This window comes from Corylus avellana, chromosome 7, assembly GCF_965113065.1.
Source record: "Corylus avellana chromosome 7, dhCorAvel1.hap1.2, whole genome shotgun sequence".
NCBI lineage: Eukaryota > Viridiplantae > Streptophyta > Magnoliopsida > Fagales > Betulaceae > Corylus > Corylus avellana.
The window spans coordinates 18895257-18964691 of record NC_142496.1 but is presented as its reverse complement, the minus strand read 5'-3'; the positions used below and the strand labels follow the sequence as shown (position 1 = coordinate 18964691).

The window sequence follows — 69435 nt, the reverse complement described above, 5'->3', positions numbered from 1 at the left end:
TCATACCTCTTCAATAACTTCCAATGATATATTTGTCCCTGAATTTGGCTTCTTTCCCCTTGATCATACATGCATTCACATGCACAATCGTGCGTGTGCAAGTGCACACTCACACACTTTTAAAATGTTTTTTTTGTTTTTGGAGATAAGGTAAGTATTTTTACTATGCACAAATAAAGTGAAAGAGGATATACAACAATGTTCAAACATGCAGTAGGATGAAAAGTCCTAATGCACTCAGCAGCCTATTTCCTCAAAGGGAAGAAACTAAAAGGCAAGAATCAAAATGGTCACAGTCCGAGAGAATAGGATTATACTCTCAGGATAGTTTTTGCCCTAGCTATCTTCATATCATGAACTTTCACCCTTAATAGATTCTGATTCTCCTCTCTTGCCCCACATGCTGTTGCTATGGGGTTAGTAGATGGACTTGCATCATCTTCTTCTTTCTCCCCCCATCACTACACAAATTCTCTCCATGGCAGAACCTTAACGCTTCAAATTTGTTTGTTGTGTTAAGCTGCAACATTTTCTTTGTTTTCTCTTTGCTTTCCTGATCTTTACAAGGGAGGAGGTGACTTCCTACGACCTTTTTCTCCTTTGCTTAACCAGTGTTGCTCATCTCTTTACCAGGAGATGTCCCGGTTTCCTTTGTTCCACTTCTGGTTTTCGCATTATGAAGATGCTCCATATGTTTTTCACCAGCCAGTTCTTTCCTCTCATCTTTCAACCACCATTGCTGCTTCCATTTCTTCACATTCTCATCCAATTGTCAGCATTTTGCCAAGGTATGACCATACATCTTGCACCTAGTTTATCAGGGTGGTTTCCATGAGAGTTCCACTTCTACCTTTGCTGGTTCCTTCCCTCCAATATCTAGGAGCATTGACTTTGATATTTCCTTATTTACTTTTGAATACACATTCTAGTAAATTTAGAAATCCTCATTGAACCGATGGTACAATCCAAGAAGAGACGATTCCCAATTATGCTACTTAAGTATTCCATTCTTTCTGGTATCTACAAAACCATTGGTACATTATAAAACTTAACCTGTATTGGAATACTTGCAAAGTTGTTTTCGGAGAATTGCACTCCCGGTTGCTACTTTTTGAGAATAAACAACTTTCCAGCTATGTGAAGAGGTCCACCGTTTAGGGTGGCTTTGCATTTTTTTCCCCCATTTATTAACTTAAAAAAAATATAGAAGCTATTATCAAGGAGGTCTTGCTCCCAACTCTTAACCACCCAACCCTTTACAATATGAAAGGGAAGTACTCGGTCCAGTCACATTCTTTCATTTCTTGTAAACTATTTTTGTAATTATTTTGGGTGTGCTATATATTCCTTCTTGCATAGGTTCCTCATTTTGTTTTGTAAGCTTGGTCATGGTGCCCCTACTTGTTTTTTTCCTTGTGAAGAAAACTAGCCCAAGAAGGGGGATTACCTGGTTTTTTCGCTGGTCTTTGGTCAGATTTGCTAACTGGCCTAGCTTACCTGTTGTTCCCATCTGTAGCATTGTCATTCACATGTGAGAGAACCCTTCCTTTTACACCGCCAGTCAACCTGCTTCCTGCATGGACAGTAGCTTCTCCAATAGTGGCAGCATCCTTTTCCTGCATGGCAAGAGCTTTTCCTGAAGGTTCTGCCCTAGTGTCAGTAGCTTTTGAATTTAGGAAATTGGAAGGAAATTTCCCTCCCAAGCTTTCTGCACCTGAAGATTCAACCAAGGGGATAATCTGAGCTTCATTTTTTGGCCAATTACCTCCTACTCATTGTCTCTTCATTTCCTGAGTGATTAATATCTCCATCCTCCTCTTCCTCATTTTCTTCACCTCCATCTTCTTCATTATTCTCATCACAAATGGATCAATCACCTTGAATTCCACAAGAACATACTGCAGTGGAGTGCTCTGAATCACTGACTGCAATACCATTGTAGCTTGGGTCTTTTACCTCCTTTGGATGATATACTATTTCCACAGTTAGCTCCAGGGTGTTTTCTCCTTTTACCAGAAGTCAAATCTTCATTTTTATGCTCATGCTCCAGAGCAACTGCTCTAGTATCTTGCCTGTCCGGATACTCCATGATATCTGTTGGATGCTTGACTAGCAACCAGGTTGACCTGATTGCCTAACCAACTTCGGGAAATCTTCATCATAATTCATCATAATACCAGATTTCAGCCTCGGCATCCTTCTTTTTAGTTGACTCATTTTATTGGCAGACACTCCAAACCAAAACTATTGTCTACCTTTCATAGCAAAAAAATTTTCTTACCCTGGTTTAATCTCAAGACAGATTTCTCGGTGCAAGCTCCTCCTTAGTGATCTGCTCCTCTTTCAGGAACTCAAGAACCTTGGCCTCTAGATCAGTCACCTCCTCTCCCCTTTTTTGCTTAGCGCCTTGCTCAGCTTGTAGAAGAGAACTCCTTCGATGACATCTTCAAGGAGCAATGCAAACCAGGAGATTTGCCCAAGTTCAGTTCAACAAATACCAAAAGACAGCAGGAACTTGAACATAATGTCACAAAGCCAAAAAATCAGCTAATAATCTTAAGAACAATCTCTAGAAATCCCTATGCTAGCAAGTGGTATGAAGAGAAAAGAAAACAACACAAGGAAATCTAGAGAGAAAAGATGGGTTAGAAAAAGAGAAGCTCTCAACTACCCCATAACTATGATTTGGCTTTTCTCAATGTTAAGAACCCTGTAAAATGTAATTCTTCTCAATAATGAAAAATGTTATAATTCCTGTTCCTTTCACACCACAGGCTGTAAACAGGTGGGGATACTATCCACTCATTCTAATAGGAGCATGGGCTTTCGGTACAATCAACCGCATTCATGATTTTATTGAGCCTGGCCATAACATCTTTTGGCTCTCGGTTCTTGATATTGGGACAGCTTCACTTATGGTAATTCCATTGACTATAGACATGTTCTTTTGATTTATTTTCTATAATAAATCAAGCAATTCAACATAATTATATTCTGATTGTGTGCGTGTGTTTGGCTTCAGTGTGGTGGGTGTGGGTTTTGCCTAATTTTGAATAAAAAAAATTATGGTTTTTTCTTTTCATTAGAAACTATTTATCAAGATTGAAGGTGGTATTTGGAAAGAAACTCATATTTATTTTACTTGTTTGTACCCATTGAGACAGCATAGATGAAATTCCAGAAGCCTATAACTGCATGATTTTTATTTATTTGTTTCTGATTGTGGGCTGTATTAGTTTTACCTTCTAATGCATGATTGTGGAATTTTCAGAACTATGGAAAACTGATCTGAAAAATGTTGAGTTACGTTGAATAATTATCTCTTATTATCAATTAGCATACATGATATGTTCTCCAATCAAAAGAAAAAAAAAATGCTTTTGTTGATTTTTTTCCTGGGCCAGATGGGAGGATCTTTTGCGTATTTGGGGAATTTATACAAAATTGTTGTCTATGTGTTTCAGGGATTGTTCAACTCAATAGCTTATGGCCTGAACTCCTCAGTGCGACGAGCAATTTATGAGCGCTTGGAACTGTAAGTAATAAATCTGATATTTTTTTTCTTCTTTTTAGATTGTCTCAAGAAATGTAACTTATCAGTTCCATCCACTGTGAATGTCTTATCTTAATGACCTTCAAGGCCGATCTATTTGTATTAGCCTGACCAAATGGTCTCTTGAACTTTTACTTATGCAACTTCATTAGTGTTTCAAGCAATATCATATTGGTTGATTGAAATCTCTTGTAGTTTGTGATGGCTAAATGTTTTCATATGGAGCCATTCCGCTCTAACCCCTAAAGAAGTAGAGGGTCTATTGGCATTTTTTGGGGTACATAGAGGAGAGGGAAATGATTCCTGCATATTAAACCCAAATGCTATTTGGGGAGGGGTTGGAGAAATTTCCAATTCTTGATGATGCTTATGTTCTTTCCTTATTCATCCAATCCCTGTTTTCATACTAATTAACTTAACTTGATTTTCACTTGGTTGCATTTGGTTTCCAAATACTTTCATTTTGAGTGAATGGTTGTGTTTGCAATTTTTATACCAGGTTCTGGCCAGAGAAGCTTCAAAGATGGTTCCCCAACAATACAAAGTACAGAAATCTACACCAAGAGAGTGAGCTAGTCTCATTGAAAATTCAAGATCAGCAATAGCTAATGGTACATTTCCTATACCTTCGTCAGAACGAGCTTCAATTTTTTTCTTTAAATTTGGAAGAGAGAGAGAGAGAGAGAGAGAGAGAGAGAGAGAGGTTAATGAAGAGACAAAAAGGAGCACAGCTCCCAGCATCCATGCCGAGTCTATTGGATCACTTGCAGCAACACTAATGAGATACATGCCCCTTTGTGGGGATGATTTGAAAAACCTCTGATGGATATTATTGATAGATGAGCCAAGTCAAGTAGAATTTCTAGTAGGAGTTTGTTTGAGTTCTTAGCATGTAGTTGTACTTGTATAATATGGTCACCCCAGTGTTTCACATACTGTTGTTCTCTTTGTTGTAGGAAGTTATATATGTAAATGATTTTTTGTTCACTTTGTACCATTTTATCATATGTTTTTTATTCCCCCCTAAGCAAATAAGGTGAGAGTGGGAAAGTCCAGAGTTGGTAACCTTGTGCAGTAGTTCCTACCAATGTACTGCTGCAATTTTAGGTTTATATTTCATCCTCCATTTTAAGTTCGTTAGTTGTAGGGAGTACACATGCTACTTCAGAGCATGCGACTGTCCAGAAATTGCACCCTTTACGAATGAGTTCCTTCTCTTTGAGAAAACTCTGATTGCCCCATATAAAACATAATTCCAAATAGCAATTTAGCATATCAATTTTCAAGCTGACGTGATTCTTGTTATTTTGGTAGGTGAAGGTTGTAGCCAATTTGCTTTGTAGACCTCCATTTATGTATTTTAACATTAATTTGAAAAGAAAAAAAATAAAATAAAATAAGACTTGTATCGAAGAGATGATCAAAAAGCCGCATATTCATGACTCGTGGCAAATAATATACAAAATTGAACACACAACAATTGGGTTTCATAAGCAGAATTACATACACATTATGATGCAGATGGCACTTAAAACCCTCTTCTCACATCATTCATCTGATAATAGTAAAATCAAAGGAAGCTTTAGATCAATTAAACCCCCAAATTAAAAAAGAAACCAAAAGCGGAATTATTTGGATTGCTTTTTCCGATTTTGGGGTGATACCTAAGCACAATCACAAGGATTATCAATGACAAGCGTGGCAACATCCTCATCCCCACTCCTGAAGAGCAAGACAGCCACCCGTTGAAAGACATGATGGTCAAGTTCACCTCGAAGAGCACTGCCCTGCCGATCCTCGCCGTGGACCACTTTGCCCCTCCTCCAAGGATCTTCCCCATGCAGCTGAGGCACTTCAATCTGCCCCGGTGGCTTCCCAGCTGAGATGAGCTTCAGGTGCACACGCCGATCCTCCATGTACTGGTAGAAGGCGAAGGCGAGCAGGGTGAAGGAGTAACTGGTCCACGAGGTTGTGCCCCACGAGTCCACTAGGAGAGCTCCTTGCCCCAGTAGAAGGTCATGTGCATCATCTTCCTTTTCGATTCAGTCTGTTTTTTTCTTTTTTGTTTTCTAAGGAGACAGACAAAGAAGTGAATTTAGGACAAGAAGTTGGTTCAGTGCCGGATAAAGACGGTTATTACGATTAGAGACCCGCTATTTTTTCATCTTTCATTTATTTATTTTTTCAAATCAACCATTAAATCTGTAATATCTACATGACGACAATACATATGCTCATATTTGTTACCTAATGGTCGTATGCTTTTTGTTTTGGGTGGGTTTGTACAACAATGATGTGGATTTCGGAAATGCCTATAGAGAGTTGTTCGTATTTATGCTTCCTTCTTCTTTTTTTGGGTCTATTTGTTTTCAGGAGGATTGGGTTTACGTTTTGTTTGGATTTTGTATGATTTCGTTGCAAGGGTGTATTGCTGGGATGAGTCCATGCAAGTTGGTGCCAAAATCATGGCTGTCGTTGGTACGTCAACCTTGCACCTCAGATTGTAATTGCATTTCGTAAAGGAAACACGCAAAAGCTTGGAGCCTGTTTGGTTACCCGCAAAACACGTTTCTTTTGAAATATTAAACGAATAACCACTTTTTACTGCACAAGTTAGCCAAACGGTTGGGTCAAATTGGAATATGAAATCATGTAATTGGGTTTGCTATTGCTTTCACCACACAATACATCTGCACTGAATCATTTGGGACCCTTTGATGTTTAAGTTAGTAAAATATTTGAGAGAATACCTGAATAAAGAGATTTTAGAAGTGAGAGTCACGATACTTTATTTATAGGGATGCCCATATGATGGGAATGACAAGATCAAGAATAATTGAATAGAGAGATTTTGGAAGAGAGAGTCACGATACCTAGTTTTTGGGGATGCTCGGCTCACAAAGTGATACCCATTTCTAATCTTGTCATTCTCATTATTTTAACACAAAATATTTTTCACCTCTTTACGTTTTTTATTGGGAACTGTGTTAAAATTTTGTAAAAATTATAAAAGTATGTAGGGAACTTGTATTTTGTAAAAAATAAAATATTTTAATGGTATAAAAAAATAGGAAAAAATATATTTTACTCTTTAATTATCTACTCATTTGCACTTTTAACTCTAGTGTTTAAAAGTGACACTTTATTTGCTCTCCCTCCAAACTTTCAAATTGTTGCAATTCGACTATTCTGACTTTTTTTTTTTTTTTCTTTTTCCAAAATGCCCACATCCCAAGTTTTAAAAAAATAATAATAAATTAATTAAATTTTTTTTAAAAAAAAAAAATTAAGGGGTGACCAGCCACCCCAGTTGGGGCCTGGGGGTGGCTTCGGCCACCCTTTTAATTTTTAATTTTTTTAAATTTGGGATGTGGGCATTTTGGGGGAAAAAAAAAAAAAAGTCATAATGGTCGAATTGCAACAATTTGAAAGTTTTGGGAGGGTCAAGTGTTACTTTTTAAACATTAGAGTTAAAAGTGCAAATGAATTGATAGTTCAGGAGAATAAAGTGTATTTTCTCCTAAAAAGAAGAGAAGGTATTGTGAAGTGTATTTGAATATGAAAGCCAAAACTAACTTGGTTCTCTAACTTTATAGAAACTATATGGAAAACTACTAGAAGTGCTTCCTATATATGAATTGGTTTTTTTTGTTTTCTTCCTTATGAAGAAAAAAACTTTCCCGTTTTATAGGAAGCTTTCCCTTTTTGGAAACACTCCTTTTTAGAGAACTTTTCAAAGTTAGGGTATATGTATGATGCATCCAATGTTGTTCAAGTTAATGTTAAAGCATTGATTGGGCCCAATGCTTTGTTATAATGGATCAAATGACCTTCTAACGAAATGTTACATGCCTAACCATAACCAAAGTCTAATCAGGCATTAACCAACATAGCAATCCTATACTCCTAAATCTACAAGATAAGATGCAATATAATGAAAGTGAGACTAATGAGTAGCTAAATAGTAGTATAATAAGCTAATGACAATACCAAAACAAGATTAAGATAAGAGAGATTATCTCTTCTTGAAATTGAGATATCAAGAAATCTCATCATCTCTCTAAAATTCACCATCTCTCTAAAACTCACCATCTCTCTCACTCTAGGATTTACCGAAACAAATGGGCGTACAAAATGAGGTAAAGGGAGAAAATGATGAATATATAGGCTCCATGCAAGTATCATATGGCTGAGGTGTCCAAAAAAAAAGATGCTCATAAACTACATCAAACGTTTTAGCACAAAAATCGATCGTTGAGTACAGTTATGAGTTGAGCGTTCGAAGTTGGATTTCGATTGATCAACAATAGTTGTCATTGATTACGATCGTTTGAAATCTTAAATTTCTCTTTTCTAAACTCTTTTTTTTTTTTTTTTTTGGTTGAACATATTTTTGAACACAATTTTGGAGTATAAATATTTCAAGTTTTTGTTGGAAATTCTTTACATGTAAATAATATTTAAAGGCCTTAGGTTTTGTAAATTATTATTATTATTTTAGAAAATAAATGCCATGCATCTAGGAGGGTTGTTACAATGACAATGATGACGGTGATTTGGCCAATTGCCCTATAGAATATGATTTAGGGTACATGACTATGTTTTGGCCAATTGCACAGCCGTGCTTGATTGGCCTTCAGGGGTGGTGTCCTGTTGAACAATGGTTTCCCCCTCCCCCCTTCTGTAGTGGCATAGTTGTTGTTGTCACAGACCCTCAACATCGACATTTCGGATGGGCCTCGTGTCTCTGTCACATGTTCATGCAAAAGTATTATAAGAGGTAGAGAGAAACGTGATCGAAAAGCACTAGAGAGATATGGATTTGAAGATATGGTTTCTTTTGCTTTAATAGTTAGTATTAGAGATTCATCGTATATTTATAATAGTATGCCGAAAGAAGTGGAGTCACTGTAGAAAGGTAAAACTTGGGAGTCAATAGAATTGTCAAGGAAAAGAAGACTACTTGGTGCAAATGGGTTTACAAGAAGAAAAAGTTAGTTGAAAAAGTTTTGCGGCCAATGAGACCGATAGAGAAATGTGGTGTTATGTCTAAACCAAATTCAAGCCATGCTTGAACTTGAATGATACTTGTGGATCGTGATCCACCGCCAATTTTATGATTATAGTAAAATGGTAGCACAACGTGGGTTCATATCGTTCAATGACCATTGACTAATATTGGAGAGTCACGCCTTAGTTATTTTAAAACTTACATAAAACCCCTAACAGACATACTTAATTTAATCCTTTAGAGTTAGATAAAAGATTATTCTGAACCGTTAAACGTGCACGTAAGCCTTAGTTTAAGGTAATTTAGAACCCCCATAACAAATTCATTTGGGTACTTGCTCATCAAACCTATAAGGTGAATGTTTTGGAATTGGAGAACATTATAATTCTCTTCAAAAAAAGAAAAAAAAAAAGAAAAAAGAAAAAAAAGAATGTTACGGTTTTTCTTGGTGTTTTTCTAATTTTACGTAGATATTATTATTTTTTTTAAAAAAAAAAAAAACCTTCTCCTATTAGTCGCTCATATTATTTTTTTATAAAACAATATCCACATAGGATCATGAAGACAACAGAAAAACATCAAGAGGAACCGTAACATTTATCAAAAAATAAATACGAAGGAGTAATGTTAAAAGTCCATTTTGTGTTTTTTCTAAAAATGATGTGACTTTTAAAATAACCATTGGATTTGTGATAGATTACTATTAAATTTTGATCAAATTATGATTTGAAAAGTCTCCTTATTTTTTGAGAAATACAAGAGAACTTCAAGAGAGACTTTAGAATGACAAGAATTGTAACTAATTCCCACAAATCAGCTTAATAAAAGGACATGTGTTTCAAAAACATGCGAGAAATACATGTTTTCTTGATAACACGTGCTTCTCACATATTTTTGTCAATAGCATTAATAAATAAAAAATAAAAAGCGTTTTTCTCACATGTTTTTGAAACACATGTCACTTTATTAGACTAATATTTTTGAAACACATGTCACTTTATTAGACTAATTTTTATGCCTTTAAGAATTACTCAAATACAAGAGTATTATCAATTTTTTTTTTTTTTTAAAAAAAAAGGTTATTTTAACTAAACTAATAAATAATAAAAGAAAAAAGTAGTGCACGTCTCTCTCATACAGTCATACCTTCCAAATACTACCTACGTTATGTGTGACCAATTTATTTGATTTAATAAAATCCATCTGCGCAATCGGAGGGTCAATATCCTATACTATATAAACAAATATATATAGATCGATAACTTAAAAAATAAATAAATATAATCAAGAGAGAGAGAGAGAGAGAGAGAGAGGTCAAATCGAGTGGGAAGGGTAGGGTGTCTTCTTTTTATATTTTTGTGGTGGTGATGGTATTAGCTAAAGAGGGTTTCGAACAAAAGACGCATACACAGAGAGAGAGAGAGAGAGAGAGAAGGGGGCCTGTGAAAGCCGATATTAAACTGGAACAGAGTCTCTGTAGCTCGAAACCCTAAAAAAAGTCGTCTCTTCTTCTTTGACTTCTCATCTCATCCAATCTTACCCGATGGATTCCTTCGATTTGATACGCAAAGGTATATGATTTTTATGGGTGTTATTAGATCTTTGCACTACCTTTGCCTCCTCCTTTAAATCTGCAACCTCTCAGTTGCTTCTTTTTGTTTTGTGGGAAATCCTTCAAGGTTTTCTTTTCCCTTAATTTTCTGTTAGTTGATTTGATTCAGACCTAGTAAGTCAATTTGTTTGGATAATGGGAGGTCAATAGTTTTCCTTGCAGTCGCTTTTCTGGGTTTCATTTATTTTCTTTATTTATTTATTTATTTTTTTTTTTTTTTAATTTACGACGCTTGATTTTATTAGATTTTGTTGTAAGTTTTTTGTTTTAAGTTATCTCTGTTGTTTGTTTTGAAATTTTGTAAAATTTTATCAACTCAAGAATTATAGGGTTTTAATAATTTCCATGTGCAATTTTGTCCCATTAATGAGATTTGGTGCAGTGCTATCTGAAGTACTTCAATTACTTAGAAGTTGTTCAGTGAAATTAGTTAGCTTTGGTTTAATTTTTATGGATCATTTTATGCTTGTTTCATTTTTGGTGGTGGATACATACAGTGTATGCTCTTTTATCTGTACCTTTCAGATGGGTTTTCGGTCTAATTATTCTGTTTCTTAACAATTGAATTTATCTCAAAGCTGGGAAGTTAATTTTCTGAAAATGGTCAGATTTGATACTGGGTTCTATTGAAATTTAGCAGTATGTGTTTTTTGAGGTATGGTAGTTGAGTTCATTTGTAGCAAGCTCTGGACTTTATTCATTTGTAGCAAGTTCGTTTGTAATAATTTTTTTTTCTTCAATATGATATATTTAGTAATACGCCAGTGGGACTTTTTTGCAGGGTTTGGCTGAAGTTTACTGAAAATTGAGTTATTTCCCTCATTCAGAGTCTTTCTATGCATGTATATTGTTTTTTGTTTCCATTTGAGTGAATAATGAGCTTATCCAAGAAAGTAACCCAAACCAAGGATGCAACGCTCAGCAACCTAAACAAGGTAACGACTTTGAATCCAAATGCAGCAGAGTTTGTTCCATTTTCCCTCAGATCGCCATCATCTGGAAGCACCAGCACTGCAGATGCGGCAGCAAGGCTTGTCACTTCTGGGACTTCGGGAAAAGCAGTGCTAGATAGAACAGAGTCATCTGTCTCAAATAATTCTGATGAAGAGGCTCACCAATTCTGGTGTCGCCAGCTCCCTGACGATATTACTCCTGACTTTAATATCATGGGAGAAGACGAGTCTCAAGCTATTGGGAACCTCTCTTTGGTGGGTTTGTCCTTACATGATGATAGTGAGGCGTCAAGGTTTCCTGCTGTTACGGGCAGTGGATACTCTTTAAATGAGCAGCAAGAATTATCTTCACACAACATTAATGGTAATAGCTTTGCTGGAAAGTTGAGATTTTCTGCTTCATCTTATGGGGAAGATTTGTCTTCAGCTAGTCTTTTGCATATGTCAGCTAAACCATGGGACAATCAAATTGTCAACAGTAATCAGCTTGTTAGCCATTCTAGGGAGGGTACTCCATATGATGGAAACTCTAGACATGGATTTATGAACAATATGTTGGGTGAGCGTGCTATAGTGGAGGATAACGATATAAACCCTCTTGAGTTCTTGTCTTCTCAGTTCCCTGGTTTTGCTGCTGAAAGCCTTGCGGAAGTTTACTTCGCCAATGGGTGTGACTTAAACATGACTATAGAGATGCTCACTCAGTTAGAGGTATGCTCAATTATTTACAAACAAATAACCTGCTGCAAAATTGAGGCAGCTTCTGTCTCTTGTTTTGTGAGGGTATAGTGAATCTCCTTTACTGAATATATGACCTTTATAGATTGTTCAAAGTTGTGGCCTCAAGAATGAATTCGATCAACACATTTCTGAAAATTGCTAACTGAATATTAGGACAAATTTAATATTTTTCTTTAATTATGGTGATTTTTTATGGGGCGAAAGGTGAGATTGTTGGTTCGAGGTTGACTGTAACTATCCATAAAGAAAATTTGTTTTCATGGATAACGACTATGTTCTACTTCAACCTGCTTAACCATCAAAGGTTACTTTTTTTTAAAAAAAATTTTAGTTTAAGTTTTATCTTCGCACCTCTTCCCCTCCTCTCCCTGATATCAGTTTATTGCAATAAATATTTTCAAAATAAGGTATTATTCATCATATAGATTTTTCTCTAATGCACTGAATAATTCCAAAGGGTAAGATGCTAACCATGGAGAGCAATGCCTCTGATGCCTCTTTTGGCAGGGAAGAGCTGGCTCCCTATAGAGTTCAGAGGTGATTCAACGCAACCATAGTCTTGTGTGTAGGCTCCAGTTCCTTGGTCAATGGCCTGGTACAGGGGGGAGTTGGTGATTCTCTGTGGGTCATCCTCTTTTACTGTATAGTGCTATTTTCCATTTTTATCTTTTCTTAGTTTGACTATTTTTTATGCTTCATGATTTCAATGGGGTAGTGGTGTATGGTTTTGAAGAGTCAACTTGTTTTTCATGTATCCTGAATTAGCATGATGTCTCTAGTTTTCATTATTGATTCTGTCGAATTTATTGTTTGTTTTATCACTTCCAATACCACCAATGTAATCTCTTTTTTTTGGGGGGGGAATCATGGTGGATTTTTGTTTGTAATTGTAGCTTCAAGTTGATGGTGATTTCAGTCAGAATATGAACCCAAAGACTTTGTCGGCTCCCAATCTTAGTGCAATGGACTTCCCTGCACTTACTGTTCCGGATAGTCCAAATGGTCCTGCAAAATATGCTGGAGATGATCTCCAACAAAGTGGCAATCCTTTTCGAGCTTCTGACAAGGACAACATGCTTTTGTTCAAATCCGGATCTTCTATCCCATCTAGGGGTGCTATAGATTTTGCTTCAGCTGTCAGGAAATTGGCATCTCAGGATTCTGGTATATGGAAGTACGACAGAAATGGTTCTGCTGATGCCACTATTGGCTCAAGTAGAAGTTCTCATGGTTTGGCTAGTGCTTACAATAGTGGACATGGAAGAGGCGTCTATGGTGACAGGTTGCAAACTCGTGTTTCTGCTCGAACAGCTCCTGTTTGGCTTGAAACTGGAGATGCTGTTGGTAATATACTTTGTTCAACTTATCTTATAAAAAAATAAATAAATAAAAATAAAAATTTGTTCAACAAAATTACTTGCTTTATATGACTTCAATTGTGGGAAGAATGCCTTCTGGGTCAATAATGGCTTTTACATTTGTTGAGATGACAGCTAATATTTATTCTGAGCTGCGAGAGGAAGCTCGTGACCATGCACGCCTGCGTAATGCGTACTTTGAGCAGGTTTGCCTTGAATTTTTTTCAAACTATCTGTTACTGTAGAAAAACAATCTCTTTTTTCCCCCTTATCTGACATTTTTTAATAGAAAAATCTCTCTTTGCTATCTAAGAATAAATCTTGGCAGCCATGGAGTTATGAGGTATGATTTCGAATTTCTACTAACTTAAGTAGATTGATTTGTGAAAACGAACCTGACCTGTGTGCAGCTCCCTCCCTTTCTGTAGTATTCGAGTGTCATTTCACTTTCATTATTTTGGCTGTGTCAATTGACACAAAAAGCTGTAGCGCTGATTCCTAGGTGAAGATAAAGAATTAAAAATAGGGGAAACCACAGTTTGCCCACCTGTAGTATGGAATAAGTTTGATTTGCCAACTTATGGTTAAGAAAGTGGCACTTTATCCATGTGAGATGTGAGCCATTAGTAATTCTATATATTCTCTCGTTAAATATCATGGTGGAAGTAACAGGCACCAACTTTACAGGTGGGTAAACTGCTACTTTTCTAAACCATAGGTGGGTAAAGTGCCATGTTTATGAACCATAGGTTGGTGTGTTCTTTTTCTAAACCATAGGTCATATGATGTCATTTTTTCACGAAGCACGCGATTGACTCATGCATAGTTTTAATGGCATAATTTTCCAGACGCTAACTGAGTGAACCTCTGTTGGGTAAATTGTTCACTTTTTAAGCCGCAGATTTGGTACAACAAACTTGCTTTATCGCACAAATCAGCAGAATGCTAATTTACCCTTAAAAGTAACATATTAACTGTCAAGAAAACGACTATGGTGGTACATTGCAGGCATGCCGCCTACAAGATTGATCAACTATAAACATATGAGCATGTATTTGACCAAGTGGTCGTGGTAGACTTGTTCTTAATATGGTTGCAGAGTGCCACAGCAGTGGGCATCTCCTATTGAGCCGTTGGGTAGAAAAGTTAAATCAAGTTTGCAGGCAGAATTCTGGCCGAGTTATTCTATGTAATCCTTAATGATTAATTTTGTGCTTAGTGTGCCATTGTTACCATATTTATCTGCTGCACCAATGTCCTTAGTTGATGGTGTATTATTTAAAATCAGGCACGGCAAGCCTACCTCATAGGCAATAAAGCTCTGGCAAAGGATCTGAGTGCTAAAGGACAGGTGCACAATATGCATATGAAGGCAGCCCATGGAAAAGCTCAAGAATCTATTTATCGTCAGAGGTTTGTAGTCCCTGCTGCTTGTGCTTAGTCTCAGCTATGACTGATGTGCATGAGTTAAATGATTGATTGGACTATGTTTACCATCGTTTCTTTAATACGTTTCTCCATCTTTGAAGGGGTTGATTAGATGCTTGGCTGCTGCCTGATTGACATCTTAAATATTATTTCCCCTCATGAATGATTAACTTGCAAATCTAATGGTTAGAATTTTTATTTTTTCCAACTCTGTCTCTGCTCTCCCATGTTGGGGTTGCTTCTCTTTAAGCGTAGCAACTGCTGCCCATCTGTCCCTGTTGGGCATTCATGTTACTGCCTGCTGGTTCCAGAAAAGAAGATTGAAGTTGATTTACTGTTACTTCATGCATGAGTATAATGACACTAGTCCTATCTTGTTATACTGAGGCTGAGTTTGGTAACGGACTGCCAATTGTGATATCTTCAAACATTCACTGCAAGAACCTTCACTGTCTGGTATGTCTGCTACTTACTACTGTGTTTTAAACCATTTTTCTAGGAACCCAGTTCCTCCAGAGATGCAAGGCAATGGAAGAGGACAGGAGCGGATGATAGACTTGCATGGGCTGCATGTTAGCGAAGCCATTCATGTTTTGAAGCAGGAGCTAAGCGTGATGAGGAGCACTGCCAGAGCAGCAGAGCAGCGCCTTCAGGTTTATATATGCGTCGGAACAGGCCATCACACCAGAGGTTCCCGCACTCCGGCCAGACTTCCTATTGCCGTACAACGGTATTTGCTTGAAGAAGAGGCCCTTGACTACACGGAGCCACAGCCAGGGCTGCTTCGAGTTGTGATATATTGATCGGAGGAGATGACAGTGAGGTATAGGACTTTTTTGACGCAGCAAAAACCCATCAAGTCATAGTCATCATAGACATTCTTGTATCTGTATATGGGAGGAAATGGAGAAAAAGAGTAGTACAAGTTTCAAAAAGACCAAAAAAAAAGAAAAAAAAAAGAAAAGACGAGAAGTGTAAAATGAAGAAAAAGATGGAGATGTTGGTGGGAAAGAGTAAAAAGTGAAAAATGAAACCAAAGTGTTAAGATTTAGGTTTAACCTGTCGACAGCGGCATGACATGTTGGTAGGCATCAGGGATTTTACGTCAGCCGATCTGTTGCGACATTTTTCGTTGTTGTACCTTAAAATTGTATTTCTTTGTTAAATTCCTTTTTTTCCTTAATTCCCAGTTATAACTGATAGAATTCAATTGAATCAGTCCTCAAATTCACTTGCCATTTTTATTTTTCTTTCTTTTCTATTCAATGTGGGTGTGGGAAATTTTCAATTGCCAATTGTTTTGACATCTTAAAGGCTCCACATTTCAACATACACGAGTCTTGGGGAATTGGATAAATCTGGAACATTCTGCAAGGAATCGTTTGTACGAGCAATTATTATACCAAAACCATAGGGAATATGGATTGATATCGACAATCTATGGGTAAAGGCCAACCCTTACTTTTCAATTTTTTGTTTTATATGATTTTCTAGATTTTGATGATGTGGCGCTGTCCTGATCGTTCCTTTCAAGAAAAGTAGTAGAGTGCTGAACAAATAAATTAAAAAAATAAAAAAAATAAAGTGACGTGACAAAGATTTTTAAATTTTAAAAATGAAATTTTCTCTCTTTTATCTACTACTCACTCTATCTATCACGTTTAAAAAAAAAAAATTGGGTTCATTTGTTTGGCTCCTTAGCATTTCTCTTTTTTCAATCATACTTGAAAGGCTAGAATTTTGGAGGATCTGAATGGATTGGGATCCCCGGCTATTGCTGGGGAATTGTCCATTAATTTTTAAAAAAATTTTGGCCATTGAATTTCATCTAATGGTCTAAAAGCTGTCACGTGTTCCACTAATTAAAAATTAATAAAATAATATTTAAATTTAAAAAATATATATAAAACAAAATTTAAAAATAATAATAATAATGAAAATAAAAATATATGAGTTGCCAGTCACCCCACCTGAGACATCCCCCAAAGGCAACCCTGCTCTCTTGGTACACTACAGCCGTCCCAAGAGACTATTCTGGCCCTCCAAAACTTCCTACAGAGCTTACCATCATGGACAAAGGGGAGTCCATACATGTATAGGAGTCATCGTTGACGGTTTCCTAGGCAATATTTGTAAAATTTTCACAATTTTACAAATAAATATGTGAGTAAATAATGTGAGCCGTTGAAATTCCTTTACTATCAAAAGGTCATAATGAGAAAGAGAATAATAAAGAGTTAAATTCTTTTTTCCCGCCATGAATTTTTAATTTCAATTCTAATGTTTAAAAATTGGTAATATATTTTTATAATTTCAATTTAAACATTTCGTTACTAATTTTCGTTTAATTGTACGAAAATTTATAAAATTACATAATTACCCTCAATTTTTTTTTTTTTTAAATTTCTGTCTAATTAGAAAAAAATTAATAACAGAAAGTCTGAATTGAAAATTTTTAAAACATTAAGAGAGTACATTATCAATTTTTAAATATAAGGGTTCAGATTAAAAAACTCTTAAAACTTAAGGTAAAGTGAATTTAACCCAATAATAAAATTCATTAAATTAAATTAAATTTAAAAAACTAGATATTTTTATTTTGTTTTTAGGTGCTACTGTGGCCTTGGATCAACAACTAGGGGGATTTTGAAGTGCGGAGGGAATTGTAAAGCAGACCATGAAACCAGGAAATGCGGCTGCAAGCCAACATCAGAGCAATTTCCGTTTCCCCCTCAGCGAAAACCCCATACCCACGCACTCTCCTCCGCTTCCGCTTTCCTCATTTTTCATCATCCTCACCATCTTCGCCTTCTTCTTCTTCTCAATGGTTCTCCATCCTCCGTGCCGCCATTTCCGAAACCGACTTGCTGCTCGGCAAGTCTGCGCATGCGTGTATGGTAACCTCCGGCCAAAACCCAGAACGTTTTTTGACCAACAATCTTATTACCATGTATTCCAAGTGTGGGTCACTCGCATATGCACGTCGGCTGTTCGATAACACCCCTGATAGAGACCTCGTTACCTGGAACTCCATTCTAGCCGCCTATGCACAATCCGCAGACTTTGATGATTTTGAGAATTTTCAAGAGGTCTTTCGCCTATTTCGCCTGCTTCGTGGGTCTGTTGTTTTAACCAGTCGACACACTTTGGCGCCAGTTTTAAGGCTGTGTTTGCTCACTGGATGTGTATGGGGTTTGGAGGCTGTTCATGGATACGCCGTTAAGATTGGATTGGAATGGGATGTGTTTGTATCTGGGACTCTTGCGAAAATATACTCCAAATTTGGGCGGATTAGGGATGCCCGTGTTTTGTTTGATGGCATGCCAGAGAGGGATGTTGTTTTGTGGAATGTAATGCTTAAGGCTTATGTGGAAATGGATCTTTATAAAGAAGCACTTTGTCTCTTCTCTGCTTTTCATGAGAGTGGGTTGCGTCCTGATTATATCAGTGTCCGTTCTCTTCTTAATGGGATTAACAATGTTGGTTCTGGTGAAGGCAACAGGCTTGCTGAGCAGGTTAAAGCCTATGCGACAAAATTGTTTTTGAATCATGATAACAAAGAGATATTTATGTGGAACAAGACATTGTCTGAGTATCTCCAAGCTGGTGAAAATTGGCGATCTGTGCAGTGTTTTATAAATATGATTAGATCAAAAGTGGAATATGATAGTGTGACATTTGTTGTCATTCTCACTGCAATTGCAGGAACCAATGATCTGGAGATAGGGCAACAGGTTCACGCTGTTGCTGTGAAGTTGGGTTTAGATTCAGCTATTTCTGTTGCAAATAGTCTTATAAACATGTACTCTAAGGCAGGTTCTCTTCATTTTTCAAGAAAAGTGTTCAATTACATGAAAGAAATGGATTTAATTTCATGGAACTCGATGATTTCAAGTTGTGCGCAGAGTAGTTTAGAAGAGGAATCAGTGAAACTATATACAGATTTATTACGTGAGGGCCTAAGACCTGATCAATTTACAATAGCAAGTGTGTTAAGGGCTTGCTCCTCACTTAAAGAGAGCTTATATCTCTGTAAGCAAGTTCATGTTCATGCAATAAAAACTGGAATCGTTGCTGACAGTTTTGTTTCAACAGCCCTTATTGATGTATATTCTAGGAGTGGAAATATGAAAGAGGCTGAGTTTCTTTTTGAAAGGAAAGGCAAATTTGATTTGGCATCGTGGAATGCAATGATGTTTGGCTACATAATGAGCAATGCCAGTCAGAAAGCATTGAACCTCTTGAGTCTGATGCATGAAAGTGGAGAGAGGGCAGATCAGATTACTTTGGCAGCTGCAGCTAAAGCCTCTGGTTGCCTGGTGGGTTTAGAACAAGGGAAGCAAATTCATGCTTATGTAATAAAATCCCGGATTGACCTAGATTTATGTGTCAGCAGCGGTATTCTAGACATGTATATAAAATGTGGAGACATGAAATCAGCGCACAGAGTTTTCACCCAAATCCCTGCACCTGACGACGTTGCATGGACGACTATGATCTCGGGATGTGTCGAAAATGGAGATGAGGACTGTGCTCTTTCTATATATCATCAGATGAGACTCTCAGGAGTGCAGCCTGATGAATATACGTTCGCTACCCTTGTCAAAGCTAGCTCTTGTTTGACAGCATTGGAACAAGGGAGACAAATTCATGCAAATGTGATCAAGTTGGATTATGGGTCGGATCCTTTTGTTGGGACTTCACTTATCGACATGTATGCCAAATGTGGGAACATAGCAGATGCATATCTTTTATTCCAAAGGACGAACACGAGGAACATTGCATTGTGGAATGCCCTGTTGGTTGGTTTAGCTCAGCATGGAAATGCCAAGGAAGCCCTCAACCTTTTCAAAGCTATGGAATCTAATGGTATTGAGCCTGATAAAGTTTCCTTTATAGGGGTACTTTCTGCTTGTAGCCATTCTGGTCTAATTTCTGAAGCTTACAAGTATTTTGATTCAATGACCAAAAAGTACAGCGTTAAGCCTGAGATTGAGCATTACTCCTGTCTAGTTGATGCCCTGGGCCGTGCAGGGCGTGTTCAAGAGGCAGAAAAGCTGATAGTATCAATGCCCTTTGAAGCTTCTGCTTCAATGTATAGAGCCCTGCTTGGTGCTTGTAGGGTTCAAGGGGACACAGAAACCGGAAAACGGGTCACAGCACAGCTCTTGGCACTGGAGCCATCTGATTCAGCAGCTTATGTTCTATTATCTAATATCTGTGCTGCTGCCAACCAATGGGATGATGTAACTGATGCTAGAAAAATGATGGAGAGAAAAAAAGTAAAGAAGGATCCAGGGTTCAGTTGGATAGATGTGAAGAACAACGTGCACTTGTTTGTGGTGGATGATAAATCCCATCCACAAACTGATTTGATATATGATAAGGTGGAGGATTTGATAAACAGGATCAGAGAAGAAGGGTATGTCCCTGATACGGACTTTGTGCTGCTTGATGTTGAAGAAGAGGAAAAAGAGCATGCTCTTTATCACCATAGTGAGAAGCTAGCCATAGCTTTTGGGCTGATAAGCACTCCTCCATCTTCAACAATTCGGGTGATTAAGAACCTTAGAGTTTGTGGGGATTGCCATACTGCAATCAAATATATATCAAAGGTTTCTCAAAGAGAAATTGTGTTGAGAGATGCAAATCGATTCCATCTTTTCAGGGATGGAATCTGCTCTTGTGGTGATTATTGGTGATGTAAAATTGATCTTATTGTTTTATTTTTTTCCCAGTGCTGTCAACTTCTGTAACAACCATAGAACCTATAGCACCTTGAATTGTTCCTTTTATGAGTTAAATGCAAAGTAGGTATTTGCTGTCAGAATTCTTTGATAATTAGAATACTGCTGTCTTTTGTTAATTTATAAAATTCACACTTCGTCCAAATCATTTTCTGAACTGCCCTTTAAAATATCTTCTTAGTAAATTATAATAATTCTCTCTAAATATATATTTTTCCAGATTGTGATTACTATTACCTATTGAATTTTTGGCATCCAAAATGGTGTGGCATTTCTTTGTTTGACAAACTTTACTCTCTAACTAATCATTCTCATAATTTCTCAAAATGACTTCTTCTACCCACTTTAGTCAATAAATATAAATTTAATGCAAATCTTAGCAAAATTTTGGATCCTTATCTTCCAAATTTAAAATGACCTTAGCTATAGGAAATAAAAGTTGGGGTATTACAGAAAGCATCATTTTGTAAGAATTGAAAACATTATTGCCGGCGTGACATTTCTTATTCCTTTGATGCTCCTACCTACTCATGAGCTGGAGCCACTAACCTTAATAGGGTTGAGGTCAAACTATAACTTAACTGGCTTGAGGGATGACCTACGAATCCCCGATCTTAGTGGGCCCGTCTAACCCCTCATGTTATTAGTTCCTTAGCATATAGAAGTTTAGTATAGTCATGTCCAAATAGGATTGCTTTGATTAGTCTCCCCTCTCCTACCCTTTTTGAAAAATAAAAAATAAAATGTCACATTAGAGGAATAAAGGCGGTCAAGGGGAGAGAGAGAGAGAGGTGGAACAAGAATGCTCGGAAAATATGAAAGGTCTTCGGATGTTTTCATGTTAAAGTGTTTTGGTATTCCAATCTAATGTGAGAAATTATTATTAGAAGGTAGAAAGAATTTGATTTATGTCAAGTCCCTATAAAAGTTATTCTTAAGACATATTTGGCAATAACATGCCATGTAATGTTATGGTACTTCCTGATTGAAGCCATCCAAGTATCATAATGAAACTAAAAGGGTCAATGCATTAATGCACCCAACTTAGGCTGTGATATGCAAAATCTTTAATAATTGCTACTCAATAGTAATGCAAGAAGCAAAGATTTTATTTAGGTTCTATAAAGTATTTAAGTTGATCTTTTTTTGGAGTCGATAGTAAATTTGTAATTCAATAAGTTATATTAGGTAGGTAAAAAAATGGGTGTTGACCTAGGATTTATATAGTCTAGGATTAAATTAATAGGGAGTCTTTTTTTTTTTTACGCGTCCACACTAGGAGAGGGAAAGGGGGAGAATGATTTGAACTAGCAGTCTCTACTTCATGAGGTGTAATCTCCAACCGATTGAGCTATCACTTGAGTCGGGAGTCTATTTAAGCATACTTTATGCTTTAATTGAGGCAAACTTTGAAAGAATAAAATTACCAGAAATTGATTATTTTCTCTTTTTTCTCTCCCTCTCTCTTCTTTTAGCTTCTTTCTCCTCTCTGTCCTATTTTGCAGTGTGATTTTTGAGATCATTGTTTGTCTTGCATCAAATACATTCCAACAATAGATCCAGCACCCGTACAAGACTAAAACACCATCTGGTGCAAGATAACATTATAAAGAATAGCTTGTCAAACAGTTGAAGCTAAAAAATTTAAAATTTTTTTTTTTTTTTAAAAAAAAAAAACCTCAACCATCTGATATGTCTTCAATGTACAAGGGATCCAAAATTCGAACCTTACCTATCAAGGCACTGCAATTGGACACGTGTATACTACCAATTTGTAGGTTTTGAAACTCAAATATGCTCTGAATATTTCACTCATTTACTATATACTATGCTTACTAAATGCTAGTAATACAATCTGAAGTGTTCCACCACATGGTAGAAAGCTTCACCATTCTTCTTGAGATCTTAAAGAAGCAAGTGAAGGTTGAATGCATCTGTCTTCAAGCTGAGGATCTGTATCTAATAGTTCAGCTTGGCAATTGAGCTTGCCACTAACTCGAAACTAGTATATGGAAGGGATCCACCACTGATAACATGACATCATGCCCTGATCAACAGCTCGTAGACGTTACTGTTGTTGTCACCGCTGACACGCTTCAACATTTCGAAACTTTTGCGACTCCCTAAAAAATCAATCCGTTTAAAAACCACAAAACCACATTTCGCCGTTTCTCTACTACAGTACACCAATCGAAGCCGGTCCGCATGTCTTGAATCAGTGTGAATTGCAGCCTCTATTTCGTGAACTGACATGTATTCCTGCAAAAAAAGCAAAATATACATTAAGGTCCCTGGTAACTAGAATCACCTCAACTGTCCGATTAGCGCAATAGCCAATAGGTTGTGTTAACCACATAAACTTAAATGGTGTAAAATCAACAGCCCCCCTTCAAATTTCAAAAACAGAAGCCACAAAATTACAAAATAAGATATATCTATGACCATACTTCCTCTTAGGTTGTATTTGTTCTTGGTGGACAACAGAACACACGTCAGAATGGCAATTCAGAAAAACAAATGTCAAAAGAGCAAAAGTTTTGTATTTCTTAATAGTATTTTTAAATCAACAATAGAAAATAGTCCCTTCTAATTCACACAATACAATATTTCCTTTCATTAAAATATATTTAAGGGTAAACAGGGCACCAAATGCTATATTGAATTTGACGACCACACCGACTATAAAAGATAGGGCGTTGACCAATTCTCACTAACAAAAGAAAGTTAAATTAGTCATTGATTAAATGTGAAAAAATATATGTAGGTGGGCACGTAATAATCCAGGGAAGTAAAGATCTACAAGTCTTACCTGATAAAATGAATGGATATGATCTAACACCTGCAAACACGTAAAGCCGTTATTGCTGAAAAATGTTCTTGAAGAAGGCCCCATCTCAGCAAATCGATCAACGGGAAACAATATGGTAAGAAAATGGTTTTTATATATCAATTCAGATTTCTCACTGCAAATAGACCATGTAAAAAACAAATGCAGTCAGATAACGCACTGTTTATGGGTAAAAAGCAAGGCTAACCAAAAGCACAGCATAACGAGCATATATATGATTCCAAAATTCAGAAAATGGTGCAACCTGACCTGGTCAGAGTGCAAATATTTCACCTCATAGGATGAACACAAAATATTGGTTGTTGAATCACTTCATAATTTATAGCAAGATTCACAAAGACACACATTAGATACATACAAAACCACACACATTGATTGTTAAACCCCTCAAGATCCAATATTTTCAGTGACTTGGAATGCAGGGTCGAATCCATCCATCAATCTCACACCTATTGGCAGAGATTAAATCTTTATATTAGTAGCAGTGTGTGTGTGTGTGTGTGAGAGAGAGAGAGAGAGAGAGAGATCAGCAACCTTTCTGTAAGTGGCCGGGTTAAGTTTGCAAATGAAGCTTCCAAATCCTTGCCATCGCCTTTGGCATCTAGGAATACAGGTGAGTGATGTTCACTAGCACCATCAACGCTAAAAGAGTCTGTGTAAATAGACACGGTGGAAGTTGGTTCAGATATCGACCAGCAGATGGAATCCAATAGGCAACTTGGAGTTATTGGCCGAATTGGGGTTTGAGAAGTCTGCAATAGCAACACAATTCACAATTAAGTGACTTCAAAATAACACGTCAAAATCCATTGATGCAGTCTTCAATATTGAGCTAGATGACGACACCCCCCCTCCCCCCTCTCCCAAATTGCTTAAAACATACAAACAAAAGGAAACAGTCAAGATTGCAGATTCCTTGCATCTGTGGACTTAAGTAAAGGGTGAGCAAGTGTGACAAGACCCCTTGCATTATTCAGATGATATGACTTAGGATCTTGCACTGAAATAAAAACTAAAAAAATTAAAAATAAATAAATAAACAAAAAAGAAAATATAAGACTTGGGATCACACTTCTCCAGCAGCTTCACTGATCGCTGGCCTTGCAGGTCAAAATCACAAACTGATTATGAAATGTCAATTAGTTAAACCAAGTTTAATTATCATTAAGTCCACCACCACCCTTCAGCTTTCTTTTAATTACTTTTAAGTCAATACATCAGATAGCCAAGCTCATCAGAGAAAGTTTGGAAAATCATTATGAATTCCTATGCTCTCTCAGCATCATGCCAGTGAACATTGACATATAAATCACGGGAAGGATAGCCTCAGCTGGATAGATTCAACATCCCCCAATCTAGTGCCTGAGGTTTGTCCACTAAAAATTTCTTCCATGCAGCAGAGCTCACCTGAATAAATTGCAATTTCTAGCATGTAGATTTTATGTGTATACTTCAGCTTAATATTGATAGACAGTTAGCATTCTGAATTTAGTCAAGCAAAAGATATGGTGTCTTAACTCTTCGACAAAGTCAAGGATGGGCAGGAAGACAACAACTAAGACCTAAACCAAGATAATCACGGACTGACGTGAAGCCCAACAGTAACGTAGAATGCATTTAATCTCTTACCTGCATACGACGACCACGACGATTTCTGACCGCAATTTTAGCAGAACTCACAACCTGTTGCCTTTCATTGAGGCTCGCTTTATTTCTAAAACTCTGATCATCTTCAGGGACATTTTGCTCATTTGTTTTCTAGAAAATGTTAATAATAACAATATGAAACTTTAAGAAGATAAAAAGCATATGCAACAACACAAATATAATGAATATTAGAATAAATTCTCAAAAAAGTATCAGATTGCCATTCTTTTGCCAAAAAATAGGAATAAAATATGACCGACAATTGAGAATTTCAGAAGGTTGAGATCTGAGCCATATTTATTTGATAATCTCCTGTTATCACAAATGTCTAACAGTCTAAGTATCAGAATACCCATAACAGAATTTATCTAACTACTCCAAATTTTTATTCCTCCTAGAATACGCCTCAAATGATAAATTCTCTTCTATACATCCACATTTATGATAACTCTTATTTTGTCAATACATTATGAGCACCAGTTTACAGCTCATAACATTATTTCAAGATTCCCTGCCCCCATACATGTATTGTAGTATACAAACAGCTAAAGCTAAAAAAGAGATTTCTCAAAGGCTTTCTTTCTTTGTTTTGTTTTTCCCCCTGCTGGCAAGATTTGAACCTAAAGTGTAGTCCAACCTCACCCAACACCTTTACCACCAAATTGATGTGGGGCAGAAAGAGAAAGAAATTAAATCAAACAGAAAATTTCTGCATCCACAAAATGCTTCATTCATACTAGTAAATGCAAAAGAATAGCTTAGAACAAAAAAATAAAGTGAAAAGAATAGAAATGATATTTCAAAATTTCGAAAATGAAGAATCAACATTACCTTCCCTGAGATGCCATTTTGAGAATCTTCAAGCATCATACCAATCTGCCTAGCCAAGTCTGTGGACATGTGAACAAGCCGTTGCACATATTTCTCCTTTGCTGTTTTCAGAACCCACAGTGGCTGAGACACATCATATATCAGATGAACTCCATTGATATAAAAGTAACTACATAGAGCACTCTCAGATCTCTATCAAGGATATCAAATTTTTTCCACATTGCAGAAAATGTCACCAATGGTCCAAAGGATATGATACTTCATATTGACACAGTGAGACATCCCAACAGTCTGAGCAACAGAAACTTCCATAACACAAAAAGTATCCATTCTCGGTAGAACTAGAAAACACAGAATTTTCATCCACATAAACATAAAAATGCACGGCAGAGACACTCACTGTGACAAGGTTGCTAGAGTGGCCAAGATATGTTCGGACAGAAGTCCCTTCACAAACCACATGACTGGCACTGCAACCAACAAACCATTTTTCTACAAGTTTGGCACCTTCTCTAGCAGCAGCCTCTACAACCTACCAAAGATATCAATAATCTGAGAGTTGATCAAGGTACTTGTAGAGATGAAAGAAACAGAGTCTCCCCAGTTAACAGATAGAAATGGCAATGTAAGACTTTCATTAAAAGCTAGCCCCACAATGAGAGAAACATCTATTTTCAGAAGAAAACACACTACTTCCCACTAAACATTCAAGTTTACCTTATTACGCAGTTCAGCCGAAATGTCTGGATCAATATACATGGAGTTACCAGAAAGAGTTGACTCAGTACTTCTCTTAAGCTCCCTTCCAGAAAACCATAGATGTGGATCTTCAATCATGTCAAATCGCTTGGCTCCATTAGTACCAACAGGAAGACATGAAGTTTCGATACCAGGAAACCCAGCACGCCAATTCAATTCATCCAAGCGCATACCATTTTCTCCAAAACTCTGAACATTGTAAAGTGATTCACTCAGCCTCACTGCAGCAGGAAAACAAATTAAACATTAAGTACCAAATAAGAACATAAATCAAATTCGTTTCATATGGCTTTCTTAGCCTGATTCTGGTTAAAAAATCCTTAAGAAACAAGATCCAGACCTTGGCATTCCGAAAGGAGAACCATTCCTAAATAAGTTAAATGAAAACTAAGCCTAACTGGTCACAAGAAGTTTGTTGATAATTATTGGGGAATTTAATGGAGATCAGCTGAAAAATTCTCAATCAAGGTAAGCAGATATCATCACTAAAGCGCCCAAACTGCAACTTCAGATTATCCACTCTTTACTGACTGAATGCTTCGGTAGACCACTATACTGGATTTTTTTTTTTTTTTTTTTTTTGGAAAAAACATTTTTTTGACATTAAGCAAAGTGAAAGTAGAACACTAAATGCCAATAATGGCTTGACATCTGATCCATCTGATAGGCAGGAGACCTCCACCAACCAAATAAACAAAATTTCTAGTGAAGCCAGCAATCATACATCCAACATGTTTCAGTTGCCATTCCATGAAAGTAAGTCTTATTCCTAGTTCATTAGGGTAACTATGTTTATAGCAATGGAAAACAAAACAGCAGAGTAGCAGTGATTTAATTACGTTAATAACGCAAGAGGCAAACGGAGCACCTACATGTCTATTATGCAAGTATTCATATCTTTATTTCATATATGGTTGGACGTTTATATGTAAGTACTTCTATTATGCATTAAATGTCTTGATTTCTTTTCTAGACGTCCCAAAATACATATTCACTTTCTAAAAGTGAAATTTTTATCGTTAAAAAATTGTAAGGTAAACAATATTGTTCTTGAAAATTGTGTCACCTCTAATATAAGGCAAAGGATGTTTTAGAAAGATTACTATATTTTTATCTTTTTGTTAATAATTGTGCCATTTCAAACCAAGACGTACAAAGTGAGACAGGAGTGTATTTTATTCCCAGCGGGGTGCATGCAAGTATGTGGACAATACAAAATCCTTAAGAGAAGTGCAAATGGAAGATTATCAATCGGCTCAAAAGATTGTAACCCAGATCATTCTCTAACCTTTCCAACACATACAGTTTAAATCTAAATAACTAATATTTAGACAGCACTTCCAATATAGACAGGGATCAATAGGAGGAAAAATTGACAGTTCTCAACAAAAAGAAATAGAAACTAGTCACTATAAAACAAAAAGTAGCTCATTCTTACCATTCCTCCTAACACTATCCACAAACCACCCAAGCGTGACTATGAAGAGACTATTTTTTGATCCATGCTTCAAAGCATGCTCAAATTTACGTCCACCAAAACTGTAAAAAAGTGTTAAGAAGTTTACAAAAGCATGCATCATTGAAGAATATCACATGTATAAGAGAGATATGCTAGGATCAGGAAATGATATGAAGTCTTCCCAGATGCACACTTGATATACATCAGGTGAGTACCAATAAGAAGATTTTCTGTGCAAAATTCTATGAAATCAACGATGTTCAAACTGAAATTTTTGGGAAAACTTCACAAAATCCCCCAGTGTACAAAAAATTTCAATTTAAGGTATTGAACTTCCAATTTTTTGCAATTTCCCTCCCCCCCCCCCCCCCCCCCCCCTTTTTCCATTAGGATTTTCCGTTAAATCCTGTCAAAATTCCAAAAATACCCCTGTTTTTTTATTATAAAAATTAAAAAAAAAAAAATTGCAAATATTTAGGCGTTGATCAAGATTTAACAAAATTTGCAAAAATATCTACCCTTGAATCTTTGCCATTTTTTCAATTTTTTTATTAAAAAAAAAAAAACATGGCTGTTTTGAGAATTTTGACAAGATTTAACAGAAAATCTTGACGGGGGAGACATCACAAAAAATTGAAGTTTTTGAACATTGGTGGGTAATGTCAAAATATGTGAAATTCAAGGGAGTTTTGTAAAGTTTCCCCAAAATTTTATGTTTCCTTTCAACTTTCCCGTTAATCCAGTTACATTAGATTGTGAAATTTCTATATCCAATCTTCTTGGGTCAACCACAATTAAATAGTACTATCAAAACAATTAACAAAAAAAACATTAATAAAGGATATTTGGACCACCAAATGGGTACACTGAGGATGCAAATTAGGGCTGTACTGGCCACCTAATCTCTCTGTTGCTTCCATTACTTGTTTCCTTGCTTCTGTCACAACAAGAGCACAGGCATTAGCTACCTAGACAATAAGAATACTGCTTCCTTAATAAGACAAATAATTAAAAAAAGAAAATTGACTAAGCAAGATTCATAAGAAAATAGACTAAACAATAAGATTCATAACAAATAATTAAAAATACTCTTAAAATTAATCACTTCTAACAATTGAATTAATAGATTATAGATGTACAGTAGTTATCATACCAATCTTTCCTAATTGAAAAAAAAAAAAAAAAAAAAAAAAAAAAAAAAAATTGAGAAAAGAAAACAACAAAAATGTACAGTTTTTAGGAACGGAAACACAGAATCCGCATCCCAGAAAGAAAAGGAAAAAAAACAAAAAAGAATTACGAGTTAGAAGTCATATGAAAACAGAAAGAAAGAACAAATAAGTATAAGAACGGAATATAAATTGTAAAAGAGAAAAAGAAAGAAAAATTCACGAACTAGAAAGTAAAATTGAAGAACTTCATACCTTTGGACAGACCGGTGACACAAATAACGAGGCCGGCAAAGGGACCACTTGATCGGACGGCCACGGGCTCAGACCCAGCAGAGGACGAGGCAGGAGACATTGGGTCAAACGGTTGTAGACCTCTGAAAGAAGACAATGGAGACGAGAGGCCAAGGAACAGCCTGGAACACCCTTTACTATTTACCACCTCAACTCTACCATTACCACCCATTACCACCACAACAACTTATTCACAGTTTGCCAACCATAACTTCAACAAAGCTTGAATCAAACCAAAACCCAGTAAATTTGGTCAAAAAAGAAACAAAATCGAAATGCTTTCGAGGAATGGAAGAATCAGAATCTGCTGAAGACAAAGAGTGAATTTTGAGTGTGTTTATACACGAAAAGGCTCGAGAAAAAAAGAAAAAATAAAAAAAGCGAATTTTTTTTGAATGAAGTGCTGGAGATTGCTTCAAGTGGGTGTTTGTTTGTTTCGCTTTTACTTTTAGAGTTGGGTCCAAAGGAAGAGAAAAGGGAAGAAGGGGAATGTTCCCGCAAGCAATTCAAAAGAGACTCAAAGTTGCAGAGAGAGGCAGGCACGGGCTCAAAAGCTCTTTTTTTTCAAAAAAAAAATTCTTTTATTTCCAAAAAGGGCGTATTTGTTTCGGGAATTACTAGACTACCATAGATCCACCGTCGCTCATGATTGACTCACAAGTCACAAGGTCGTTATGTATTTTAATAGTTTTAATTTTATTTTATTTTTATTATTTTTTTTTTTTGGTACTTGTGGTTTAATAATTTTACTTTTTGTCTCTTAAGATCAGTTTTATCACAGGAAGTACTTCAGTTATACATAAAGACAGAGATGATCGTTTTGCATTTTAATAGGGTTAGATACTTTTTCTTTTTCTTTTTTTTTTTGACTTAAGCGGTTTAATAATTTTATTTTTTGTTAGGATTTCATCTCTAGCATAGAGCGCCATCGGAGAAAATGTTCTCCTCCTCCCCTCTCCCTCTTTTGCCTCCCCCCTCCCCTCCTATCTCATCGCCCTCTTTCTCTTAGCGAGCTAATCTTTTTACCTAATGCTCCTAGCTCTTGGGGCGATTTTTCCTTTCCCTTCTTCTCCGCCTCTTCCCCTTCCTTTGATCCCCTTTTTTTGCTCTAAGCTTTTGGATCGGCCGCTCTTTGCCCGATCTATTGTCCTTGCCGAACCCACATCGTCGCTCGCCCCTCCACCTGTCCTCTTCGGCTCCGTCCGGGTTCTTTGCGTTTCAACCATTTTCCCCCGGCAACCTTCCTTCCCAACGTAGTTTCTGTTTTGGGTTTTTTATTTCTTTGTTTTATTTTCTTGTATTATCTCATTTTCTTGTTTTTTGCTAGAGTTTGTGCTTGTTTTCTTTCTGTTTTTGCTTTTGTTGTTTATGCTTGTTTAGGTACTCTTTGTGAGTGATGCTCATGGGATTTCACTCAAACTTTCCTCTCCATTTAAGTGCTCTGCCGATCTCCTCCACGCTTGCTCCGCCGCCCACCGTCCTCTACTGGGCCTTTTTCTCGTGCCCCCCACCGCGACTTTCGTTTTCGGTTTCCGGCGAACGCCTGATCGGCTCTTTTTTTGGGCTGTTGTTATCCTCTTAGTGTGCTTTTTTTTTGTTGATTATTTCCCTGGCTTTTCTTTTTTTGTTCTTTCCGTCTTGTTTTGTTTTCCTATATCGATTTTGTTTTTGCTCGTAATAATGCTCAATTCTCTCTCTATCTGTCCACTTGATGCCCTTCGGGGTAGTTGATTTGGTCCAGACCTTTGGGTTGTAGATATGAACGTTATCTTGGCTTTTGGGTCGAGGAGGATGAGTTTTGGCTTGGGGTTCTTTGCCCTCAATGCTGATAAATAATAGCTATATATGTATTAGTTTGAGTCTGTTTGGCGTTTTAATTTGAAAATTAGTCATAGGTTAGCAAATTTTGTTTGAGTCTAGAATGTAATACGTCATCTTTGACACTTGTAACCTCATAGTTTCGCCCTTCGGCTATGATTGCTTCAGAGCTTTGCTCTATGTTGTTTGAACTTTATGCTAAATATTAATAAATGAGATTGAACTGTTTTAAAAAAAAATTATTTTTTGTCTCTTAGGGTTTAGTTTTTATTACAGGATACTTCAGATATATATAAAGACGGAAATGATACTTCTGTCTAAAATTTGACAGAAAACCACGTCAGCACTGTTAAAAAAATTGGCACGGGTCCATATACCTAATTAAAATAATAATAATAATAATAATTTCTTTAAATTAAAAACATAAAAAAAAAAAATAATAATAATAATAATAATTTAAAAAAAAAAAAAAATTGGAATGGCATCCCCATTGGCCATGGGGTCGCCCCTTAGAAAAGTACATATATATATTCACCCCCAAACGTTTTAAAAGTTGTGCCCTACAATTAAATATTACTCATTTAGTTTTGTACTTATAAAATATCCGTAATTATAACTTCATACTAAAAAATATATTACAATATCAATTATATGTGATTTTATGTGAATTAAAAATAATAAAAAGTCATGTCAGCTAGAATAAAAAAATGTCCCTAACAGAATCTCATGGGAAGCCGAAACGCGGGACGTGGGATCATTGAGTCTATCCTCGACTTTTTAAAGATTTTTAGGTTAGTGCAGTTGCACATGAACAATTTTTATTATCATGAATATTTACCAAGTGTTTTATAGTAGTATTTGGAATTATTTTTAGACTGAGGGGCTCCACAGATTTTTAGTATTTGGAATTATTTTAAATCAATAGTTTACTCATCTAAATAAACTTCAGTTTGGCATTATTTTAATTATCATGCATTTATTTATACATTTAGTCAATTGTTCTAATAAACCTTCCACTTCTTTGTGCAAATGAGAGTATTATGTTATGATTTGTACTCCATTAAAATAATAATAATAATAATAATTTTTATTGAAAATTGAAGGATGTGAGAAAATGACCATTTCAAGTGTTAAACATGAAGCCTATTTTATTTTACCATCTCTATTATGTCTATCGCTACATCTGTCAAGGTTCTCAGTTCGCAATCTTTTGAAGATATATCTACTTTTCTACACTCGACCCAGCATGACACGCGCATCCCCATCATCTACCTCCCATCCTACTGTCTATTGATGTTTTCTATTATGTGGGTTTTGTTTTTGTTTTATTTTCTCATGCATTTTTCTGTTTCTTCGTGTTTCGTTTTTGAGCTTGTTTATCTTCTCTCTAGATTTGATTTCAATATATATATATGGGGTGAAGGTTTAGTCGTTTTTTAAGGTTTTGTTTATATGAATCCTTAAGAGTAACGGTATTGGATTTTCGGTTTGTCTTTTGTTTTCTTTTGGTTCTTTTATGAGAGTAAACCATTGACCAATGCGAAGGAGTTTTTAAGCATATATAAGAATTGTCATTATGGTAGAGACAGTAAAGGAAATTGTGTATGAAAATGCATTGTGATAAAGATGAAAAAGCCTAAAAATCGATGACCGGGCAGTGACTAGAGACGTAATTCGTCGAAATTTGTTACAGATCTAAAACTGATAAGGACAATGATATTTAAAGATTGTTTTGTAATAGCTTAAAATACTATTGTGTGTGTCATAAATAGTGTTTGAAATGTGGAGATTTCAAATTATATATTTGGCGTTGTAATGATGAAACATTTTACCTTATTTGATTGTTATACCGATAAAAATATATCGCCTTAAAAAATAAAAAAAAAATAAAAAAAAAAAAGTCAATTTTCATAATGAAATAATAATTTCACATTCCAAATGTAACCTTAAATGACGAACCTAACCTTAACACAGATAGGGGGCATCACACATGGACAAGCATAAAAGAGTAGACAAAACCTAAAGATGGAGCGGTAGTGTTATGGGAGGAATTAGGGATCCCTACTCGAGCAGAAGGCTCTATAGGTAGGCTTCTGTTTGAACAAGGTCCTCCTATTTAAGGCCTCTCTTTCACATTAAAAATAAATAATAAAATAAGAAGAAGAAGAATATCCCAATTATTTTGGGGATTCCTGTCGTATGGAAGCTATCGATGGTCCAGCCACCACCAAAAAAAAAAAAAAATAATTGGAGGGGGTAGTCAATGAAGCTGTCAACCTCCCTCAAATTAAAGTGGGTAAGCAAAGATGGAGAAGAGAGTCGAGAAGCTTTCAACCTCCAACAAAGGAAAAAAAGAAAACAACACTTCGAAAGTGTAATTCAATTTTGGATGAGGTCATGAGTACCTAATAACATGTGCCTAGGTTCCTACCTAATTATTTTTGGACATCACTTTCCATTACAGATGAACAATAAATATATATAATGAGAGAGAGAGAGAGTGGAAGAATGGGTAAAGACCAACAGGAATAATTTCCCTTCAATACAGTTCACAGCATACTTTACAATTTTAACCCTCTCAAGGCCTGTGGTGTACAAATCAAGATAACAGGAGGGAGACCATCATATTTGCAGAATCTTCCCCTTCATTGTTTACACTTGGTATTACATTTATAGGAGAAACAAGCTTAACAAAATCTCTGAGTTCTGTAAAGCTGCAATGCTCACTGTATGGCACTTCGTACCTGGAAAACAAGGTAAATATCTCATATCAGTCCTCACAGACCCACAAATGCACATGCACATAATATTTTGAGCTAAAATCACAGGTGACAGGCATTACTTGTTTGCCCAAATTGTTGAAAAACGTTGCGGGGGCTACGGCTATGGAGCTAGTTAGGGATGGCGGTTTGTATTTGCGTGTTAAATTCGGATTGTGTCGTGTTAAGGCAAAAGTATAAGATTATTTAGATCAATTTTATTCTAATTCATTTAATTAAACATGATTAAATTCTAGCATCTTAATTTTGTGTCGGGTTCATAAATAGTGTCAGCCCCACTCTAGTCATTGGGATTTGCATGTTTAACGAAATTGGGTCACAACTTAGAAAGGACTGGAGATAATTCCCAGAGGGTCCACTCTAGGCGAAAAAAAGTCAAGGAGATAACAGACCTTATAATGGTCCCCTGCTGCCACCTTCGCCCTGGAGACTTCTTCTTTCCTTTGCCAAACGTCCACCCAGTAGGAGAGAAAGCCACTATAAGACTGAATCGACCCTGATCAATAAGAGCACACATAGCATGGATAAAATGTCTATCCGTCACTTCAAAAGAATAAAGTTAATCATTTTAGATAAAGTGAGTCCCTTTTAATTGTCAATTTGCATAGCTGGTAGCCAAGAGAGATTCGTCACAAATAATCTAAAGATTTGAAAGAGAGAGAGAGTCAAAACTTTCATTCTACAGTTAGGATTATAGATATGCTTTTTTTTATATATATAATGTGTGTATCTCACCACATATTGATTGGATATGTGCTTCAGCCGTTTGAAGCTCGCAAGTGTCCACATAGGAACAACATGAATGTGGCTTTCCTGTTCATTCAATGTAAACCACTGCATATCCTCCTCGGGTAATCCCAAACATCTTAAAATACGCAGCTTTGCTGCATTGACATAAACCTTTTTGCGTAGAACACGAGCAACCTCCAAGAACAGCCGTTCCTTTCCTGTTAAAAAGAAAATATTGTTTCAGCAGAAAAAATTAAAGAAATAAATACTGCAAGTGTAACCAAAAAGGTGGTGAACCAAATACTGAAAAAGAAAGTAGACATCAAGACAAAGGTTCGTTTAAAAAAACTTTTTAGGGGATGATTTTTATTTTTTTAAGTTAAAAAATTGTTATGATATAATATAATATAATATAAAAACGTGAAAGTAATTTTGAGTGTTCGTATTTGAAGTTGTTTATTAATGTTTTTTTTTTTTTTTTTGTTAAAAGTAAAAAACTTTCTCAAAACAGTGTTGTCAAATAGGCCACTCGTTTAGTTCAGAATAATAAATTTCAATAATCAAAATGTTGGAAGGATATACATCAATATACATCAATATGTAAGCCTATTAAGCGCGAGAGAGAGAGAGAGGCATGGTGGACTGTACCAATTGTGTAGCTACCAATCACAAAAAGAGTTTTAGGGTTGAAAGCTTCGGCTTGAATGCAATCAATGACAAACTGTATGACAGCCTCTTGCTTTGGAAAGTCATACTGCAATAATCATGAAATGACACTGAAATTCCATCAGTATGATTAAGTTAAAATAGTGACTACATAATGAAGATTTGACACTTTCTAATGATTACAGATTTAAGAATATATTATGCTGAAAGTTAAAGGCATCTACGTGTCTCAGAGTGCAGAAGGTGACTATTCATGATGTTCCAAGCAAATACATGAATATGCGTGTGAATTGAACTTTTGCAGGTATGAGTAAATAAAGGTCAGTTTCTGTGATAGTTGTAATTTTTCCGCAAATAGGCACTATCATTTAGAGTGAATGTTATGAATACATGCACAGGTGCTGCGGTGCATATTAAATTGCAATTTTACAGTCATGAATGTTACAAGATGAATACATTATTTATTATTATTATTAATGGATATACAAGATGAATACATAACTCCCAAGAAAATAGAATTCTAGGTTTTCAAAGCCGACGCACTGACCAATAACCAAATGTGGCCAGGCCCATGCCTACAACAATGCCATAAAACAGTGCAGAAATTTGAACTCGGTAAACATCAGGAATTAATTCAGCACTCCAAGAGCCAAGCCAAAGCAGCCAAGTTAGGTAAGCTTAAAAGAGCAGGACTTGAGAGGGCTGAAATTTACACTACATGGATTGCTACAAAAGATCAACAAATTAATTGCCAGTATGAATAACCTTACACTTTAAAACTTGGACATAAGAGTTGTGGTAATTAGAGGATGGGCTTTAAACCTAGTCCTTATATATCCAATTAATTAGCACGCTTGCTTTGCAAGTTTAAACCAAGCCAAGAGCAAACTTGCTCTAACAAACCAAGCCCAACTTGTTTAAATCCCAGAACTATTGTGAGCAATAATTCCTTCTTTATTTGGGAAGTAACGAGGAATGCTAGACTTACAAACAGATTTTACAAAAAAAATTTTACAAATTGATGTGGCACAACATGATTAAATATGAGATAAATTCAAATTTTGATAAATTCAATTATCAGTTTGTAAAATTTCTTTTTTGTACAATGTTTTTGTAAGCCTAACATTTTTCAGAAGGAATAACAAAAGAGAAAATTCCACCATTCAAGTAGACTCACCTGGGGGTTACAGTAAGTAGTGTCAAGGATAAGAGTATGGATAGGGCATGATTGCAAAAGAGATATGTTTGCCATTTCCTGACTAAAGCGAAAATCCCCAGTATGTAGAATAGCCTACATGCACAAAGGAAACCCCAATGGGCTTTAAAAACAGTGGTAGGTCAACAAGGAAAATTACAAGATGGTATACGAGGAAGTCAGTTTGGACCACACCTTACCATTGGCTGGTTCAAAAAGTATCATTATGGAACCAGGACAGTGGTTTGCATCCAAGCAGGTCACACCAATACCAGCAATATTGATCTTTTGGTTAAGGGGTAAAATTTGCAATCTGTCCCATGGGATCCCAATCTTCATATTCACAAGCTTAGCCGTGATAGAGGAGCAATAAATTGTTCCGTGACAGAAAGACCTTGTTAGGCCTTGATAATCTGCAGCCAAAAAAAAAAAAGGGCTTCAGTATAAAACCAAAAGCCAATGCTTGCAGACTGACAACCCGACCTCTGAAAGATTGCAACAATCCATCTCCAGGCATACATTCGGGCAATGATATATGCGAGCACCCCCTAGAACCTCCTTATGTCCTCGAGGCAATGCAACACAAATTCCACGTAACAGATACCCAATACTACTTGCGTCATGACCATCCATCAGGATTTTCTTTACTGGATCCTATAGATATGATCTACCCGCGTACCTATATTTTTAGGAGATGGTTGATGACAACAGAGTACCACACACTTTGTTGCAATGCTAAGTGAGTGCCTCTAGGTTTGCTTCACTATTGAAGATTTCCATTTAACTTCATGGTACGATAGTATATTGCAATCTTAATATAATCTAAACTAAACAAAGTAAGGTGATGCTTCAAAAAAATGTAACATATAATTCAAGTGTATTTAACTTGATGTTTCTACAAAAGCACTTCTTTGAAAAATATAAATGAATGGGCTACTTAAGATAAAAGTGTTGCAAGATTAAATATGGGAAAACTACACGTACCCTTGAAGTTACCCCTCAATAGCAATGTCTCCCAAACTTTTTAAAGTTTCAATTGACCCTCCAAACTACTACTCCCTTTCACTTAGCCCATCCGTTAGGTTTTTAGTTAAATCAGACAGAAAATGGGTCACATGCGTAGCTCGCGACCCAAAAATGACAATAATACCCTTGCATTAGATTTTTTATTTTTTATTTTAAAAAACAAACTTGTCCACAGCCAAGAGATCCATGGCCGTGGATCTGCTCTAAAGATTATTATTATTTAAAAATTAAAAAAAAAAAAAAATGGAGCATTTTGGTATTTTCACACATCTCACCAAGATCATAATGGACATTTCATGCATTTTCCATCTAAATTAACAGAAAATCCTAACAGCAAGAGGTTAAGTGAAAATGGCTAATAGTTTGAGGGTACAAGCAACTTTTTAAAGTTTGAGGGACATTGCAATTGAAGTACAAGTTCAGGGGATAAGTGTAGTTTGCTCTTAGATTAGATTGCTACACAGCTATATAATTTTTGTATTTAGTTTCTAGAGAACCAGATCTGTGCGAAAGATAACCATATCCATATAAATTATGCAATCAAAACCTTAAGTGAATCCAATTTGAAATTCTTCCATATATAAAGCGATACGGCAGGATATTGTAATAAAAATGTATGAAGCAGAAAGCAACTGGTGAAGAAACAATAATAATCTATGTGGGCTTGCTGAACGAATTTGATAAGCAACCAACATAAAAAAGGAGCAATGCGCTAATATATAAAATTTTACCTTACTCTCATTCAACTATCTCTCAGACTAACAAGAAAAATTGAACTTAAATGAAAAAAAATGTAATTGAACTTACGGTCCTAATATATAAAACTTGACCTTACTCGCATTGCACTATCTCTCAGACTAACTAGAAAAATTGAACTTATATGAAAAACAATGTAATTGAACTTACGGTCCATATGAAAGTGAGTGAGAAACCAATGGGAACAATCCCTTCTAAGATATCGAAAAGCATCCTGCAAAAGTTAATCAGAAAGAATTTATGTTAATTATCATAGAATATGTGTAGAAGCACTAAAACTCTCTTAACTATCAAGAGCAATTGCATATCAGAAGTGTCATATCAAAGCCTTTGTCTTTAATCAAATCCATTGTCTTCAAAAGATGTTCATGCCTGGGGTAGAACCACACACTTACCCCATGTCTGCTTTACAACACTGAATTTGAAAGTGACTAGAATGCTAAATATGAGTTGCTTGCCCAATGGTCAAGCCAGCATTTTATGATCAAGGTTTTATAATATTCAAGGGCATGGCAAAAAATGACCATGGTGCATACACATAATGAAAAAAAAAAATTAATATTTCATTAGGGGATGCTCTATAGTCCAGTCCAGGGAACTACCAAATCTGCAAGACTGAGAAATCAAAATGAATCTTTATAATAACTTGAAAGGCCACTTACCACTCGAAATGGTGTTCCTGGTATGCAGCACCACAAGGGAACATCCATGCGTTTTCCATTTTTAATATCATTTTTCACCATAGCACGTTTACCAGCAGATTTTGAGCATCTTTTTCCCATGCCACTCAGTCCCACAGAGGAGTTTACTTTCTTCCTATCAGTGGCAGTGCCTGGAAAATAATCAGTAATCAACTTGTTTGCAGCTAACTGCTTAGTTTCGTCAACTGTTCCCTCAGAGGCATTACTGTGCATTTCAACTCCATTGGCGCTGCGCCTTTGAGGTTCAGAACAGGCATGCATATCACTGTGTGTTTCAACCGCATGGGCACTTCCTTTTCTAAGTTCACTAAGAGCATGCACAATTTTCTTCCTGGGACCAAGTGCCGTGACACCAATGCTCAACAGATCCTTTAAAGTAAAAATGAAAGGAGGAAGGAAAAGAAAAAAACCTCAGATAAATTTTATTTCACTAACAAAACATGAAATGAGACAGAAATTAAAGAACGAATGAAGAGGAAAAAAGAAAAGAAATAATGCTCAGATAAATTTTATTTCACTAACAAAACAAGCAATATGACGGGAGAAATACCATGAACCAGCTGCGGTTCAAGATATAGAGGGCAAGTGAAATTTTCTCAGCACTACATTTTCATTGCTATGCACATATACACCCCCCAACAAAATACATTTCTTAAATATTCTTCATTATACAAAGACCTAACCTGCAGCATAAACGATTCTTTTCACCTGGAAGAGGGGAAGGAAAATTTTCTATATCTCATTCCATGCTTAACCATTTCCTAGTATTCATCTAGTTTACAAACAGAATTCCAATCAAAAAAAATTGAGAACTTTTAAATAGACTATACTAAATATGTTGAAGCATTAATTTTCCAAAAAACCATCAATTTCAGAAGCTTTTTATGATTGACAGTGTCCCCCCAAGATGAATAGATAACAGTTGGTCAGCACTCAAACAGTTCAGTGTGAAGCACACCTCCTCTGTGAGCCACTGTAGGGCGTCAAAATCAATCTCTTCTCGAACAAAAATATCCTCATATCTTTCTAAACCGAGACTGCGCAGCCACTCGAGAACAGGAGAGACATCAACAACCTGCGGAGGAATTTGGGGTTTGCTGTCATCATCGGGAAGAACAACCTGCATCAAATATTCTAAATTTAGCATTCATTACAAGAAAAAGAACACATAGTTTGTCGTAATGAGTAATAAGTTAGCAGATATGAGACGTCAGGCAAAAGCGCAACAGCAGAACAAAGCCCTACCCTAATAGGCATAATTGCTAAGCTTCTACTTCAAGGGAATAAGGGGAGAAAAAAGCACTTGATAGGAGTTTCTATCTATTGAAAATTAAAAAAATAAAAAATAAAAGGAAAAATGGATAAATTTATGCAAAAAAAGAAGAGGAAACTTACTTCTCCAGCTTGAGTTTCCTCTTTGTCGAGACACTCGTTAGTGTGTAGTTGACGTTGCTCACCACTCATGTGGGAGATATCAATCCCACACAGAGGACATTGAATTTGAGCAAAAACTTGATCATCGTGTAACCCATCTACATGCTGCGGACGAATGGCTACGCCATTAACAGCATCAGCATCCTCCTCCCCTTCTACCTGAGAACACAGCTTGAGCAACACATCGAGCTCCGCACCCACCTCAAAATCCTCACTTAAACCCAAATCAACTCCGCCCCTCATTAACCTAGACTCTATCGAATTGCTTAAACAGCCCCCACTTTTTGTCAGCAATCCCCCTTTCCCATAACAATCCCAACCGCTAGAATCACCATTACTATTATGCTCCCTAATTTTTGGACGCGCATCAGGGACCGTCCGATACGACGGTGTATCGGATTGCGATTTCAGAACAGGAGCGGAGGAGGTGGGTCCCGGTGCGTTGTTCTCTTTGCCGGAGCGCTTTGGTTTCTTGGACACGCGATTGGAGGAATTGGAGGGCTCGAGAGGCCTTCGCGTTGTTGTTTGGGTCAGAGGGATCTGGAAGTCGTCGTCGTCGTCGTCAGATCGCATCTTTTTTGATGAAAAGGAATGGGCTTGGTTACCGTCTCCGGGTATATAGAAGAGAAGAAGGAAAATGGAAGGCTTTTGAATTTCGTTCGGCGGTAAAATCCCAAAATTGGTTCAGTGCTTTTGATGATTGACAAATCGGATCATCTTCTGTAAGGGGAATTGGACGGTCAAGATTTAATATCTAGCATTTTCAACAAACGACGTCGTCTAAATACACTTTGACACTTTGCAAGTCATCATCCATCATCCATCATCCAAGCACATCTTCGACACATTGATGGCATTCCGCTTCGTTGTAGCACCATTTACCGCTATACTATTGATTCTCGTTTCGGCTGGCATTTTCACAAACACCTGAGGGTCACTACTCATCCGCTTGACCGCAGCATTTGACACATTGATGGCCGCCATCCGAATTGTTAGACTTGCTGCCGTTTTTCAGATGAATGATCCGCTTTTCTGCTTGGACAAGTCTCCGTATTTGTCGGTGAGAATCATCAATTGGTGGTCGAAGAATCAGCATCGATTTATGACCAGCAGTAAGCGTGTGCAAGACCGAAGCAAGAACAAACGGGTGCACGATCTGGAAATCGCAACCGAGAAGTTGAAGATAGCGAGCAAGGTCCTCTTTTTGATGGAGATTCTAAAGAAAGAGCCCGAGATGATCATCCCGCTGCGCTCACTGGACCAGTACCGGAGGCAGATTAACCTCCCAAAGCCCCACAAGATCTCCGACTTCGTTCGCAAAGTACCGAAACTCTTTGAACTCTACAAGGACCGAAACGGCGTGGTATGGTTCGGAATGACGAAGCAGGCCGAGGACTTGGTCGAAGAGGAGGAGAGAATAATCGAGGAGAACCAAGACAAGGCCGCCGAGCATGTCACGAGGTTTCTAATGATGTCCGTGGATAAACGTCTTCGTATAGACAAGATTGCGCATTTCCGAAGAGACTTTGGCTTGCCAATTGATTTTCGGACCAACTGGGCGCACAAGTATCCTCAGTTGTTTAAGGTAATCCAGTGTAATGACGAGGATGAGAATGAGTATTTGGAACTTGTTTCCTGGAACCCAGCTTGGGCTATTACTGAGTTGGAGAAGAAGGCAATGGCGGTGAGTGTGAGTGAGGTTAATATCAACGCTCATACTCCGGGACTGCTTTCGCTTCCTTTTCCTTTGAAATTCCCTTCCACTTACAAGAAAGTGTATAGATATGGAGGAAAGATTGAGCACTTTCAGAAGAGGTCTTATTTGTCCCCATACGCGGATGCTCGGGGACTTAAACCTGGCTCTCTAGAGTTTGACAAGAGAGCCGTAGCCGTTATGCACGAGCTGCTAAGCTTCACTATTGAGAAGAGACTAGTGACTGATCATCTCACGCATTTTCGCCAGGAACTTGTGATGCCCCAGAAGCTGATGAGGCTTCTTTTGAAGCACTTTGGGATTTTCTATGTCTCGGAGAGGGGGAAGAGGTTTAGTGTCTTCTTGACAGAAGGTTATGAAGGTTCGGAGCTCATTGAGAAAGGGCCGTTAGTGCTTTGGAAGGAAAAAGTCCAGGGTCTTATTGGTTACAGGGGAAGGAAGAAGAAGATTGAAACTTTTAGTGACATGTCAGACGTGGAAGATGATGGTCGGTTCGAGAATGATTCTGAGGATGAAAACATTGGTATGCAATTTGAGCTAAAGGATACCGTCGGCAGTTTGGAGGAGGATGCTTTGCTTAGAGACAATGATGAGATGGAGATTGGAGAGGTTTGCAGTGCATACGAGGATACTGAAGCATCTTGAGGTTAATACTCTTTTGTTTAGAATTTATTTGTTAAAAAAAAAAAAAACCATATGTTTGTTGATAGAGTGTGATAAACCTCATTTGCGAATTCGGACTTAAAAAGAATGTGCAAAAATTTTCTGCATCATTTATGAGGTTTATATTATGATACATATTGTGCCAAGGTTTTCAATATATTTTAATGTTTAAACATCGAATAGGGATGCTTTCTTTATAGAAAGTAACAAGAAACCAGATTTAAAAGAATAACGAATGAATAGGGGTAGAAGCAGCTGTTTATTTCAACAAGGATAAACTAGGTTTCTCAAATGCATAAAATTCTTATGTCATTCAATAAAATTATAAGTTATACTGGTTTACACCGTCTTACATGTTCCTCTAATGAAGTTGTGCTCAAGTATCTAGGGAATACATTTTCTTTTTGGTACATTAGTGTAATTAGAAAGTTCGGACCCAATCTCTCCATCATAAGAGTCACCATTTCCTTTCAAAAATTAGAATTTCTTAGAATACTCAGTTCATTATAAACTGGGAATAGTTTATAGTGGGAGCATCCTCTAGGCAGGGGGAAAGGCAAGACTCACACTTTCTAATGTGAGTGCCTCGGGGTTTTGGGCTTGGGTCTCTTACTTGTTTGGAGCCTCATGTGTATACTACTTGTGTATTTAGGGATTCTTTACGCTTTTTAATAATATGCATTACTTATCAAAAAAAATTATAAATTGGGAATAGTCCTAGCCTAAATGATGTTGCCATCTACATTCCAAAAGGCTGTGAATCACCCACGAAACACTAAAGACGATGCTACTAATTGACCTCCACCTCCAATTCACGCCCTCCACTATTTATGGTGGAGAAGCTTATGAATGCTGCATTCCTAGCCTTTTGCAGCTGGCTGATTTTTTCATTGAGCATACTTCTTTTTCTCTTCTCTTGGTGCATGACCCATTGTGGGCTTCACTTTGCTTCATTGGTTGAAACTCCACCCTTCCACCTTGCTCCATGTTCCCTTTACTACGTTCTGCCTTTTGCTCCTTCTAGTTGGCAAGTGACAACACTTTAAACATATTGGATTTACTTTCCTCTGTGGAGTCACGTCCTTCACTGCGTCTCTCTGGAGGGGCCTTGGCAACACCTTTTCCTTTTCTATTTGGAACTTGCTGCCACTCTGGAAAGCCTTTTCCTGTTTCTCTCTCAAACTTTGCTTGAGCTGTTCTGTCACAACATTTGGCATAGAAGCAATAGGGCATCCAGAGCCCAGAGGCATATTCAAACATGTTACATGTAGAATAGCTAGACAGTTGTCAAGGTACCTCCACCTAGATTTCTACAGGTTCACATTTTGGAAGCTTAAGTTTATAACATTTGGGTATTTCTTGGTTGGCTTGAATCGCAGTTCTAGCATTATTTCCAGCACAACTCAAGGTACAGTGGAGTGCCAATGATACTGCCCGCATACCCTAAACCATCATCATGCCATAGATCAATAGGGACATTGAGGAACTTTACTCAAACTGGAACACCAGAAAAATTTCACTTTTTCAATTGGATACAAGGTTGTAATTTTCTTATCTATGGCAAAGAAATATGGCTTTCCTTTTTGTTTTTTCGCTCCTTCTAGTTAGGTGATTCTTTTTGCATACTTCCTGTGTACTTAGAGGCGCCTTACACTTTTAATGATAATTGTCGTTTACTTACAAAAAAAAAAAAAAGGGTTTCCTGCAATTATTCTCTCCAAAGCTGATTTTTCTCTTGTTTTGGAGTGGCAAAGGTCCAGCTCTGATGGAAAAAATGTCGTCCATTTCTCCGCCCTAGAAAGAGTTGCCCATGGAAGCCACCTCTTCACAAGAAGTAGATCTCCCCTCCCCACCTCTGATGTCCAAACCCCCCCCCCCCCCCCCCTCAAAAAAAACCCCCTTGTGATGAAGATCCACCAGGAAAAGAGGGGCAGTGTGGTGGTAGATTTTGTTCTCTTAACATTTATTTAAATCCAATTCGGACAGAAACATGGACAGCTACATGTGTGGCATTCATGGTTATTGTGACTAAAAAGGGGAAGTAATTATGTCATCCGTGAGGCTTGCGGATGCCTAAAATACATGGTTGGTAAACTTAAGTGGTTTTCACATAAGATCTATAAAATGTAAAGGAGAGGCCAAACCTACTTATTATGGGGTTTATGTTGCTTTTTTCTTAGATGAGTGTCATTATTTCTCTAATTGTGTACTGATGCACTAATACATTCTACTTGAAATCAGATTTTCCACATGTTCTTTCAAATTTATTCCTCTATGGTACTGGAGGAAAGCAATGGAGACCAACTGATGTTAAGAATCAGAGTTGCGGGTATGCATTCAGAAACAGTTAATACTCCACATGAAGCAGAAAAAATCCAACTTACAGTGTTGAAGGTATTCATGTTGCTGTTTTCACAGGAAAATGCTGTCCTTCATTTCCAAAACACAAACAGTCAATCCATGAATTCATTTGAAGTCCAGTGATTGGGCAAACAGCTTCTGCCAATTCTACCCAGTGATTTTATCATTGCATCTAAATATGTTGATCTGCAAAGTAGGGCTTCTCATTTAAAGTTCAGTGCCAAAACCTCCTTGCAAGTCGAATCAAGCTATTGTAAGTTCATCGATATCAAAATATTATGTATACTGTTAAACTCAACTCTTTTTGCAACACTTCATGATGATTTGAAGAAATTGAGTTGTATGTTTTTCATCCAAGCAAATGGAACTCATAAAAGTATAAAAATGATTATTTTAGTTTTTTTCCCTCTATTTTTGTCAACCTTGGGAGTTATTACAAGAATAGTAACACTGGAATGCCATTATTTCGAATTTTTGCCTTCTTATTAAAGAATTTTAGGAAAATAAATAATTAAAACAGATTTTTGTGATTTTTGTTATCTTACCTTTTTATTTTAGGAAAAGATGGTTCCAGATATTTTCACTTTTTAATTGTATGATAATGTTTACTTTATCTTTGTTATACGTGGATTGAAATTGTTGATGTCTTTGTTGATGTGCACAGATCCATCTTATAAATTAAAGTTACTAGATTTCTTTAGTTCAGCTTATGAACATGCTAGTTTTCAATTGTATGATAATCTTTAGTTTTATCTTTTTTATTGACTTGCATTTGGCTTGAAACTGTGAAATCTTTGTGCTTCAACTTCTCTGGTGCGTATAGATCCATCATATAAATTAAACTTCCAAAAAAAAATCGCTTTAAGTTTTACTTATCAAAAATAAATAAACTAAACTTCCACACTCTTGAGTTCAGCTTATAAGCATACTGTATTACTGCCACCTTTGCTTGCTATACTACAATGTATTGTCCTCAAAGATGTACTCTTTTGGCAACCATGAAATATAAATGCTAGAGAAGTGAAGCAACCTTATTCGTGTTCTCATTCACATGAAACTATGACATGATGAGCTATAAAAAGTAAAGCACTGAACTTCTTGATCCCTGATACTTTGCATCAGATCAAAGGTGCAAATCACCTACTTGCTATAATGGCATCAGGCTGGCTTGAGGAACATTTTTTTGGAGAGGTTATGAGCTTGGTCCACCCATACTGTGCAATATTATTCTTGGATGTAGTAAAAGTATTAGGTTAATTGTCCTTCGGCAGTAAGACACAAATTGAGAATATCATGCTATTGATTGTTCCAAAATTTAGTTCTTTATGGATATACCACATCATCTTATCATTCCTTCACATTATGTAAATTACCTTTGTTCTTCTCTGTTTTTTTTTTTTTTTTTTGCCTTTGAGAGCAAGCACATCAATGTAAAACAAGTAGTGTGAACAGTATTTTCTATTTATGAATCTTATGAGAATTTGGTGATTTAGGGTTGTTAAAGTATTGATTAAATGTCTTTAAGGTCCAAGGCTCAACACCTCATAGGTGCAAACAATTTCTTGGGGCCACACCCCCCGATGAAAAGCCAGCGATTTAACTAGTTCTGTGTAGAAAAACTTTTGATGGTACAGTACACGGGACCAAAGTTTACTCTACATGGATGAGTCCGAAGAGCCTACCTTGAAGAAGTTTCCCAACATATATATATATATATATTGATTAAATGATGAAATTTACTTTTTTATCTTTCGTCTTAGGCGTCCTCTTGTATATTTTCTGTGTACTAGGGATGCACCCTTCTACGTTTTTTGATATATACAATATTACTTATAAAAAATAATAATAATAATAATAATTAATTTACCTATTTCTATCAACTTAAGCTTTTGAGACAAGTGATAATTTAACATGGTATCAAAACTAAAAGTCTTGAGTTCGAACCTTGTCTTAGTTTATCACCTCCCATTTCAATTAAATATTTCATGTGTTAGGCATCACATATTAAAAAGAAGTTTGAGCCCACACTTGGGGGGAAGTGTTAAAGTATTTGATTAAATAATTAAATTTACCTCTTCTTATCAACTTAAACTTTTGGGACAAGTGGTGAAACAAGGGTTTTAGAAAAAGAATGTCTAAATTTCTAGGGTTTGCTGAAAAATTGTTCGAAATCTCAAAAGAAAATATAAATGAAAATGACAAGCCTAAACATCACATTAGAGTTACTCGGCATCACACTCTACATATGGTTGCATCATGCAATCCATAAAGCAATATGGTGCAGGAGCATTGAAAGTGCTGGCCTGATTTTGTTTCAATCTTATTTTTTGTCATGTATCATTTGTTTTATTTTATTTTATTTGAAATCATTTAAAAGGGGTAATGTGAGTCGCGTAAGTAGCGGTAATAAAGTCTCATCAATCATTAGGGCAACACTAGGGTTATGTTTTACCTAGAAATACATGTTAATAGATTGTAGCAGCCACTTTTTGATTATGCTATCATCAAAAGAGAGAGAGAGAGAGAGAGACCCTAGACTTCCATTATTCCCCCCTTTAATCCATACACTTGTGTTTTCTTTATTTCTCTGTGAGATTTCTTATTGAATTGACTTCAATATTAGATTTGTTTGGTTATTGCATTACATTAGTTGTTGGAATTTTTTTTTTCTCAATCTGCATCTAATGCCTAACCCTAATGGACTTGGAATTCTTGGGCTTTTACTACTAAGTCCAACAAACCAAGTTACTAGTGAAACCCAATAAATAAAACTCAATATCAATAATAAGTGAAAATACAAAGTAAGATCCAACTAGACTTAAAATTATATTATTTAAGCTCCCAAATATGCTCTTCAATTATATATTTTCAGTCCATATAAGGCTTTCTTCAATTTACATACTTTACCCTTAGCTAAGGAGAATTGAGGACCAGGAGGATGTTCCATGTACACTTCTTCCTTTAGATTTCCATGAAGGAAGCCATCAAATCTTTTTTCAGAACAGGAAAATTGTTAAAAGTCAATGTAACCATAATCACATTGGTTCCAAAAAAGGCTAATCCAGTTTCGATGGGGGATTATCGTCCTATTTCCTGTTGCAACATGGTATTTAAATGCATTACAAAGATCCTTGCTAGGAGACTTTTGCCTTGCCTGGATTCCATTGTGAGTAGCAATCAAACGGCATTTGTCCCCAATCATAGCATTTCTAGGAATGACCTCCTTGCTTAAGTGCTTGTGAGGGACTACCATAAGGGAAAAGGGAAAGCTAGGTGTACCTTATACATTGATCTAATGAAGGATATGATTCCTTGGAATGGGAATTTATTCTTCACTGTCTTATTTTCTTTGGTGTACCTAATGTCTTTGTGGATTGGACAAGGGAATGCATCACAACTCCTATATTTCTCGTGGCTATAAATGGGACCTTGGTTGGCTATTTCGAAGGAGGTAGAGGCTTGAGGCAAGGTGATACTCTCTCCCAGATTTGTTTGTTATAGCCATGGAAGTTTTCATTAAATTTATGGCTGATGTAGCCTGTGGAGAAAAAGACTTTTGATTTCCATCTGAAATGCTCCAAATTGCAGATCACCCACCCTTGCTTTGCTGATGATGTGCTGCTTTTCTCGGCTGCCACGCTTAGCTCTGCTCAAACTATAAATTAAGTGCTTAGTGAGTTTGCTTCCCTTTCGGGACTGTCAAAAAACCCCACAAAAAGTTCCTTATGCGTGAAGGGGAGAGAGAAAGAGCATTTGATTGACTGTTTGAAAATCAAGGAGAGTAAGCTACCTGTGAGGTATCTTGGGGTGCCTCTCATTTTGCAGAAGCTAACAATAGAAGATTGTGGAAGCTTATTTGAGAAGATCTCTGGCAGGATAGATTCTTGGTTGGCTAAGAAATTTTCTTTTGTTAGGCGGTTGCAGCTACTGTCTTCGGTACTGTACAGTATTCAAGTGTTTTGGGCCAGTATTTTCATTCTTCCTAAGAAAATCATCAAGTTTTTGGAGCATAAATTTAATCGGTTCTTTTGGTCAGGAACTGATTCGATTAATGCCAAAGCTTAAGGTTTCTTAGGAGCTGGTTTGTGCGCCAAAAACTGAAGGGTGATTGGGGTTAAAGAGATTGGAAACTTGGGCATATTTGGAATTTGTTTGCTAAGGCTGGTTCCCTATGGGTAGGCTGGGTGAAAGAGTACCTCTTAAGAGGGAAATGTTTCTGGATAATAAAAATTCCTCAGTCTTGCTTCTGGTGTTGGCGGAAATTATTGAAACTAAGGGATTTAGCCAGGAAATTTTTGAAGCTTCAGTTACGAGATGTGCGGAATATTCATTTGTGGTTGAACAATTGGCACCCAGATGGGATCCTCCTTGACAGATATGGTTTTCATACTATATATGATGCTGGGAGTAGTTTAGAAGCTAAAGTTTCAAGTGTGATGAGAGAAGAAAATTGGTGTTGGCAACTGGCTCGTTCAGACAACCTGGTTCTTATACATAGTAAGCTGGTTTTAGTTAATGTTGGGGAAAAGGACACCTGTTTAGAGTGTGTCGAGGAAAGGGTGTACAGTAATGCTGATACTTGGGAAGCACTCAGGTTGAAGTATACGAAGGTTTCTTGGTGGAGGTTAGTTTGGTTAGCCATGGCAATTCCAAAGCAAGCTTTTCTCCTTTGGCTTACTATTAGGGACTCTTTAGCTACAGGGAGGAAGATGCTGAGTTGGGGATATAAAGGAGATGTCTCTTGCTCCTTCTGTCTAAAAAGATGTATAGAAGATAGAGAGCACCTGTTTTTCCTATGCAGCTTTAGTAGGAGAATTAGGAAAGAACTCTTGCATTTGTGTCTTGTTGATAACGAGTATGTGGATTGGGAAGATATCCTGAAATGGGGTCTACTGGAATTAATGAGGATCACAATGAAAGCTGTCTTATGCAGGGCTAAGCTGGAGTGCTGCTGTGTATTCTCTTTGGAAGTTGAGGAATGCCATTAGGCATGGGGATCATTTGCTGACAGAGGAGAAGGTTATCATCTTGCAGAACAAATGGGATTCTGAGAAATGCACAACATTTTTGAGATTTTCAAACAATTTGACTCTAGCTAAGTATTTGACCATAGCAGAAAACTGAATTGCAGGAGGGAAGAAGAATCTCAAGATTCGCTTTCATCATGTTTGTTGCCTGAAGCACCTTTTAGACTCTGGGACTGCCATTAAGTTGATCTCATATGAAATTCTACGGTATTTAAATAAAATCCTTGACTTGTCCTTACTGTTTGAACATTTTGATCAACATTGAAAAGAAAGAAAAAGTCATTTCAATGCTCTTCTTATCCATTAAATATTTTTAAGAGGAACTCCACAAAAACCTCCCTTTAACTTTCACATGTTTTGAAAATATATTTGAAAGTCAAAAAATCTTAATTAAAGGTATTGGAGTTTCAATTTCTTTCAAATGTCCCAGTTTGTTAGAATTGTTTTGTTAAATTTTGTCAAAATTTTCAAAATACCTATATTTTTTTTATTAAAAAATGTAAAGATTTAGGCATTTTTTTTAAAAAAAAAAAAAAAAAAGAAAAGAAAAGCTTTGCAAAAATACTAAAATAGGGGTATTTTGGAAATTTTAACAAAATTTGACAAAAAATTCTAACATAATGACTAAAAAAATTGAGAGTTTTTAAACTTTGAAATTAGTATCAAAACAAGTGAAAAATCATGAAAATTTTTTGAAGTTTTTTCTATTTTTAACATTTTGAGCCTCAGCATGCATGGTGACTCTTCTTATCTATTATTAGATATTTGAGAAAAATATAAAAAGCCCCTCATACTATCAGCAGTTTTCGATTTAGTCTCATAATATTTCAAAAGTGATAAAGTAACCCTCCAAACTATCAAACTATTGCATTTTGGCTATTCCGTTAGTCAAAACCGTCAGTTTGGACGGAAACTGCAAAACAACGTCGTTTTGTTGGGGGTTATTTTATCACCTTCTGAATATTATGGGACTAAAATAAAAACGGTTGGTAGTTAGGGGGGCTTTTTTATATTTTTCCCAAAAATTTTTTTTTTCATAAAAGGGCATTGTAGTAACTTACTCATAACAAAACGACGTCGTTTTGTAGTTTTCGTCCAAACTGACGGTTTTGACTAACGGAGTGGTCAAAATGCAACAGTTTAGTAGTTTGAGGGGTTACTTTATCACTTTTAGAATATTAGAGAGTTAAATCGAAAATGACTAATAGTTTAAGGGGCTTTTTTATATTTTTTCCTAGATATTTTTAGTTGTTAAACCTTAGGCATGCATTAAGCTCGCAAGGGACATCATTGTTATATAATTCATGTGTTAGGTGTTTGTTTGGGCAACGTGCATTAATTGGTGCTTTTTTGACCCTGCTTGCTGCAGTTGGTTGTCTCAGTCCAAGATGACTGCTAAGATATTATATATATAATATCTTTTACCAAACCAAAGTCGTTTGTTGCTAATGAAGATTTTCTACTGCGACTCTTTTGAAATAATTTTATTGCAAGTCTTCAACACCTACCATCTATAATAGTTAATTGAATACCCATTCCCCACCCACACACACAAAAATATTGCTATTTTTATGGGACTCCTAAATGGATCATCAGTCATTGTGTGCCACTAGTAAAGTTAGCAGTTACCCATAAAACAAAAATTATATTTATTAATTATTGTTATTATTATAAACAGTTATGCAAGATGGGTTGGTGGAATAGAGTTGGGTCCCACGGATTATTGGGTTAAATAGTCAATGAGATGGGCCCTCACCAAGATGATAAGCATAAAAGTCTGAACAACTTTTTCCTGTGCCCACTTCATCATTTAATGGAACATTGGACGGCTGGAGAAGTTGGTTGACGTTCTTTGCCTCTTACGTGAACTCCATTAATTAAATCCTGACCATTCAAAAATATTACACCACCAGAAATGTTATTTTACATGCTTTTGTCTTTTCTTTTCTTTTTTTCTTTTTTTCTTTTTTTTTTTGGTGACTTCCCATTTAATGATAGATTAACAATATCGTGTCATGATATCAACATAAAAAATTGAAAGAAAAAAAAATTATATATATATATATATATATATATAATCAAATTCGTGAAAAAAAAAAAAAAAAACCCACCTAATTCCACAGCTCAATTTATTTCTCAAGGATCATTGCGTGCAGGATATGATCAGTTATTTCTTGCTCAGAAAAAGAAATACATATATATAAAGTGACTTAAAAAAAAGAGGAATGATAGGGACCCAACTTTTTTGCCCAACAAAAGTCCAACTTTTGCCTTATTTATTTTTTAAAAATAAAATAAAATAAAAAATGAAAAAAATGTTTAAAGCAACCCTATCTATTTTTTGTCTTTCTTTTATTTGGTATTTTTTAAAAAATGAAAAATGGTATTTTTTTCATAATAATGTCATTTTTTTTAAGAAAATATCATTATTATGAAGAAAAATGCTATTTTTCATTTTTAAAAAAATACTAAATAAAAGAAAGGCTAAAAATAGATAGGGTTGCTTCAGACATTTTTTCCATTTTTCATTTTGGTTTTTTTAGAAAAAAAATAAAAGGTAAAAGTTGGACTTTTGTTGGGCAAAAAAGTTGGGCCTTTAGCATTTCTCTAAAAAAAATATTATATATATCAGAAAGTGAGAGGAGCTATAGGAGGATGAGACAGACATAGCGGTTAAAGCTTCATTCAAATCAGCATTTAATTAAGTTTTTGAAATGATTGATGACTTAATATAGTATCAAAACTAAATATTTTGGGTCAAACATTGACTCAATCTGATTCACCCATAATTTTAATTAAATATTTCACATCATGTGAGAGTGAGTGTAAAGTGTTGATCAAATAATTAAATTTACATATTCTTATCATCTTAAGCTTTCGGGACAAGTGGTGATGTAACACCATCGATACCTCATTGCTCTTAGTGACGCCGAGTGTGTAGCCATGTGAGTTGATTTGACTACGATTTTCTTGGAATCGCTGGAACCCCCAACAACATTCCCTTACGACGATTGAGAAACATCTTGAACTCCTCGGTGTCCGCTGGCCATGAAGGATTGAAGTAAAAACCTAAAGATTAAAACACCAATAAAAGAGAAAGGGAAAATTTCACAAAGATTCCCTAAACTTTCAAGCGTTTTTTAGAACACCCCAAAAATTTAAAAACTTTCAATTTCACTACTCGAACTTTTAATTTGATAAAATTTACCTATCCGTCAATTTTTTATGTTAACTCCTAATGGAAGCTATGAAAAATATCAAAATATCATTTTTAATTTTAAATTAAGAGTAAATTTAAAATTTTAACCGTCGGAACCGACAAGATGCTTCATACTTGACCTTCATGCTTTCAATACCCTTTGTTTTTGGTACATATATTTTTGACCTTTCTTTTTCAAAAATATGAATACTTTCCTTATTAAAAAAATAATATAAAAAAAATCTAAGGTAAAGTGACTACATGAACAGCTAATTACGAATTGATGAAAATATAAGGGACTTTGAGCTGCTTTTGAGTTTTGAGTAACCCCTTAAAAGAAGAATTCGTGATGAATTCAAAAGGTCTGGGACCTCTGGGCCACATTTTTTCTTTTTCTTTCTTGAGTCTAGAAATTATAATTATGGTGGGCTATTTCAATCTGGCAATGCTGGAAGCCTAGAAAGTAGAAGCTATGCATTTATTATTACAATGTGTACTGATAATTCACCTTTAATTTTATTTATAAAAAAAAAATCAAAAGTAAATGGACATTACCCATTAATATAATAAAATAAAAATATGATTTTTAATATTTTTTACTTCATTATTAATTATTTGGATAAGAATCCTCATAATTTTAAATGAAATATATAGTATTTATTTTATAGTAGTTATTTAAAGCTTGTAGATCTAACAATATACATGATTTCATATTATTTAAATTTTTAAGAAAATGTATCAACTTCATATACACCGTTAAATACACTTTTTTTGTTCTTTTTTTTTTTTTGAGAATAATAGAGCGGTTATTATAGATAACAAAAATGCATTAAGCACAACGTTTTAAAAAAATAATATCCAAAATACATAATGTAATTTCCTCAATGAGCCATTTTGCCACGGTGAGAGATAGTGCTTCTTTCACGGGGAGGTTTCGTATAACATGATTAACCTTCCAACTGTGGAGACAATTTAGCACCCCTCTAGCTTCTTCAATAAGATGTCCATAGTGACACCATCTCCTCCCATCCTTCATTGAGTGCTTGCACCACTTGAAGAGCATCGTCTTTTAGGATCACTCTATTAAATCCTAGCTCATAACAAAAATGGGCTGCTCTCAAAGCCGCAAGAGCCTCTACAATATCTGACTCAATAATATGGTTTCTTGGCGATGACAGAGTTGCTAGAAGCTCTCCCATCCTATTTATAACAATAATGCCCACTCTCATCTTCATACTATTTTTGTCTAAAGCAGCATCCCAATTTACTTGCACAAAATCATTTTCAGGTACTTCTCATTTGAGATCATTTGTTAAATACACAAATTTTAAATCTTGAAATGAATACTATTTCATTTGAAACGAGAGGACCATATACTAGTGGAAAAATTAGGAATGTACATGCGGTTATTATTTTTACGTAAGCTCACTTGACTCCTTAGGCATGTGATTATTAACTGTTATCAATGCAGTTATTGAAGACAAAATTGCACGGCTAACTACCTATCAAACAATGGAGAGTAATTCTAAGTGGTTTACTTGTGTCCTACTAAGAATGATGTGGCTATTAAAATCACCATTGAACTTGTGATTGATTATTATTGAATTTTGATCAAATGATGATTTTAATAGCTATATCATTTTTAGTGGGACACAAGTAGACTACTTAGAATTACTTAACAATGGACCTTTTGGGTCTATTTTAGTGTTTTGAGCTTTTTTTTAGGGGTTTATTTTAAACTATTTAGAAATTGGTTTGAACCTATTTTAGTAGCTTTTTTTTTTTTAAAAAAAAAAAAAAAAAAAATTAATATTTTACATAAAATCTGTATATTAACTCTACATTCGAGCATAAAAATAACAGAGAAAATACAGAATTATAATCCTCATATCCAATTAGTTATAATGAAAGTATATTTTTATCTATTTAAAAGGTGAAAAGACAAAATACTTTTCAAATATAACTTATTAGATACTCTATGTGAATACAATAGTCCAATAACCTTCAACCAGGTGTAGCTAAAGAGAAGTGTTAGAGAACCAAACAAATGAATCCAAAAAAATTTATAAACTGACGTGGCAAGAGTTTTTAAATTTAAAAAAAATGTAATTTTTTCTCCATTGTCTGCGACTTACGGTCTGTTACGTCAGTTTGAAAATTTTTGTAAATTTATTTGTTTAGCTCCTTAGCACTTATAGTATCTAAAAGCCTGAACCTAAGGGGTCATAATACACGGAACGCTGACGTGTGTGGCACGTCAGTCAAAATTTTTTTTTTTTAATATTTTTAATTATAAAAAAAAAAAAAAAAAAAAAATTGTCTGGCACGTTCTTTTTAGCTTCACCCGAACCTAAGAATAGGCGAGGCCAGCTACTGGTCCCAGCCAAGTGACCTTCAACCACCTCCGGTCTCCTTGTTTTGACTTTTTTGACCACCACACAACAAGAAATGCAGCAAAGGGTGACCCTTTATTGCATGAATTTCAAAGTTCCACAAAAATGAATCTATATTAAACAAAATAAAAATTTAAAAAGAAAATGTTCCCCGAGATAAAGACAAAAAAGATAACTCTTACAAAACTCTAAAATTAGAATTGAGATTTCCTCCAATTGAGGAGAAATTAGAGATTCTCTAATTATTAATTGTGATTTTTTATTTTAAATTCAATGGTCTATTAAATATCAACTGCTTTTGTATAATCGAGACATTAAATGCTGACTTTTGTTTTACCAATATTTAAATAATTTTATAAACCATTGAATTTAAAATGAAGAACTACGATTAATAATTGAAAAATCTCTAATTTCTTCTCAATTTGAGGGGATCCGAATCCCTAAAATTATGTGAATTTAGGTTATTCACTGTATCAAACTATTTGAAAAATGTTATTTATTAAAAATATGGTATGTTATTGAGGTAGTTAAAAAAAAAAAAAAAAAAAATCTCAAATCATTTATTTTTCATTTTTTAAGAGACTTATTTTTTAAAAAATTAATAGAGATTTTTGCTCAAAGCTTTTTTTTACAACATAAAACACAAAAACATAATAAAAATATACTCAATTACCATTGGTAACATGTTATATTTATAATAAACAATATTTTTCAAGCCGTTCTGTTATCTATACAAAAAAAAACCTAAATTTAGGTAGTTTTAGAATGACAGTGTTTCCTCTAAACTGAGTTGAAAGAACTTATTCCAATCCAATCTATAAAAATGACATTTTTTTTTTTATTTTTTTTTTTTATAAACATTTGAGCTGCACACGAGTTTTTAGTGAGATTAATTCAAACTTTATCCTTGCTATTAAAAAAAAAGGAAAGTGCTAGGGAGCCAAACAAATAAACCCAAAAAAATTTATAAACTGACGTGGCATATCGTGAGTGGGGCAGAAAAGGGAGAGAAAATTACATTTTTTTTTTTTTTTAATTTAAAAACCCTTTCCGTTACTTTGAAAATTTTTCTAAATTAATTTGTTTGACTCCCTAACACTTTTCTTAAAAAAATATATGTCATTTTTATATATTGAGTCGAAAGAAATTCCTCTTACTCGGTTTAAAAAAAAATTATGTCCTTAATTCATAATTTTTTGTTTTTTAAGTTGTTGGAGATAAAGACATAAAAATAATAATAAAAAAAAAGCCGGGGGGGGTGGGGGGGCCTCCATGTCCTCGCTGGCAGCCCGGCTATTTGGACTTTGAATTCAGACACCCACTACCAATGAAAAATTAGTTAAGGCGGCTTGGAGCTCCTCACCTACTTACATTTTTGGTTGGTGGCACCATTAATCTGTTTTCAACTTTATATATATATATATATAAATATCACCATTCGAATCCATAGCTATCGCATCTGCAACATGGCGAGCGAAGGAGATCTGTTATCCACAGAGATCGTCAGCCGTGGGATCGAGTCTTCGGGGCCGAACGCCGGCTCCCAAACGTTCTCCGTAAGGGTCCGGCGACGGCTGCCGGACTTCCTCCAGTCGGTGAACCTCAAGTATGTGAAATTGGGGTACCACTACCTGATCAACCACGGCATTTACTTGGCCACCATCCCTGTGCTGGTGCTTGTGTTTAGCGCCGAGGTTGGGAGCCTGAGCCGGGAAGAACTCTGGAGGAAGCTCTGGGAAGATGCTCGCTACGATCTCGCAACCGTCCTCGGTTTCTTCGGTCTGTTTGTTTTCACGCTTTCCGTCTACTTCATGTCACGCCCGCGCTCCATCTACCTCGTTGATTTCGCTTGTTATCGGCCTCACGACGATCACAAGGTAACTGCTTTTGATCTTCTCTTAGATGTGACTCGGGTTCGGTTCGGATTAGGCTCCGATTTGGGTTCGGTTATTTTATTAAACTAATAAACTCGGGTTAATTAACTTTTAATTAACTTTTATAGGTTCGTTTAAACTCTTGTAACTTCATTTTTATAATATTATTATTATTAATTCGTAACGAAAACATGTTAATTTGATTGTAATGAGTGAATTGTCTTTTGGGATACCTAGGAGCTTGAATTGATTTTAATATTATAGAAAACTAATTGCAAATTAAATAAACCATAGGAACTGATAATTCGATTACAGCCATGTCTGCATGCATGAGGGCTTCTGTATTAACGAAATTGGTTATGAATTATGCAGGTGTCGAAGAAGGAGTTCATTGAGCTGGCTAGAAAATCAGGCAAGTTCGACGAGGCAAGCCTGGAATTTCAGAAGAGAATTCTAGAGTCATCAGGCCTAGGCGACGAAACCTACGTCCCGAAATCAGTCATCATGTCCACCGAAAACTGCGCCACCATGAAAGAAGGTCGGGCGGAGGCCTCAACGGTCATGTTTGGAGCCCTGGACGAGCTTTTCCAGAAAACCGGAGTTCGTCCGAAGGACATTGGAGTCTTGGTGGTCAACTGCAGCATCTTCAACCCCACGCCGTCGCTGTCGGCCATGATAATCAACCACTACAAGATGAGGGGAAACATCTTGAGCTACAATCTCGGCGGGATGGGCTGCAGCGCCGGGATCATTGCGGTGGATTTGGCGAGGGATATGCTTCAATCGAACCCCAACAACTGCGCGGTGGTGGTGAGCGCGGAGATGGTCGGGTATAATTGGTACCAGGGGCGGGAAAAGTCGATGCTCATTCCCAATTGTTTCTTCCGTATGGGTTGCTCCGCCGTCCTCCTCTCTAACCGCCGGCGTGACCACCGCCGGGCCAAGTACCGCCTCGAACACGTTGTTCGCACCCACAAAGGAGCCGATGACCGCAGCTTGAGGTTTGCTTCGCTCTGCTACTGCTTTGCTTCGTTGTAATTTAAATTGTTAAATTGTTAAATCATTTAATTGATAAAAAAAAAATTAATTAATTTAATTTATGAAATTCAACAGGAGCGTTTACCAGGAGGAAGATGAACAAAAATTCAAGGGAATAAGGGTGAGCAAAGAGCTATTGGAAATTGGGGGCGACGCGCTCAAAACTAACATCACCACGCTGGGGCCTCTGGTTCTTCCGTTCTCGGAGCAGCTGCTGTTCTTCGCGACATTGGTGTGGAGGCACTTATTCGGCGGGAAACAGGCGGGGTTAAACCCTTCATCGTCGTCGAAGAAGCCGTACATTCCGGACTACAAGCTGGCATTCGAGCACTTCTGCGTGCATGCGGCGAGCAAGAGGGTGCTGGACGAGCTGCAGAGAAACCTTGAGCTGAGCGAGAAGAACATGGAGGCTTCTCGGATGACATTGGAGCGGTTCGGCAACACGTCGAGCAGCAGCATATGGTACGAGCTGGCGTTTTTGGAAGCCAAAGAGAAAGTGAGGAAAGGGGACCGGGTTTGGCAGCTGGCGTTCGGGTCCGGGTTCAAGTGCAACAGCGTCGTTTGGCGCTCGATGCGCCGTATTAGGAAGCCGACTAGGAATAACCCTTGGCTGGATTGAGCTGATGAGGATTAACTGGCTCGCTACTGATCTTCATCTTCTTTTTATTTTAATTCGAAAATGGTATATTTTGGTAATTTGGCGTATGTTATTGCCAGTTTCTTTGTGAAATAGGGTGCTAGTTTCTGAAGAAGTTGATCCAACTTATATATGATGCTTATTCATTTTGGATAGAAATTTTCTACAAATTGGGTAGGAAATTTCATATATATATATATATATATATATGCTTTTTTAATAGCATTAATAAAATATATGTGATTCTCACTTGTTAAGAGAGACGTGATAGTTTAAATATTAAATTGGAGAATTTCTTGTAGTAACTTAATTTATAGGAAATTTATATACATTTTCTTCCTCCATTGCTACACATTGTGGTCGGTTGGGCGGTAGCACCACCTCATGATGGTTTTAAGTGGATTCTAAGCAAAATCTATTTCTTTTTTCTTTGGAGTTATAAGCTCTCCCTTCTCTCTAGAAGTTTACCTTCCTCCTTGTGAGGCTCTCCAAAAGATGAACCTCACCATCCACCCACCATTTCTACCGCCAATGCAGTTGTTTGTTGGGTCATTTGTTGTTTTTCTGCTTTTTTCTCTATAAATTTGTTGTTTTGTTGTCTTCGTATTTCCGTTTTATGAAGTTATTTTATGTATTTGATGTTGTGTTTAGTGGGTTCTGTGGGTTTCAGTCTCCCTTTGTCATCCCTTTGTCATTGTGGTTTGATCTTGTAGTGGAAACTTGTGCTATCATATATTGTACTCCCTCTTCATCGACAATACATTTTTCACTTCAACCTTTTTTTTTCAGTAGTGATCGTTTCATAGCAGGGAGTTTAGATAGAATTATAGGACTTTTTGAGATTCGTACCCTTATTTATGGCCTTTTGCCTTGGTAATCAGGCCCTAAAAGAGAACCAGACTACTTGTTTTAGTCATTTTCCTACTATTTAATTAATTATACTTATGCGCTATTATTTTTATTAGGCAGCCAACTACTTTTTCGGTGTTTACCCAATTTGAGTAGAAAAGCAAAAAAAAGAAATGAATTCAAAGCATAAGCTCGGTATCGGTGAAGGTTGTACCAACTACCAACAGGCACTCTCTCATGATACCCTTTAATTGATTTCCGTGCCCACTGGGGGGGGGGGGGGGGGGTGGGATGAAGCTTGCAAATGCTGACCATATGCAAGTCGACAAAACTAATTTTGAGTTGGTCAGATAAAAATTATAATTATTTTAGAGGGTGATTTTGTTTGGCTATGATGATATAAAGATTTATTTTTATTTTGTTTAAAAGCAAAATGCTATCTTAAAAGGCTCCACTTTTAGAGTTTGAATTGAAGTTTTTTTACTTATTATCCACCTTGTAAGAAAAACTAGGGTTTTAATGTCAAAATTATAAAAATTACAAGAAATCTTCACCTGATTTTTTTTCCCCTTTCAAACATTGTCGTTTTCTTTTCTTGATTATAATTGTCTTAATAATTATTAATTAATGATTCTTTTTTCTACAAAGCAGTTTTGGGTGGTGCAATTGAACTAGAAGGATTGATATCTTCTCATTTTTTTTAAAATTTGAGTTCTTCGTTTTATCTAACGGTCTAAACAAATGCAAAAATTTGTGTATTACCAAAATAATTAATTTTAATTTTAATTTTTAATATGTCAAATCCACTTGTCTCGGTAATTCAAATTTTTGCATTTATTTAAACCGTTAGATAAAATAGATGGCTCATATTTTAGAATATGAGAATCAAATATTTTATAAAATATGAGGAAATCCAAATCCAAACTGGAGTGGGTTTAGCACCGACACTGTAGCAAGGAGAACAGAAGAATTTAAGGTGTAAATTCCTTCAAATGTACGCATCAAAAATAGGTCAATAAGGTGATTAAGTATGAGTCATATGATGTGGCACATTTGAAGCCACGAACTGAACAAAACTTGATGAATTTGAGAGCCTTTCTATAAATGATTTCACTTGTCCATAATTACTGAATTAGCAATCACATTATTGATAGGAAACGAATTGACAAAGATTCTAAATGAGGTCATTTGACACTTTACACTACTTGGTCAGCACTACCCAAATAATTCAGCTTCAATTTCCTTTGAATGCCCCTATTCTAACAAACCCATCTTATATGATATACATTTCACCATTTTTAAAAGCTTACTACTGCCCTCCACGTTCATTTTTACAGGCCTCCTCCGCAAGAGAAGAAATTGAAGACGGGAAAGACACGAGTTAGCAGAACACTCCTCATAGCAGGCTCACGTTTTCAGAATGAGTAATGCTACACACTGCTACTCCTGTACTGCCGTACTCCCACTTTCACGCTCTCTGACGTGGCTGTTAAAATCACTATTAGATTTTGAATGGATTACTATTAAATTTTGATTTAATAGTAATTTTAAAAATCACGTCAGGGAATATGGGAGTGGAATTGTGTGTAGCATTACTCTTCCAGAATTAGGCTGAATATTATTGTGATGGTGTTTGAGTATCACCTTCACAAAACCTCCATGATCCATCATCTTGCCTTCTTAGAACATATCGAACTTTATAGGCACTGCAATCAATCAACGAGATAAAGAAAAAGTTGGAAATGTTGCAGGATAGCAAAATAAAAAGTAACTAAGACAGGGAATAGAAGATTATTTCATCACTAGAGATTATTGTAACTATTATCTTGGTAATTGAGACTAATTTATGAGCAATCTTTTGTCTGCAGTAGTAAGAATTCACAAATTCATGAACCATATTATGGGAATTAATCCTAAAAATTCAAATGTATACACTACTTATCAAAAAAACAGCCTAGGATATGATATTCATTTCCCATTAAACATGAATAAGCAATACACAATAAGATTCTAAATAACAATAACAAAAATTGATGTATAATGTTGATTCTACTTATACCTGTAATAAGTTGGGTTCTTCTGCTGAGATTCATCAACAAGCTCTGCAGCTTCCTCTAAAAGAGCCTCAATTTCTGCCATTTCCGTTCCAATCCTGTCTGACATAATGTCAGCTCGCAGAACAGACAGCTGTAGCATAACAAATCTCCAATAACAAGACTTGGCTTTTGCCACATCAGCCAGAGCTTGCCACTGCAAATCATTACACAAACAAAAACCACCCTAAAGCATCATGATAAAGCATTAATATTATGCCTCCAGGAAAGAAAACTTTTTGTTATTAAACATGCCGAAATAGTTTCTCCGCTAAGTTAAAAGTAATTGCCTTTATCAAGGTCTACGTTTTTAACGACACTCAGAAAATTTCAGCCTTTCATTTGGCCAATTTAAATTCTGCAGGGTAGAATTATGACTCTTTCTTAATATTTCTAGTATCCAAAGTAATTTTCTTTGAGATTTAAATCTTTCAAGATTTCTTTTTCCTTTGAAGCAAGACTAAAACCAGCTGCACCAGGAGTAGGCAATACATTAGCGACCTGGTGCACACATCTCTTTGAACACATTGCTGAGCGATTCACCAAATAAGATGGCTGCAACCATAGAGTAAGTTAACTATTTCCTCGCAGCTATTTGGTATGTGCAACTTATTAGAATTTTCAATCACTATCATCAGATTACTCACAATTTCAAATTATCTTTCCATATACTAAAATTCATTTACTATGACATTTTCTATTTTATTTTTCCAGATTATAGGCCAGTAGCTCAATGATTAAACAATATTATTACAAAATACACTCAAAAGTTTGATTGTTAAATGGTGATAGTTATATGACAGCATGACAAGATATGAAAAACAATCCATGCACTTCACCTGAACAAGCATTGATTCATCAAGGACGTCAGAGAGGCTATGAACTTGATGATTAGGCCCCAAAGCCTCAGCTTTAATTGCTTGCCATTGCCTAACAAGGGCTTCAGCTTCTTCCATAGGCATTAGCCTCCTGTACACAGCAGTCATAGAGGATGACAGACTAGCAGCAGGTGATAAAACATGCGGATTTCCAGCATCTGAGCGGTTCCTGAACTGGATCTTAACCATTGCCCGAAGCTTCTTGAGTCTGCGAGCAATATCCACAGACAAATCTGTTCTCTCAACAAGCGAACTTGTCTCCATATTTTGTGTACTGGAGTCCCATTTGGAAGCTCTTTTCATCTTATTAACACTCATACCTGCTAATTTAAAGGTAGCAAACATTATGCACCCCAGTACAGCAATAGACGTTATCCTTCCAACCAGTTTTTGGGCCAGCCAATTTTCCCAAACTTTGTTATGGTGAATGCCAGGATTCCTGTTCAATTGACCAGATGATGTGCTACCATTGCTTCCGCTGCTATTTTTGCCCAATACCAATGGACTTTGCAAGTCCGGAGCCAATTGCTTAACAGCAGACCCAAGAAGTTGAGAAGAGCTTGCATACGAAAGAGATTCCTTAAAATCTTTCCGCTCTGACAGAGAAGAGGCCACTGGTCTGTGGCATATAGCACGCACAGCTTGTGGAGCTCCTTTACTTTTCTTGCTCCCAGGAGATTTCTTTTCACCACTGAAAAAATTGGCCTGCAGAGATGTACGTTTGTAACATCTTCCTGTTACAAATTAAAGCTTAATCTACATTGCATCCACCAGTATGAACCTTACCAAAGACGGAGAACAATCTCGTGTATCAGGAAAGACACCAAGCACAGCATCCTTCAGCCACGTTTCCTGGTCAAGTGGAGCAGACAGTCTGACGTGAGAATGTATCAACCTCAAAGCCAAGCACGAAATTTGAAGGGTAAGATGGCATCATATAGTACATAGTCCATGCAACAAAATGATCATATCTATCTAGTGCACAATCTAAAACAGCCCTTTCATTTTCCTGAAACCACAAAATAAGAAAATAAATGAGAATATAAGAATAATTGTTAAGACAGGGCCTGGTCCACTGAAGTAGATGTCCCAACATGTGTCGCTCAATTTCTGATAGATTAAATAAGAAAGTTAGGAAGGCAATTCACAAGATCCTATCATCCAAGATACATTAAGGTAGCATATAAAAATCTGACAGACGATTGTATCACCAAGAACGAATCTTATGGTTGGATCAATGCTCAAATTAACCACCATAAATCATCATGCATCAATTGAAGCTACCCCCAATTGAGCCATCCACCTAAGCAGTTTCAGAAGCAAGTTTTTTAAGGGCAGCAAAAATCAAAATTCTGAAGATAGAAGAGAGAGAGAGGACACACCAACGATGGTTTTGCACCAGAAACGTGTTTTATTTCCTTTCCTGAGATTGAATTTCGAGCAGCAGGATTTGAATTCAATTCAAGCTGTTGAAGCTTGTCAACGACCTCAGCCTCATTACACTAGAAACCAATAAATAAATCAAAGTAGTTCAATAAACTAGGGGAAAAGAGAAGAAGAGAATGAAAATTATATCTGCTGAAACCAAGATAACAATTCCGAGAATATTTTAATGAAGTCAGCTAGAAATAGAACAGGACCAAAATGAATAATTTACCTGTCCAAGAAGGAACAAACAAAAAGCTTCCTCAAGTTTGAGATCAATTCCCTCTGATGCTATCAAACATTCGCAGATAGTTTTTGCTTTGTTTATCTGCAAAAAAAATAAAATAATAAGTGACATTAATAGATGGAACACAACAACCGTCACTCTTTCTCTTAAAAGAAATTGAACCTGAATAGGCATGTTAATAATTGTAAGATTCATACAAAATACACCAAATTAACAAAACCTTTTTCTCAGAAATTACAGTAGAGTAAGGAGGGGAGTGGGGATAAGAATATCTTGTAAACGAGCTGCAGAGAAAGGACTTACCAACTCTGTCTGCTTGCTTGAAAATCCAAGAGCTACATGAGCTATTAACGCCACGTAGATACAATTGATATCGATTACAACCCTTTGATTCTGTGATTCAAGTGATTTCTTATTCTTGCGTATAACAGCTAAACTATCCCATGGAAGAAGATCAACTATCTCTGTAGCCATTAGCCTATTAAGTGCTTGGCTCAGGAAGCACGGCCAGTCTTGGACTTGGCGCGAAGTTTCCACCTCAAGGCCCTGTCTGAGCAGTTCACGCAAGGCTGCAATTGCTCCTCGTCTCCTTTCTGCATTTTCAGGTGAATGAGGCATGCCTAACAGTTCCAACGTGCATGCAGGTGCAAACTCCTCCAAAGATTCTTCTATCTAGAAACCAAGGCCAACAAATTTACTATAGACACAGGAAATCAAGTTGACTCTAATGGAAGTAACAAATACAGCATAAAATAAAATGCTAGAAGGACCTATCCCACTGCAAAGTTTCTAGGGCCATTTTTTCCCAGATAAGAATATCTCAGTTTTTGTGAGCTGATCTACTCATACTTTTCAATAATTCCTTGGTTTTTTTTATTAAAAAAAAGTTTGTAATGCATGATGAGAGAAAAGCAAATTGTTTCAATTTCAATTACCGATTCATCAGATAAGGCAGAAGCAACAGAAAGAGATGCCTATTGTAGGCTGAACTAAGCGAACCCCTCACAGATTCTTGAATAAGTTGGAAGCAAAAGCACACAAGGAAATGAGCATTACCTGAGATAACAATGTCATTTTTCCAAGAGATATTTTACTCCTTAGAAGACACTGAGCTCGAGCAAGTGCTTCAAATCCTTGGGACACCTTGTTCTTCTCGAAACCGATCTTTGCAATTGCACACTTCAAGAAAGCACCTAGGATAAGACAAGGAGGCATAACAAGGCTGCCACAAAAAGATGGTACATGTTCCTAACTTCTTTGCTGATATGCCTTACCTCAGCCAGTGCCATTGAAAGAAGCAAATCATGAATATATGGCTTAGCATCTGGATGTTGAAGAGCTGCCCGGCCAATATCCAGCACAAGCTTTACCTCTCCAACCTAGATTGGAGAAATCCGCATAGAGCATCATATCTATCTTCCAAACCAAAAGCCTTCTTTTGCTTTATTCTAATGATATCGTAAATGGAAGAAAATATTCGACAGTTTCAAGACAGTAGCAAGAGGACGATGGTATGGTACTATGGTATCATAAAGAAAGAGCAAACACTCACAAGTAGGACAGGTATATGTTTCACTACAAACCCTGAAATAAATTAACCTACAAAAAGAATATAACTCCTCTGCACATAGAAAGCAAAACAAAATTCTAAAGCACAGCAGTTATTTACTACAAACTAAGTAAAATTTACACAAAAGTTTGTACCTCTTGAAGGACGCAAAGAGCAGCAGGCAACCAAGCCCAGGGAATTCGAAGAGGTGATTTAGGTGGGATCTTTTCCCTCATATTACCAGCATATTCTGGTTCAAGAAGAAGCTTATCCCTCACATCCATTAGAAGGTCCTCCAAACCAGAGAAAAAAAAAAAAAAAAATCGGAACTCAACAGTAGTGTAGAAAACAGCTCTGTGCACTGTATGTACAAAAAAGAATTATGATAATCAAGCAAAATGACAACATGATTTGTATCTACCTGGCGAGATACAACAGCATCCATGGTGTAACCTTCTTCAATCTGAGCACTCTTCAAATCCATCACAGATTTAACTATCTCATCTTTCTCAGCTTGATTATGAACACCAATAAGCTGTGATGTTAACGCCCATACGCAGTAAGTGAGTTACTAACGGGAAAACAAAATGAAAGAGAAGAACTGATTCTCATACATTTCTCAATAATGATTACATTGAGCAATGCTCTGTTTTTATACTAGATTATCAAGCTAACTGATCAGAAACTAATCTAACTAAATTTATTACACGTGACACGTGCATGAAGAATAACATACCAGCTGCCAGCTAACCATCTTCCTAAACTGTAAAACTAACTAAATAGATTAGTTTAATACAGTTTGATACGCCCCCTCAAGTGGAATGTTCATCAACTTGGACATCAGTATGGAAAATATTGATGACATTCAACTTGGACAACAGAAAATGAAAATCTGTGAGAGATAAAGGCTTGGTAAATAGGTCAGCAAGTTGATGCTTGGACTGTACATGTAATGTTCGAATCAAACCAGTAGCAATTTTCTCTCTCACAATGTGACAATCGATTTTGATGTGCTTGGTGCGTTCATGAAAGACAGGATTTGCAGCAATGTGAATAACTGCTTGACTATCACAAAAAACCAAAGCTGGTTGAGGATGCTGAAGCTGTAAATCTTTCAGTAAAGCATGTAACCAAGTAAGCTCACAAGTGACAGCAGCCATGGATCGGTACCCTGCCTCAGCAGAGGATCTTGATACCGTGTGTTGCTTCTTGGATTTCCAAGAGATTAGGGAATATCCTAGAAAAATACAAAACCCTGTGACTGATCTGCGACTATCAGGACATCCGGCCCAATCAGAATCACAAAATGCCTTCAAATGTAATTCTGAAGAAGCTGAGAAGAAAATGCCCTGTCCAGGAGAGGATTTAATGTACCTAAGGACCTTGTGTGCAGCATCAAGATGAGGCTTACGGGGAGAATCCATGAACTGACTTAACAACTGTACAGAATATGATAAATCTGGCCTTGTGATTGTAAGATAAACCAGCTTTCCCACAAGCCTTTTGTAAGAGGTAGGATCAGAAATCAATTCACCTTCTTCTCTAGACAACTTGAAATTAGCTTTCATAGGAACAGAAGAGGGTTTGCATGCAAGCATTCCACAATCATCTAAGACTTTTAAGGCATATTTCCTCTGTGATAAGGAAATGCCCTTTGCACTTCTTGCAATTTCAAGCCCTAAGAAAAACTTCAATTCTCCAAGGTCTTTTAAACTAAAAACAGAATTGAGAAATTTAGTAAGCTCTTCTATAGCTAGGCTGTCATTACTTGCTATGACAATATCATCTACATATACAAGTAGAATAATAAAAGAGGTTTTCTTTACTTGAGTAAAAAGAGAATAGTCAGACATAGATTGAGTAAAACCATGCTGTATAAGGGTAGAAGAAAATTTGGAAAACCACTGCCTAGAGGCTTGTTTAAGACCATAACGTGATTTCTTAAGCTTGCAAACTTTAGATAAATCCTTCAATCCAAAACCAGGAGGTAACTTCATAAAAATCTCCTCATCAAGAGATCCATGCAGAAATGCGTCTTCTCACTGTGGTTAATTTTGCAACTGAGGAAAATGTATCACTATAATCAAGACCCTCTCTTTTAGTGTACCCTTTTGCAACCAAACGAGCTTTATACCTCTCAATTTCCCCATTGGCTTTATATGTGATTTTATAGACCCACTTGCAGCCTATAGGGTGCTTATCAGGAGGCAGATCAGTAATTTCCCAAGTATCATTTGCTTCAAGGGCATTGATTTCAGTTGCCATGGCCTCACGCCATTGAGGGGAGGATACAGCTTGATGAAAAAATTGAGGTTCAACTTGGGATGAGACAGCCAAACTAAAGTGTTTGTAAGAATCAGAAAGCATATTGTAATCAAGGAAAGAATTAAGTGGAAAGGGAATACCTGAATCAGAATTATGACTTTTAGGATCAATTGAAATGAAAGATTAAGTAGCTAAGTTACAATGATACTGCTGCAAATATCCAGGTTTACATTTCTGCTGAGTAGACTTTCTGGGAGGAATACAAGTAGGAACTGAAACGATGGATGACTCATGTAACATCCCCAGCCCGTTAAGACTGAGTTTGCCACTTTTCTTCTTTTACAACAAAAGTCCTTGCAAAGATCTATAAGGTCTATCAGAGTATTTGATTTTAAAGGATACGATAAATGTATAAAACATTGTTCAAGAGATTTTATTACAAGCGAAATTAGAAAACATTAAATTTTAGCTGCGGAATATCATATTATTACAATAACTGATATGAAAAGACTTTGAAAATTAATAATTATTCCCATCCCCATTCCGGCCTCCTATTCCAGCGTCTTTTCTACCTGAAAACAAGAAATAAAACTGAATGAGTCCAAAGGGGGCCCAGCAAGTAACATCCATAACCATAAATAGTTTTACTCTTTGTTCTCAGTTTTGAAAATCGTTTTCGCAAATAAATATACTTCTAGCCATAATAAT

General features: G+C 36.2%; 8 protein-coding genes, 1 long non-coding RNA gene and 1 pseudogene across 12 annotated transcripts in view; 6 read left to right on the top strand and 4 right to left on the bottom strand.

The window, feature by feature from the left end:
• Positions 1-4540, top strand: part of GCR1 (G-protein-coupled receptor 1) — a 7292-nt gene extending 2752 nt beyond the window's left edge. Inside the window, exons 7-9 of the mRNA XM_088518398.1 lie at positions 2775-2918; positions 3465-3535; positions 4053-4540. Coding sequence (XP_088374524.1) covers positions 2775-2918; positions 3465-3535; positions 4053-4158 — 321 coding nt within the window. The 3' untranslated portion in view covers positions 4159-4540. The remainder of the gene's footprint in view (positions 1-2774; positions 2919-3464; positions 3536-4052) is intronic.
• Positions 4541-4961: 421 nt separating this feature from the next.
• Positions 4962-5804, bottom strand: LOC132184871 (copper transporter 5.1-like; annotated as a pseudogene).
• A 4088-nt stretch (positions 5805-9892) lies between these two features.
• Positions 9893-15894, top strand: CID7 (CTC-interacting domain 7). The gene is made up of 6 exons (XM_059598965.2): positions 9893-10135; positions 10958-11840; positions 12764-13214; positions 13364-13434; positions 14517-14641; positions 15156-15894. Exons 2-6 carry the CDS (start codon positions 11052-11054, stop codon positions 15457-15459), a joined length of 1740 nt encoding a protein of 579 aa, XP_059454948.2. The 5' UTR covers positions 9893-10135; positions 10958-11051; the 3' UTR covers positions 15460-15894.
• Positions 15895-17306: 1412 nt separating this feature from the next.
• LOC148584624 (Tetratricopeptide repeat (TPR)-like superfamily protein) lies at positions 17307-20455 on the top strand. The gene has a single exon (XM_088518691.1). The coding sequence runs from the start codon at positions 17347-17349 to the stop codon at positions 20356-20358; it is 3012 nt and encodes a 1003-aa protein (XP_088374817.1). The 5' UTR covers positions 17307-17346; the 3' UTR covers positions 20359-20455.
• Positions 20456-21976: 1521 nt separating this feature from the next.
• Positions 21977-29916, bottom strand: LOC132183846 (BRCT domain DNA repair protein). Its single transcript, XM_088518692.1, has 10 exons — positions 29372-29916; positions 28793-28884; positions 27927-28029; positions 26447-26709; positions 26130-26261; positions 25730-25852; positions 24881-25009; positions 23786-24003; positions 23213-23366; positions 21977-22662 (listed from the first exon to the last, which is right to left on the bottom strand). The coding sequence occupies exons 1-10, from the start codon at positions 29580-29582 to the stop codon at positions 22444-22446; spliced, it is 1644 nt and encodes a 547-aa protein (XP_088374818.1). The 5' UTR covers positions 29583-29916; the 3' UTR covers positions 21977-22443.
• Positions 29917-33759: 3843 nt separating this feature from the next.
• On the bottom strand, positions 33760-41159 carry LOC132184760 (sterile alpha motif (SAM) domain-containing protein). The gene is made up of 10 exons (XM_059598501.2): positions 40477-41159; positions 40040-40201; positions 39043-39450; positions 38531-38594; positions 36794-37011; positions 36581-36694; positions 35386-35491; positions 34744-34955; positions 34401-34504; positions 33760-33972 (listed from the first exon to the last, which is right to left on the bottom strand). Exons 1-10 carry the CDS (start codon positions 41086-41088, stop codon positions 33828-33830), a joined length of 2145 nt encoding a protein of 714 aa, XP_059454484.2. The 5' UTR covers positions 41089-41159; the 3' UTR covers positions 33760-33827.
• A 218-nt stretch (positions 41160-41377) lies between these two features.
• LOC132184644 (Ubiquitin carboxyl-terminal hydrolase family protein) lies at positions 41378-46903 on the top strand. Of its 4 annotated transcripts, none has more exons than XR_015912864.1 (3): positions 41378-42875; positions 45134-45506; positions 46779-46903. XR_015912864.1 is itself a non-coding variant. In XM_059598353.2 (2 exons), the coding sequence occupies exon 1, from the start codon at positions 41489-41491 to the stop codon at positions 42872-42874; it is 1386 nt and encodes a 461-aa protein (XP_059454336.2). In that variant the 5' UTR covers positions 41378-41488; the 3' UTR covers position 42875; positions 45134-45653. The 4 variants fall into 4 exon arrangements, 1 of the variants encoding a protein (XP_059454336.2); XR_009440576.2 differs by lacking the exon at positions 46779-46903 and adding an exon at positions 46376-46567; XR_009440575.2 differs by lacking the exon at positions 46779-46903 and having other exon boundaries at positions 45134-45221; positions 45311-45653.
• A 549-nt stretch (positions 46904-47452) lies between these two features.
• Positions 47453-50518, top strand: LOC148584623 (uncharacterized). Its single transcript, XR_015912882.1, has 2 exons — positions 47453-48722; positions 48842-50518. It is a non-coding gene; the product is annotated as an uncharacterized LOC148584623 (long non-coding RNA).
• A 6791-nt stretch (positions 50519-57309) lies between these two features.
• Positions 57310-59713, top strand: KCS10 (3-ketoacyl-CoA synthase 10). Its single transcript, XM_059598579.2, has 3 exons — positions 57310-57749; positions 58119-58747; positions 58860-59713. The coding sequence occupies exons 1-3, from the start codon at positions 57339-57341 to the stop codon at positions 59401-59403; spliced, it is 1584 nt and encodes a 527-aa protein (XP_059454562.2). The 5' UTR covers positions 57310-57338; the 3' UTR covers positions 59404-59713.
• Positions 59714-61347: 1634 nt separating this feature from the next.
• On the bottom strand, positions 61348-67216 carry LOC132184811 (plastid division protein CDP1, chloroplastic). Its single transcript, XM_088518542.1, is given in 13 exon segments — positions 61348-61899; positions 61901-61976; positions 62330-62520; positions 63203-63946; positions 64028-64093; positions 64624-64743; positions 64899-64994; positions 65217-65585; positions 65970-66092; positions 66188-66292; positions 66618-66755; positions 66884-66997; positions 67199-67216. Coding segments are annotated over 13 exon segments (2235 nt in total). The 3' UTR covers positions 61348-61824.
• Between the last annotated feature and the right edge of the window lie 2219 nt (positions 67217-69435).

What these genes read in the sequence shown, in the direction of transcription:
- CID7 (XM_059598965.2), top strand. Translation starts at nt 11,052, where the DNA reads ATGAGCTTATCCAAGAAAGTAACCCAAACCAAGGATGCAACGCTCAGC. An exon ending in AGATGCTCACTCAGTTAGAG is followed by an intron (nt 11,841 to 12,763) that starts GTATGCTCAATT and finishes TTGTAATTGTAG; the next exon opens with CTTCAAGTTGATGGTGATTT. An exon ending in GTAATGCGTACTTTGAGCAG is followed by an intron (nt 13,435 to 14,516) that starts GTTTGCCTTGAA and finishes ATTTAAAATCAG; the next exon opens with GCACGGCAAGCCTACCTCAT.
- LOC132184644 (XM_059598353.2), top strand. Translation starts at nt 41,489, where the DNA reads ATGGCCGCCATCCGAATTGTTAGACTTGCTGCCGTTTTTCAGATGAAT.
- LOC132184760 (XM_059598501.2), bottom strand. Translation starts at nt 41,088, where the DNA reads ATGCGATCTGACGACGACGACGACGACTTCCAGATCCCTCTGACCCAA. An exon ending in AGGAAACTCAAGCTGGAGAA is followed by an intron (nt 40,202 to 40,476) that starts GTAAGTTTCCTC and finishes TATTTGATGCAG; the next exon opens with GTTGTTCTTCCCGATGATGA. An exon ending in TACAGTGGCTCACAGAGGAG is followed by an intron (nt 39,451 to 40,039) that starts GTGTGCTTCACA and finishes TTTACTTTAAAG; the next exon opens with GATCTGTTGAGCATTGGTGT.
- KCS10 (XM_059598579.2), top strand. Translation starts at nt 57,339, where the DNA reads ATGGCGAGCGAAGGAGATCTGTTATCCACAGAGATCGTCAGCCGTGGG. An exon ending in GGCCTCACGACGATCACAAG is followed by an intron (nt 57,750 to 58,118) that starts GTAACTGCTTTT and finishes TGAATTATGCAG; the next exon opens with GTGTCGAAGAAGGAGTTCAT. An exon ending in GCCGATGACCGCAGCTTGAG is followed by an intron (nt 58,748 to 58,859) that starts GTTTGCTTCGCT and finishes GAAATTCAACAG; the next exon opens with GAGCGTTTACCAGGAGGAAG.
- LOC148584624 (XM_088518691.1), top strand. Translation starts at nt 17,347, where the DNA reads ATGCGGCTGCAAGCCAACATCAGAGCAATTTCCGTTTCCCCCTCAGCG.
- LOC132183846 (XM_088518692.1), bottom strand. Translation starts at nt 29,582, where the DNA reads ATGGGTGGTAATGGTAGAGTTGAGGTGGTAAATAGTAAAGGGTGTTCC. An exon ending in GGATAGTGTTAGGAGGAATG is followed by an intron (nt 26,710 to 27,926) that starts GTAAGAATGAGC and finishes TTCCTGCTGCAG; the next exon opens with TGAGGCTGAGTGAATCACTT. An exon ending in ATATCCATTCATTTTATCAG is followed by an intron (nt 22,663 to 23,212) that starts GTAAGACTTGTA and finishes CTTTTTTTGCAG; the next exon opens with GAATACATGTCAGTTCACGA.